The sequence below is a fragment of the Cannabis sativa genome, chromosome 1, assembly GCF_029168945.1.
Source record: "Cannabis sativa cultivar Pink pepper isolate KNU-18-1 chromosome 1, ASM2916894v1, whole genome shotgun sequence".
NCBI classification, from domain to species: domain Eukaryota; kingdom Viridiplantae; phylum Streptophyta; class Magnoliopsida; order Rosales; family Cannabaceae; genus Cannabis; species Cannabis sativa.
Genome location: NC_083601.1, coordinates 38,599,255 through 38,669,784, shown reverse-complemented (window position 1 = coordinate 38,669,784; position 70,530 = coordinate 38,599,255). Strand labels below are relative to the sequence as shown.

The window sequence follows — 70,530 nt, the reverse complement described above, 5'->3', positions numbered from 1 at the left end:
GATAGAGAAAGTTCCCACTGAAGAGAATCCTTCTGATATCGGTACTAAGGTGCTACCCTTAACCAAGTTCAAGCACTGCTTGGACTTGTTAGGGGTTGGTAGTGGTGGATGACCACTACCACTATGAGCTAAGACCCTTGAGGACGAAGAACTATGATAATAAAGATTACAGATGAGATCTAAGGTGGAAATTGTTAAAATTAGACCTCACTGTAACCTTTATTATTACAGTTTTACAGATGAAGTGAAAATTACAAATAAAAGCAAACAGAATACAACAGACCATCAGATCCTAGGTGGCTTCGCCTCTAGTGAATCAAGAACTAGTTGTTAGTTACAACCGAAGTTGTAACTAACTCCTAGTTCTGTGATCAACCCTAGAACTACAACTATAAAAGGAACAGAAGAGAAGAAATGAAAATATACCAGATGCAAAAAGCCCTAGGTTACCAGATCTGAAAAAGTTCTTCAGCTCCAGATGTTTTTCAAGTACATGCACAAGAAACAGAAAAGTGTTAGTGTGAGAAACCAGAAAAACAAGAGAGAAATAAACACAGAAAACACAAGAGAGAAAAACCTAGAAATACCAGTCGATCTGTGACTTGGATTTCTTACCTGTTGTAATATTCATGCTTCATAGTGAAAGATCTGAGGTCGATCTTCAAGGCGAGCTCAAAGAGGATGTACCCCTGATTTAGGGCGAACCTCTATAATCTCTGGTGTTATTTTTCTAACCCTAACCAAATGATCTATGTTTGATATTTGTGTGTGTGTGTGTTGGGTTGTTTCTGGGAAGGTTTCTGGGTAAGATCGATCAATAGATCGAGAAGGATCTCTGGTTCTAGGGTTTGAGAACCAGAGAGAAGGCAGAGAGAAAGAGAGAGAGTTTGAGAAACTCTCGAATGTTCGAAGGTGCAAATGAGCTAGGGTTAGCTCTGATTGAACTTAGTTTTGTTCAATCCAGAACGACAAATCGTTTGGTTTAAACGATTTGTCGTGTGAGTGAAGAACGACAAGTTTCCATTGTCGTGTAGGCTAAACGACCAGGGTTCTTTGGTCGTTGACTGAGGTTTAAATTGATTTTTCTGGGACAGATTTGTCCCTGTCGTTTTGACTCTTTTCTTGAGTGGTGTAGGGTAAATTTGGGATTTCACCAAGCCAAATTCCTACAGCTGGTCCTGAAAATATATGGGCTAAAGGCCCTCAGAAATATATATATAAAAAATTAAATAAAGTATTATGTGATTTGAACCATGACATTGTATAATATGTCATACACCTCAACCAACTAATCTATGACTATTTATTTACAATACACTTAATTTTACTTTAATAAAAGCTTAATAATTTCTTTTTTATTTTTTTATTTTGTGCCCCCAAAATGAGTGAGCCTTAGGCACGGGCTTAGCCCGCCGCCTATACCTAGGGCCAGTCCTGCCTTTAATGGATCATATTTCACATTAACATACTTAAATTGTATTCTCAATCTGACTCTAGATTGAGTTCAGCCTTATTTTTCTCATACTTGTCGTTTTTTTCTTATTTTACCAATTCTTAATCGACTTATATTTTATGGGTCTTCCTTATTTTTTTTCCATGTGAGCTTTTTATTGATCCATTCATTTTTCTCCCACGGGACTCAACATTTTATGAATACATTAAAGTTTACCAATGTTTGATAAAAAAAAAAAAAAAGAAGAAGAAGAAGTTTATACCAATGTTCTCGGTTCTTTTAAATGGTGGCCCCCTTAAGCAATTCTCCCCTGAAAGGGGCCTGAGACAGGGAGACTCCCTCTCCCCCTATCTTTTTATCCTGTGTAGTGAAGTGCTCTCCCGGCTCCTGCTTAATTCGGAACGGCATGGTTTAATTAAGGGGTTCTCACATTCAAGGAATGGTCTGCCTATTTCCCACCTCATGTATGCTGATGACACCTTTATTTTCTGCGAAGCCAATATGGAGAAAGTGTTGGAGGTCAAACGGTGTTTGGAAATGTACTGTAGGAACTCGGGCCAGTGTGTGAACTTAAACAAGTAGGCCATTGTCTTCTCGGATAATGTTGGCATGGAGCTTAGAAGTGAAATCAAGGGTCTAATGGGGTATAGAGATCTTAACCGCAGTGATAAGTTTCCCGGGAACCCGATTCTGTTGTCGGGGAGTAAAGTTAGGGATTTTGGCTTTCTGGTCGACAAGACGGCGCGGCGTATAGAAGGGTGGAAATCTAGACTTCTATCTCTTGCGGGCCGCACTACCTTGATACAATCTGTGGCCCTGATTCCTATCTACACCATGTCAACTTTCTTGATCCCTAAGACCATCTGTCTTGCCTTGGATAAGTTGGTGCGCCGCTTCTGGTGGAAGGGGTCTGATGAATCAAATAGATTCTTAGCTTTGGCAAACTGGGACTCGATTTGTGTCCCTAAGCGGTGGGGTGGTCTTGGTTTCAAGAAGTTCGAGGATCTTAACTTCGCCCTTGTGGCTAAACTTGGTTGGAACCTTGCTGCTGAGAGTAATGCTTTGTGGTGCCAATTTTTCAAGGATAAGTATTTTAGAAGATCTAGTTCCTTTTGGAGCGCTCCCAAGTCTAACTCCTGGTCTTATGGAGCTAGAAGTATCATGGCCACTAGAGAGTTCATCTAGGATGAGTCTTGTTTCGTGATTGGGAATGGTACTTTGGTGGACATTTGGCATTCCCCGTGACTACCCGGCTATGGGTGGGAGAGGTATGTAGCTTCCTTCAATCCAAGAATTTGTGAAGAAGGGGTGCAGATTCGCTCCTTACTCATCCCGGGAAGTGGTGATTGGAACCGGGAGGCTCTTGAGAAATGGTTTTTCCCTGGTGTGATTAGAGATGCCCTTGAGGTTCCTAGGCTTTCAATGGTGGTGATGTTAGAATTTGTGAATAAGGTGAATGAGGTTCCATCCCAAAACCAATTGGCAATGGGAGGAGTAGCCCATTCCTCTTATATATTCTATTATCTTTCCACACATTAGCAATGTGGGACTCTCTAACATCCCCCCTCAAGATGGTAGCTATTTTACTTGCTCACCATCTTGGACAACTCGATCATAAGCGGCTCTTTTTTTAGCTCACTATCCCTGATCACAATTTGCTCTTTTTGCTCTACTTTTCGGATCGGTATTTTTGGATTTTTGGTGGTTCTTTTTTATTTTTGGCTCACTATATCCCCGAATCACAAGTGGCTTTTTTTGACTTTGGCTCTTGAATCAATTTTTTTTTGGATTTTTTGTGGCTCTTTTTTTTTCGGCTCTACTTCGATCGGTTTATTTTTTATTGGGGTTGGATAGTCATTAGAAGATTTTTTGTTTGTTTTTGCTCTGATACCATGTTAGAATTTGTGAATAAGGTGAATGAGGTTTCATCCCAAAACCAATTGGCAATGGGAGGAGTAGCCCATTCCTCTTATATATTCTATTATCTTTCCACACATTAGCAATGTGGGACTCTCTAACAGGCGAAAGATGAGCTTTTTTGGAAATCAGCTCCGGATGGTCTGTTTTTGGTTAAAAGGGCGTTCTTGGCTCGTATTCGGGATCGGGGTCTTCCTGAGACCCTTTGGAGTTCTCTTTGGAAGGTTTCGGGACCTGAGAGGATTAAGATTTTCTTAGGGAGGCTTGCTAGAGACATTCTCCCGTTTGGATGTAGGCTTCAACGCATTTTCGGTAATAGTTCTCAATGTGTGCTTTGTAATTCTGGTGAGGACTCGGCTCTTCATCTTTTCTTTCCCTGTGATGTTGCCGTTCAGGTGTGGAGATCGGGTCCGTGGGGCTTTTGTTCAGACTCCATGGTTTTTTATGACAATTTGGATTTGGTCAAGTGGTTAGTGCATCCTAGTGGTACCCCATTGTGTGAGAGGGACATTGTTCGGTTCTCTACATATGCAATCTCTCTTTGTTTTGTGTTGTGGAGGGCTAGAAACTCTTCTTTCCATGAAGGGCTTAGCCCGGTGGAGCCTAAAATTCAGCACGAGATCTCTTTAATGGTGGCCGATTGTTCCATTGTCGCGTCTCCTTCTTTGGATCAGCAGGGGTCTTTTCCCGTTGAGGAGGAAGACAATTGGGGAGTTCTTTGGACTGATGTTAATGTTTTTGTGGATGCGGCGATTCGTGGGGAGTTTGGCATTGTTGCTGTCTTGGTGCTGGACCGGTCGGGTGCTGTGATTGAGGCTGTTATTGCTAAGAGGAAGGCGTCCTCTCCGTTTGCTGCTGAACTGGAAGCTTTTCACTGGGGCTGCTGCAGAATTCTGCAGTCGGAGTGGGATAATGTTTCTATTTTTTTCGATTGCCAGGCGGTTGTGAAGGGGTTGGCTGCTGGTTTCTCGCCGGAGTGGAGAGCTCGTGCTCTGTTCGATGCCACCCTCAGCCTCCTTAATCAGCTGCCGAGATGTCATTACCATTGGATCCCCCGTCGGTTGAACTCCGGGGCGCATAATCTCGCTGCTTGGGCTGCTTCTAACAGCAGTTACAAGTTCTTTTCTTCAAGGGAAGTGGCACCCTTTGTTGCCACTATGAACCTTGGCTGTTAGGCCTTTTGTTTTTTCAATAAAGCTTTGTTTTTCATCAAAAAAAAAAAATGTTGCTGCCTCTCCATTACATTTCGGCATGGTATTCTGTTCAGGTGGAAAAAGAAGTGAAAGTTAATGGAACTACATTAGAAGATAATACTATTACAATGGCATGCACACAAACTACTTAGAGGAGCTCCAATACCAATGTTTAGGCATTGTTTGACAGAAATAAAGCTATTTCAAATAGTGGCTTCAGCATTGGAGTGAATTTGGAACTATTGCTCCTGCCCAGTATCATGGTCTTGAATATATTTTTTTTTTACTTTTTTTTTAAAAAAATTAAATACTTATCAACATATATATAATATTAAATAATAAAATATGGGACAATAATAGTAATTTTAAAGTTATTTAACATTAGATTTATTTTTAGAATGAAATTTACTAAAATGAGGTAGATGAGGGAATTAAATGATGTGGAATATTTTGGCAACTTCTAGTGTTGCTAGTATTAGTGATGCTCTTAGCGTGTACTATATACTTAGAGCTAGATACATGGATAAACACACCAGCTCCCATATCCAATCCTGAATTGTACAGGCACGTCTTTCTCCTCTTTCCCCCTTATTATGTTTTTTGTTTGAGAAATGGAAACTACACAGTTTGGCCCCATTTTGCTGAGAAAATGTTCACCAATCACAAAGCTCATAATCAAAGCCTTGGAAGGCGCCTATTATTTCATGTCTACATTCAGGTAATTAAATCATTGATTTCTATTATTAAATCATGAATAATATAGAAGCTTTATTTACGTATAACTTGTACAATATTGTACACTGTCAGAACAAAGATTGAATTGGTCTTCCAAATCCAATGATTGATCAATACTAAATTTGAGACCTCTGTGAACATGGCTAGCTAATAGCCTAATAATTTGTTACGAATGGAAGCATGTTACAGGAAAATCTAGTGTTGAATGATTTCTTTCAATATTGGTATAGAATAGATATCATAAAAAGATTTTTACTGCAACTATTTCAAGTAACACCCTTGAAATTCCATTCTATTGGGCTGGCCTAGAATAATAGGGACATTGTTGCTATTTCTTTGGTAGTGAAGCTTATAGTTCGCCAAAACTTAGAAGAAGTTGAGGTGTAATGATTGGATTCATAGCTGATAGTAGAGAGTAGTGTTAGACCATTGATCTCCAATTGAAAAATGTGCTAAATTAATTAGCACATACAAGTAAAAAATAAAAATTGCAAGGACATGTAAGTAAATATTATATCTATAGCACAATTTTTAAATTGTTAATTCGAAAACTTTCTTTAGTAATGTGGACATCAATATTTGACATGTGGCAAGAAAGATAACATCTCAGAGTTGAGTAGTCTCGAATCATAGCGGTCGACCTGGGAGAGGTCCCTAGCCCTGCGCGCAGGTTGACTCTGGGAACTCCGAAATGGATGTTCAAATTCTAATAAGTCGTTTCTAACTCACTATCTTTCAGTATTTTGTACCATGAAGACTTGGAGCAACCAAGACCAGGCCCCGTGAGCTGAAAATACACGAATCAACACCTCGAAAATCAACCTGGACACCTAATATGTTTCACCGAGCACCTAGATTGACAACCCCAACTAGGATTTCAGTTTTGGAACCATCATAGGGCAAATGGGTCAAATTTTTCATTGGGACATGAGCTAAACATACCACAAACATATTTGAGGCAACAAAATCAGATTTAAAGAACTTTTAATTTTGAGCACCTGGAACACCCAATGCCTGACACCTAGCATTCGTCAACCAGCGCCACTTCCAAGTATCAGATAAAAAATTTGACTCGTGCATCTTTTTCGTCTTCATAAAAGCTGAGAAATTAAGTACTTTTGGAGAAAAAACAACCCATCCTGGGTGCTAACTTAAGGGACCAACGCCACTTTGACACCTGACCCTGGCCTAGTGCCCAGGTTGACATTTTGTCAACCTGGGCCAATTTCGAAGAATTTTTCTGAAAAGTCTTTCGGGCATATTCTCCGTTTTCATCAAAAATTTAGATTCAACTATTTATAAGGACCAAACATAATTTCCAGGTAGCTTAAAACTGGGTCCAGCGCCCACGTTGACATATTGTCAACTTGGGCTTTTTCTAATTAGTTTTTTTAGCATTTTTTCGTCATTAGAAAGAACGAAGATACAAGTAAACTCGAGAGGAAAATCACAATCACATGGTCATCAAAACTGAGCCCAGCGCCCACGTTGACAATCAACATGGTATGCTGGTTTCAATCATTCAAATGTTAATTTTGCTTCGAGCATTCTCTCCGAAATGGTCAAAAATATTATAGGAGATCTCGTCCTCAAGTTCTAGAAATTTGGAAGTATCAAAACGACATCTCAAAAGCTCTGAAATAAGCACCCAGCTCCTAGGTAGACAAATGGACTAGTGTGATGGGTTCTGCTTATCCGATTCAGATTTTGTCTCGACCGTTCGTCTAATTTTTCATAATAACTAAGAGCCATGAAGTTAGAATAATTAAATTCACAACTTCATATTTTCACTTTTTTAACAAGGTGAATTACTCAAAAACCGGGTAGTTTTGAGTCTCTCGTTTTCGTAGGACAACAACATCTCTGAGAACTGGTGACCAGTTTCGCCAAAATACAAAAATAGACTAAGTGATGTTAAAATATCACTTAGGCATCAAAAAAATACATTCCCACTGCGTTTTTCCACTCACCAGCGTCTAGCTTGACTTGTCAACCTGGGCGCTGGACCCAGAATATCCTTCAGTAAAATAGTCATAACTCACTCAATACTGATATGATTTTTTCGATTCAACTTGTGTTTCGAAGCTATTTCAATACTCTATCAAGTAATGTCTCATACTTCAATCACAATTTTGAAGTTATTGACTCCCAATTTCACCCCAAGAGACTTACGACTTTAAGCTACAACTTATTCAAAGCGGGTCCCGCAGACGCGACTCAAGCTCTAAAAATTAATGACTGACCTCTGGTGTCAATTTCATCGTTAGATCATCATCTACGGTAAAAAATAACCTAAATATATTTTTCCATATTTTTTGGATTATTTCATTATTGTCATTTAACATTCCCCTATAAAAGGAGAGTACCACAAGTTCATTTTTCAAATTCAAAAAAGCAGTCATAAGATCAGAGCATCTCTCTCTAAAAATTAGGGCATCCATACTTAGCTATTTTTCTGTAATTTATCCTGTGAGAAATAAAACTCGAAGTAGACATAGCTCTAATACTATCTTGATACAGGGAGTGAACTGTTATAAATTCCTTGTGTCTCTCATAAATATACTTAACATATAATTCATTCTTGCCAATCTAGCAAACAGGTGTAGCTCAAAGATCTTTGTCCAGATTTCTACCTCAACATAAATATTACTCCAATACATAATAAAAATTTACAACATAAATTGACATAATAATTAAAGGTTTTGAAAAATATTAATGGCAATATTATAATTAAAAAATGTGCATTTGCAAGACCATACTATAAATAAAAAGGCACATTTTATCGTTGTTGTGTCATATTTAACACATTTTTGTACCACGCTATTGAAGAAAATAATTTTACAATAATACTATAGTATTACATCAATGACTGACTTTAGTAGGGTCAACAAAATGAGTCCAACACGATAACAAGAGTTGAAACCACTCAAAACTTGAGACTTGGACTAGGACTCAAAACCCAAACCCCGATACCATGACCAGGACTCCGACACGGACTTAGACTAGGTCCCGAATACGGACTCGTACCTGGACCCATACCCTAGTCACGAGTCCTAGGTATGGGTTTGAATCCTAGGGTCCGGGCTCCAAGTCTGAGTTCGAGTCCCGGGTTTAGGGTGGGGTTGGATTCATCATGTCATGGTATGGTGTCGAATATTAAAGTTTTTTTTAGTAAAAAAAAATTTAAAAATAATTTTTTTTAGAAAACATTAGCCAAACACTATTAAATTTTTAAAAATGACAAAAAAGTATAATAAATTTGGCAAATTAAGTTGTAAAACTTGGCCTACACAATAAAGATTAACCCCAATTCATATATATATAAATATATATATTTATATATATATCAAGGATATGACAAACTCAATTATAAAGGATTTGGCAAATCAAGTTGCCCATTCCCTTAGATAGTCGCTAGAGATTTTTTTTTTATTTGTTTTTGCCCTGATATCAGGTTAGAATTTAAGAATAAAATGAATGGATTTTCATCTCAAAATTAATTGGAAATGGGAGGAGTAACTCATTCTTTTTATATATTTTATTATTTTTCCACACATTAATAACGTGAGACTCTTAGACAATCTAACAAAATTATCATATAACAACAACCTTCGAATATGCTTTAACATTCCATCAATTTCCGTACACTTTCTTCTTTTTTTGGATTGATTGGACAACTTTTAGACAATCTAATTCAATATTAAAATTATATAGTTAGTTAATTAAGTTAAGGGTGACTATTCAATGGTTATATTTTTATTGTAACCATATGGTTACATTTTTCTTTGACCTGTAATAGCAGGTTACTAATAGGTAAACATTCCTTTTTTAGAATTAATTAATTATAATTTACTATTTTCTCAAAATAATTAATTAAATATTTAACAAGACCTCTTTTAGCAATTAATATTTATAAATAATTTTTTCTATTTATATTTAAATCCTTACTCTAATTATTTTAACAATTAAGCCATTTAATTATAATATTTACAATAAAATTTATTGTTTTTACAAAAATTAAACTTCTTTTTACACAAATTAAAATTCTCTTCTTATAATAAATTTTTAAATAATTAATTATTTTGTTACAATTAGATGAACTAAGTATGAAGCCTCAAGCTAATTAATCAATAACAAGTGTAGCCATTTTTTTTAAAAAAAATTCTTCAACTTATTTCACTTTTTACTTTGTAAATATTTAAATAAAAAAATTAAATAATTAAGTGTAATAATTTAAAATTAAGATTACAAGTATAATAAAATTTAAATTATGAAATTATATGTGTATAATATTAAATTATAAAAAGTTTTGCTATAAAACTTTAAATAATTTAAGTCCAAAAAAAAAAAAATTGCTAAAAGATCCTTATATAGTAATAAATTACAAAAAATTAATTAATAATTATAATTAATTTAATTTTAAAATATAATTAATCTTAATTAAAATTTTATAAGAAAATAAATTATTAGATTACTTTCAGGTTACAAGTTATTTATTATTTATTTTTATTTAATTTTCAAATTAATCACAACCATTTAATAGTAATCCAATGGCTTAAAAAAATGTAACCATAATGGTTACAATAAAAATGTAACTATTGAAACCTCTTCCTTAAGTTAATTCAATACTAAAATTATAAAACGTATATATAGTTAAGTTAATAATGTAAGTTCTAAAATTATAACAAATAATTAAAGAGTTAAATACATATATTATTTGTTATGATTTTTGGATATATACATTGTGTACGATCTATAAATACGGTTAAGTTATGAAATCATAACAAATAATATTGTTGAGTTTGAGAGAACGAAAGAACAAGAAAGACAGATGAGAAAGTGTTTGTATTATTGATTGAATGAACAATTACACTTTACAGATAAATAGAGCAGAGCTTATATACAAGGAAAACAAAGCAGAGTTTGTTACAAGTTAGTTAGGTGACAGCTAAGCAAGACTAACTACCTCTAACAGAAAGCTAACTAACTAACTAATGGACAGTTGTGAATTACTGTCCTTAACAGCCCCCCTCAAACTCAAGGTGGATAAAGAGACCACTTTGAGTTTGTCCCTGAGAAAAGGAAACCTGCTACTCGAGATTGCTTTGGTGAGAGAATCGGCTAGTTGATCTTGAGCTGGTACATGATGAACCTGAAGTTGATTTTGCAGAACCTTGTCCCGTACAAAGTAAAGATCAATTTCGATATGTTTTGTACGAGCATGTAGAACTGGATTTGCAGCCATCATTACTGTACTCAAGTTATCGCACCAGACCGTGGGGGTTGAGGAGGGAACTTGCAGCTCAGTAAGAAGGGATTGCAGCCATGTAACCTCGGTTACAACTGCAGCAAGACTTCGAAATTCGGCTTCTGTGGAGGATCTTGATATTGTTTGTTGTTTCTTGGATTTCCAGGCAACTAGATTCGAGCCCAAGAGAACACAATAACCACTGGTGGACCTCCTATCATCAGGATCAGACGCCCAATCAGCGTCACAAAACGCTGAGATATCAAAATGAGTGTTTTTCTGCAAGTGTAACCCGTAATCAAGAGTTCCTGAAAGATATCTCAAGATCCGTTTGACAGCTATCCAGTGGGACTCCAATGGTGAGTGCATAAATTGGGATACTTTGTTAACCGAATATGCAATTTCAGGTCGTGTTATGGTAGCGTATTGCAAGGCACCAACAACAGATCGATACAAGGTTGGATCGAGAACTGAGTCACTACCATATTGAGAGAGTTTTAGGCCACTGGTCATGGGAGTGCTGCTGGATTTAGCTTGCTGCATTTGTGTTCTGCACAAGAGGTCTTGTAAATACTTTGTTTGTGACAGATGGAGACCTGTGGTAGTGTGAGTGATCTGAATTCCTAAGAAGTAATTCAAGTCACCAAGGTCTTTGAGTGGAAAATGAGAGCTTAGTTGGGATATTAGTTGAGATACTTCATTGTCATTGCTGCCTATGACAATAATATCATCTACATATACCAAGATATATGTAGTATGTTGAGGTAGAATTCTAAGAAACAGAGAAGTATCATTTTTGGCATGACTAAATCCCAACTTGAGAAGAGTGAGAGACAACTTTTCAAACCAAGCCCGAGGGGCTTGTTTAAGTCCATACAAGGCTTTTTGGAGTTTGCATACCATGTCAGGATGTTGAGGATCCACAAAACCCGGAGGTTGACACATGTAGACCTCTTCTTCTAAATCTCCATTGAGAAAAGCATTGTTGAAGTCAAGTTGTCTTAGTTTCCAACCTTTAGACACAGCAATAGTAAGTAAAACTCGAATGGTTTCTGGTTTTACAACAGGGCTGAAGGTTTCATTGAAGTCGAAACCACTTTGTTGATGGAAGCCCTTAGCAACTAATCTTGCTTTATACTGTGTTGTGTTTCCATCTGCACTTTCTTTTATTCGAAAAATCCATTTACAACCTATACACTGTCTGCCAGGGGGTAACCGAACCAAGATCCATGTATTATTTTTCTTCAATGCATAGTACTCAGTTCCCATGGCTTTATTCCACTTGGGATCTTGAAGAGCTGTCTTGACAGTGGCTGGAACATAAGTAGCTGTGAGTACTTTAGGCTTTCGAATTCCAGCTTTGGCACGGGTTTGCATGGGATGTTGATTCATCACAGGTATAGTGTTATCGGGTTGGGTTTGAGCAGGTGGGTTTAGGGAATTTGGTTGAGGGACAAGGGCAGAAGCAATAGGAGTTGAGGAGGTTGCTGGTGTGAGATCAGTAACAGGTGTAGATGACTGGGAAGTAACAGAATTTGGTGTATTATGTACAGGTAAAATTGGAGGATGAGCAGTAGGGAAAGACACAGAAGGAACAGCAGTAGATGTAACAACAGCAGAGATGGATTTAAAAGGAAAAACAAGTTCATTGAACAACACATCCCTAGACATGTAAATGCGACCATCATTAGCAAGGCACTTGTAGCCTTTTTGAGTGAGACTATAACCAAGAAATGTGCAAGGGGTAGATCTATATGCCATTTTATTTCTATTGTATGGTCTCAGGTTTGGAAAACATTGACAGCCGAAAGTCTTAAGAGCTGAGTAATCAGGTTTTGTATGAAACAAGGTTTCATGTGGGGTAAAGTTGTTGAGAACTTTGGTTGGCATTCTGTTTATTAGATAAACAGAGGTTCTATAGGCCTCATCCCAATATTTGAGAGGCATAGATGCATGAGCTAACAAAGTTAAACCCGATTCAACTATATGCCTATGTTTGCGTTCTACCACACCATTTTGTTCATGGGAATGAGGACATGAAACTCTATGGACAATACCACAAGACTCAACAAGTGTAGTGAAGGCTCTAAATTCCCCTCCCCAATCCGATTGTAAGGATTTTATTGGTAAATTGAGTTGCAACTCAATTTGAGTTTTAAACTTGATAAAGGTTGGTAAAGCCTCATCTTTAGTTCTAAGCAAATAGATCCAGGTGTACCTAGAATAAGCATCCACAAAGCTTATGTAATATCTATATCCATTGGAAGAGACCATGGGAGCAGGGCCCCATAGGTCTGTGTGTAGCATTTGTAATGGTGCTGTATAAACAGTTTGGGAGTTGGGATATGGTAATTTGTGATGTTTACCAAGACAGCAGGCAGTGCAAAAATCAAATGCATTTTTATTAATGGAAGAGATGTTACAATTGGTCATAACAGATTGAACAACATTCTTAGAAGGATGCCCTAACCTATTATGCCAAAGATTGAAAAGAGAAAAAGGTACATTGGAATTAGATTGCTGACATTGTAATGCAGCTTTTGAAGATGAGGCACCAGAATAAATGTTGGAGTTGGAATTGGGAGAAGAGGAAGATTGGAGAGGCTGGTCAAACTTGTAAAGTCCTTTGTCAACCTTCCCAACCAATAAAATCTTCATAGTAGCCTGATCTTTCACAACACAAAAGGAAGGGTGAAACTCAAAAAACACAGCATTATCTTTTGCAAATTGAGAAACACTCATCAGATTTTTTGTTATGTCAGGTACATGTAGAAGGTTTTGTAAAACAAGAGGTTGAGAAGTGAAAGGAGAAGTAAAGGTATTATGACCAGTATGATGAATATGCAAACCTGAGCCATTCCCCATGTGGATTTGATCTGTGCCTGGAAACTCGGAGGGAGCCATCAGATTGGTCAGATCAGGTGTTAGGTGGTTCGTGGCACCTGAATCGGGATACCACGACTGATCGTTAACAGTTTCTGGTGTGGCAACAGATACTTGCATCTCAGTTGTTGCAGCAGTGCCATGGAACGATTGAAAAGATTCAGGTCCGGTGAACGATTTATCAAATCGATAGAAACATTGTTTGACAGTGTGGCCGAGTTTGTGGCACAACTGACATTGAATTTTAGGAGTGGACACTCCTCTTCCAGTACCTGTAAATCCACCACGAAAACCACCTCTGGGAGGACGATGAGGATTAGAAAAAGATGGATAGTGTTGTGGATAGAAGTTACCATAGCCTGCTGGAGAAAAGTTGCCATTTCCAGTAGAGGAGGATGGAAAATTAGGACGATAAGAGCCACGACCACCTGTAAATGTACCAAACTGAAGAGGAGAAAATTGTTGATAGCCACCTCGAGAAGCAGGAGGTCGATTTTGAGCAGCAAGATTTGCCTCTGGTTTTGATATATCAAGATCAGCATCAGAAGTGTCATTTCGAATCTCTTGAGCCATAAGAAGAGATTCAACTTCAGCAACCGAATACTCATCTTTTCTTGTTGACAGGGATGTAACAAACACAGAATAATCACGGGTGAGACCATTGAAAATAGCTTCGATATGGTCCTGTGTTGAAAGATTATGACCAATGGAGGCAAGAGAGTCAACAACATGCTTGATCTTGAGAAGGTAATCGTTCAGATTCCCAGTGAGTTTCGTTCGACGAAGTTGAGTTCGAAACTGACTGACTTTAGCTCGATTTTGAGCTGAGAAATACTCCTCGAGAGTGGACCAAATTTGAGCAGCACTGTTGCATCCTACCATTCGAGTGAGGATTTTCTCCGTCATTGATGAGAGTAGCCAGGATACTAACAGACTGTCTTGAACGTCCCATTCCAGAAATTCTTCAGAGATTCGATTCTATGCTTCATCTGCTGCTGTTGCAAATTTCTGAGGTGTTGCTGTTGGATCGAGAAATTTCAGTAGGCGGTGACCTTTGATGGCTGCGTATACTTGATGTCTCCACGGAAGAAAGTTGTTCTCATCAAGTTTAATCGAAAGAGTATGGTTGAACGAAAAGGCAGGAGGTCTTGTGAGATTACTGGATGCATTGGGACGAAGTGTAGAATCGACAGACGACGCCATTAAAACGAATCAAGCTCTGATACCATGTTGAATTTGAGAGAAGGAAAGAACAAGAAAGACAGATGAGAAAGTGTTTGTATTATTGATTGAATGAACAATTACACTTTACAGATAAATAGAGCAGAGCTTATATACAAGGAAAACAAAGCAGAGTTTGTTACAAGTTAGTTAGGTGACAGCTAAGCAAGACTAACTACCTCTAACAGAAAGCTAACTAACTAACTAATGGACAGTTGTGAATTACTGTCCTTAACAAATATCAATCGTATCAACCTAATTTAACCGTATTCATTATCCACTAGTCAAATTTGACAAATTTTTTTGTTAATAACCAAGAAATTGTTAAAATAGTAATCAAGTTAAGTAAATTTTTATATATATTTTTTGATAAGAGGTAAATTCATATTTAGTAAAAGTAAATTAAAGAATGCTCTTATTTATAGGATAACTAAATATTTTGTTATTAATAGGCCAAACCTATAAATTAGTATTCTCTCAAAAATCATCACATTTTTTTAAAATAATTAAATTATATATATTTAAAGTTGTTCTTTTCTTTCCATCCACAAAAGAAAAGAAAAAAAAGTTAGTGAGTGAGTGAGTGAGAGTGAGAGACGACCTCGTATCATAGTCGTAGTTAAAAGCGGGAATTTTAAACACAAAATCATACCCAATAGTTACTTTCCATCTAAATCCCGCGCTTCCTTTCTTTTGCTTTCTATTTTATTTATTTATTTATTTCTAAAAAGGTAGGTAATTTACTTGCAAATCTAAAAGCTGACAACTTGACAGAAAAGGAGAAGTTTTTTGCATTGGACCATTTAATGCGTAATCCCATTTTCACCTCTTCCTCATTAAACCATAGCCAAATGTAATACATAATTGAATGTGCTAGCATACCCAATATAAAAGAAGAAAGAAAGAAAAAAAAAGAAAACTCCCTACTCATACATTGCTCATCTACTCCTTCCTCTCTCTTTAACGCCTATATATATATTGAGAGAGAGAGAGAGTGAGAGAGGTTAGTACTTTCTAGCAGGTCCATTCTTCCATTTAAATTCTTATTCTCTTCACTCGAGTGGGTTTGTAAAGCAAATTCACAAATGGGTTTTGGGATTCAGAGGGATCCCTCTGTTTTCTTCAAGCTCTCTCTTCTTCTACTTTTGTTCGTTCCTTATCATGGCCATGGCCTAACCGAGACCACGAAAAGAAGAGGCAAAAGTGGTCGTAAGAGTAGCAGTAACCAGTGTGATTTTTACAAAGGGAGTTGGGTTTTTGACCAATCTTATCCTCTTTACGACCCATCTGTTTGCCCTTTTATTGAGCACGAGTTCACCTGCCGGAGGAATGGCCGTCCCGATCAGATTTACACAAAGTTCAGATGGCAGCCACAAGGCTGCTCCTTGGTAAGGTATGCATTTTTCTGCTTCTTCTTTTCTTAATTTCTCACCATTCACTCTGCCCCAAAACTCTTAGCTTGTCAGCCATAATTAATTACCATTCTGATTACTATATATTATTATGGTTCCTTCCATTTATGTTTTCTTGATTATATACATATGTCTAAATATAATATTTTGTAATTATAAATGATATGGTATTAGTACTCTGTCACGTAGTAATGAAATACTTAATAAGATACAATACCGTCATTAGGCTCTGGCATAGTATTATTATTTATTTAAGCGTTCATATATTATACTCACCCCTTTATAATCACTTGAGGCCACTTGAGCTAGCCTCAAAGTCGTTGCTCTGGTATAGTTTTCAAATTAAAGAGGCCATAATACTATATGGTTGTTGAGTGTTAATTGTATCATTCCACTGTCTCATATGATTTTGCTAAGTAGTGTTCATCATTAAGTCAATAACCCATTTAACCCCACCACCACCAACCCCCCATGAATTTATATTGTCCTTTTAAAAGTGTTAGTCTTTTTCTTCAGGATTCTACATAAAATTTGTGTTTTTTGTTACTCTTTTAAATTTTTAACTTAACCTCGTTTATAAAGGGATATTCATTTTAGGATTAATTTGAAAAAAAGTAAGTAACCAATTATGGTATTGGTAAAATATTCCGATTTACTGTCCAACTGGTTTTAATTAATTACTTTCTTTAAAGAAGATTTGTGAGTTGTCGGTATTGTTATTAACAGCGTTATTAGTTTACGTGTGATAATGTATTTTATGGTTGGTATTCAATCTGTCTCATACGCAAAGTCTCAGTCCAAAGATGCATGATTTTTACCCCCTCAATTATGGGTATTTATCCATTTGGGTGATTTTATAACTTCGTTTGTTACCTGCTATTGCGCTATATTTAGGTGATTTTATTTTTATGGGTTATTGTTAATGTTATGATTACTAATTATCGGAAAGAGAAAGATTATCCTTAGGCCATTTGATGGGTGGTCTGTAATTAACTTTATTGTATTAAACTAGAGTAAGGTAAAATTACAATGAACGATAGATCTGTCCTATTATGTCACCATGTGGACGTGGTTGTGGCTTGTTGTGACTGGTGGTGAGGCTCAAGGCAAGGCATGTGAAATTTTTGTTTTGGTGGATCCATTCTGTCACAATAAAGCGCGTGGTGTGTACGTGCTTTAACCCATAAGCGCGTGGCATATGAGAGCGAATCGTGTTTGTTGTTCTTGTTAACGAGAATATTTGCCATAAGATAAAATATTATCATCAAATCAGTAACAAAAGGAAAATAATTATCTAAAATTATATATTAATCAGGAAAAAAACACTGCCATTAACGTGCTGTTATTGGTGTGTGATTGCTCACAGTTCCACGCCCATGTTCCGCGCTTGGGACATATACTATTAATTTGTCTTTTTTCTCTTCTTCTAAAATTTTCATGACATGTGGCATAAATTATTAAATATGAATTTATTATTCTTGGCTGTACAATATTTTTATTTTTTCCTTAGAAAATAACGCTTTTTGGTATTTATTGCTTCTTTAATTTGCAGTTTTTTTTTTTTTTTTTTTTTTTTTTTATAACACTTTAATTTTACAGTTGGCTTGTGCTACAATTTCTTTTTTTACAGTTGGCTGAATGCAATAATTCTTTTTGGAATGTGTTTGTGAGAGGGGGTCATTAAATCTCCAAAAGTCAAAAGCTATATATATTTTAATAAAAATGACTAATCAGTACATAGTGATAAACCAATGTTTTAACATAATGTGAAATCTATGCATTAGATAAAAAAAAAGTTATCTATTAAAAACTTTTGATAGTGGCATGGCATGTGTATACAAGTTGAGTTGTATGGCAGTTTGTAAAACATACCACGATGTATTGGCATAATATGTCTGCTTTTAGTTCTAACCATAAACTTTTAATGTTTCTAATTTGAATAAAAGAAGATTGTTGATCGTAAAGTATTATAATGCATATAGATCATGAAATGATTAAAAAATAATATCTTGAAAATAAATAAAATTGTTGTGGAGGTGAGATTATTAATTAAGATTGATTAGGAGTCGGTGCCGATTTAAAGGGCCAACATCAACATACATTCTTGGTTGAAATGCGAATTAAACTAGTTGTTTAGAGCCGTAAAGCTCACGGGCTCTGCGGTGGCTGTGTCTTCTCCATTTCCATGTGACTTGCCTTTTCCATTTATGAGATGAACAAACATCAATAAGTACTATGTACATGCTCTATTTGTGGGATTCGAAGAATTCTTTTTTAAAATGTAAAATCAGAACTAAAGCACCTAATCATAAGATTCCAACGCACACACTTTTCTTGAAAAAACAAAAAGAGTAAACCAATCACATTTTTTTTGTCTTTTTCAAGGAGAGGCTGAAATGAAATTATATACATAATTATTCCATGTGATTTAAGTCGGAAACATTTGTGGGTGTGATGTTTTTCCAATTTTGGAGTAAGTGTCAGTGATGGTAGTTGCATTTCGCTTTGATAATGAACTGTCATGATTCTTTTTTCTTCTCTCAATTATGGCTCAATTGAATTGTGATGAAGAATCTCACATTTTTATGACATTAATGTAGTGCCTGTTCATGTTTTTATTTTTACACTTTTTAATCTTATAGTTGCTGGTAGCTGTGGTTGAATCACTTACCACTAATACAAAAGTTTAAGCTTAGTTAGTGTTAGCTATTTTCTAAATTTTTTGTTAATGTAGATTTGATGGAAAGGATTTCTTGGAAAGGTTAAGAGGAAAGAGCATTATGTTTGTTGGAGATTCTCTAAGCCGAAACCAATGGCAGTCACTCACGTGCTTGCTCCACTCTGCTGTACCAAATGCCAAATACACCATTTCCAGAGTTGATGATGTGTCCACATTTGAGATTACAGTAAGTAATTTTCTTTATTAATATTCTATTCGTGATAAAATAATCATCAAATTCTACAAAATTTATTTAAATTAGGATGTGTCAAAACATAGGTTGCTATTTAAAAACTATATGATGTCGGTTAAAATAACCCTTCTCAATTAATTAACAATATCTAACAGGGATCTCCTGTGGGAATAGGTTTAGCTGGTTATACTTTAAGGCATCACATGAAATATCTGTCCATGACTTTATATGGTAACCTTTCAAATCCCATTTCAAGCATTTTCCAGACCTTAAAAACTTTTGTCATCATTGTACCAACCATGTGGTCCTCTTTATATCTGGCCCATTTTCACATAACTTGTTTGATGTGGAGACTCTAGACTATAGTTCTAATCAAACAAAAATGGCCTCAAACAGTTCTGTGCACTAGTGTGATCTGTTTGGGGCTGCAATCCGAGCAAGCATGTGTGAAATTGTTTTCCTTTCAATGTCAATATAAATTTCTCAATTATTGCCCAATTTTTGGCCTATTTTTATTTTTTCAACGTAGCTAAGCAACTTGCTTGACAAACATCACTTTGTTGCAATTTGCAAAAGATACATTGCCATATATGAGAATGAGTTGTGACCTACAAAGTGAGTAAGAAAGTGAAGACATGATTGATTATATGCCAACCAATCAACTTAAATGACACATGTTTACACAAGTAAAATAATTCAATTTATACATGAGCGTGTCCCATATTTTAATAGATACTATAAAATAATTCAGAATTTCATGGTACGCAGCAAAGCATCCTTCACTCCCTACTCGATGTGTAGGTGTAGAGAAATTATATATCTAGCCAACTTTTCTCTTTTCTTCTTATTAAGAATTCGAGTATAAATTTTCATGCATCTCTTTTATTTGTATCATAATCACTAAGTTTGGTACCTCTCACTCTCATCCCACAACTGATATTGCCTTGTTTTTTTGCAGGATTATGGAGTCAAAGTAATGCTTGACCGAAATGTTTATTTGGTGGATGTTGTGAAAGAGAAAATCGGTAGAGTATTGAAATTGGATTCAATTGAGGGAAGCAAGCTATGGCAGGGAATTGACATGCTTATTTTCAACACATGGCATTGGTGGAACCGTAGGGGTCCCAGTCAGCCGTATGTCTCTCTCTCTCTCTCTTTATGTATATATCAAAAAAAATAGTTGTTATTGTATAAACTATGTCTTATTCACAATGTGATGTCACACTATTTTTTTGTGACTTGGGTGACCAATTGATGTAATGTTGCAGGTGGGACTATATTCAAGTAGGGCAGCAGGTCAGTAAAGACATGGATCGTATGCTCGCTTTCCAGAGAGCACTCAACACATGGGCAGGATGGGTTGATGCAAAAGTTAATTTTACTAAAACTAAGGTTTTCTTTCAAGGGATTTCTCCATCTCATTACAAGTAAGTAGTATCTTATTATCTTATTCACTACTCTTTTTTTAGTAGTTATAGTCATTTGATTTTTTTTCTTTTGTTACATGGTGCACATGACAATCATTAAATTTCATATATTACCTTTATATAAGAAAAAGGATAGACACCAACCTTCAATATATGTCATTACTAAATTCTAGCTAGCTGATAAAGTCATTAGTCTTAGTAATAGCTGCTAGGTGGCATGGTTTCGAGATCAATAAGTGAGAATTCACCTCACTCTTTAACTATATCCACTAATTGTAATGTTACTTAAATTTGGGGCAATAATTATTGGGCATAGGATAACTATTTAATTTAGAATGGTACCTATAGTTTTGGTTGCAAAAGCAACATAGAATTATCAAGCAGTTATACTTTTCCTGTCAATTTCTCTATAATTGCACAGAAGTTGAAATATGAACATTTATGAAGTGGTTGCGTAAAATAATTATGTAATAAAATATCAATTTATCTTCGCTATTGTTAAGATATTGAACTTTCGTTATCACTAGCTAGTTTTCTGTTTCTCTTTCAATTAAGATAAAATTACATAATTTGTTAGCCAGTTTAAGGGTTACATCAAGTTAACTAATTGATAGATTAATTGGGGATCATCATTTATCGCTTTGAGCCTTATAAGTACATTACGCAATCTTCTTGTCCCACATAATGTACATTTATGATTTAAGTGAAGTCTCTATCTACTATTCAATAATCATAAAGGACATGCCACTATCCTTTGTTTTTTCTCTGTGTAACGATCCATATTCCTAGTCATTGTTTATCATGAAATCATCAAATAGTGACCTCACACCAATTACTTCACAATTTAGGTAATAAATGATTGAGAAGAAACCCAGTAGTGTCCGTCTTAATTTATATTATGGTGACATTAATTAATTGAAGAATGACATTAACTAAGACAGCTAACACATAAATTAATAATGAAAAATTAACATGAAAGTTTATTTAATCCCATTGTTCTCACTTCACATGTGCAATTTAATTTATTATTTTGTTTTCTCTTCAATTGACATAAATTACGAATTGAAGCTTTTATTAATTAATTAAAATTAAAATTATTACAGTGGCACACTTTGGAACGAACCAAAGGCAAAGAGCTGTAAAGGAGAGACACTGCCGTTGAGGGGTTCAACGTACCCGGGTGGTCTGCCACCGGCTCTGTTTGTGGTAAAGGACGTGTTGAGCAGAATGAGGAAGCCTGTGACACTGCTCGACATCACCAACCTGTCACTCTTACGTAAAGATGGTCACCCTTCTATCTATGGCTTTGGAGGTCCCACTGCCATGGATTGCAGCCATTGGTGTCTTGCTGGAGTCCCTGATACTTGGAACGAGATTCTTTACAATTTGATTCTTTGAAGAAAAAATAAATGCATACATAAATTTATCATTGATCAATAATAATAAATAATAATGATGATGTCCTTATTGGAATCATATGATACATACAATATATATATAATGAAAAATCTCAACATATTTCTCATTTTTTAAATCATGAAAAATAAGGTTATAGTAATGAATGATGACATATTTTTTCAGCGAAGTAGCAATGTGGAGTTGAGTACTGATCATTACAGTTATATATGTATATATATTTAAAAATCTCTTTTAAGTATCGAAATCATTACGTGTGATTTTCTTAGTCACCTAGATGATTGCCGAAATTGATGGCTAAAATAAATTAGATGGATGATGATGGTCACCTATATATATGCTAAGCAGGTCGCGCCACTATTTTGGACTAAAATTGTTTTTAATACTCAGTGAACTGAATCATCTACACATGTACTTAAAATTGTTTCAAGTTTTGCTTCTCTTTTTTTTTCGTCATATGGAATCTTCTTATTAATTTTATTAACGACAGCTAAAATTATAAATTAGTTGTAGAAAAATGACTTTCACAAGTAGTACTCCAGAAAAATGAACTAGGCCTTAGCAGAGCGTTCATAGTAATCGATACAATTCAATGCAGGCCCAAAATCTATTCGGCCCATTTTGAGGTAGTAATACTAGGGAAATTTACAAAAATATACTGAAATTTGGGTTAAGTTTTACAAAAATATTGTCACACGGAAAAGTTTTGAAAAATACTGTGTTTTTATAATACACTATTAGAACACGAAACGGAACAACTCAAACAACAATAGAACAACTAAAACAATAGTAGAACATCAGTGAAAAACTTAACACATGTATGAAACTTATAAAAAAACACAGTAAAAAAGTAAAAAGACTGTCTGATAGTACTTTTATAAAAAAATGTCCAAAATTAGTATACTATGTAAATTTCCCTAATACTAATTAGTGGAGATTTTTGCTGATGAATCACTGAAAAGTCTTAAATTAATAAGTTTGGGTTAATTAATGTCTTTTTTTTTTTTGCATTTTCAATTCACATGAATACGCAACTACTTATACGACAGATTTCTTTAACTGATACACTTGAAAATCAACATTCCAAATTCATGTTTTTAGTATGGATCGTGAATCAAGATGATGGTCAATCAAATGAGCTAATTCTTATTTAACACCAAAAGTTAAGTTATTTTAGTAAACATTCAAAGAGATGCGCCATGCACATAACTCAAAATACGGCATTATATATTGAAATCCTTCCTTGTATCTCAAACGATCATATATTCATTAAAAATTACTAATTACATATGATCAAAGTTATCTTTTCCCCAATTATATACTTTAATTAGGAATTACATGCAAAATCAATTTGTGAAAATCCATCCAAACTTATTATAGTCACTTAAAAAATTACGTTCGGACAATATATGCAAAGCTTCTGGACTTTGTTTTTTCTTCTTGATCTTTCTCTTGGTGTATCTATAAAGCATGCAAAGGGCATTTAGTATTTACTAGAAAAGAAGGCTTTCCTTAGAAGCATAAGCTAAAAAAATGAACAGAAACAAATTATATATATGTAAAGAATTATTGAGACTTTACGTCACCAAATTAATATATTACGAAAGAAGAGAATATTACAATAACTAAACATATAAAAAGTAAATGGTCTGATGTATAGGAGAACTGTCTCTGTCTTTTTTAGTGAACCTAAACTAACAAACACTCACCTACTCTACCATCAGACTCCAAAACTCTCTTAACATATCTCCATATTTCAGCTTATAAATTACTCTCAATTTTCTTATTACGTTTCTCCACAACACCTCTCTCTCTCTCTCTCCCTCTCAATATGGAACACAATTGGTTTCGTGTGTCTCTTGTTTCCAACACTACAATACCCATTTATTTAATTATTGTCACAATAATAATCTCAGAAAAAAATTGGTATTGCAATGCGAAAGCTGAGTGGAAGCAGCAAGATTATTTGATGAGCTATAACAATAACAGTGATAGAAATAGTAATATAAATTTAGAAAAGGGGAAAAGGTGTGATTTATTTGAAGGGAATTGGGTTTACGACAATTCTTATCCACTTTATGACACATCAGCTTGCCCATTCGTAGAGAAAGAGTTTCACTGCCAGAAGAATGGACGCCCAGATAAAGCTTATCTCAAATATCGATGGAAGCCTACTTCTTGTCAATTGCCAAGGTACGTATACATATATATATACAATCAATGATATATATTGTCATTATTTTTTATATGTAATTCGTTTATGATCAAATTAGTTGTATACTAGAAAAAATTATTAAGTTTTATGTTACTGTAATTAATGAAGATATGATCTTTGAAAACACAGGTCCATTATTAATTAATTAATACAAGTTTATTAATTAGTCGCATTCATTGTATTATTTGAATGTTTATAAATAATTAATGGATCTGTATAGACTATAGACGATAATGAATAATAATAATAATAATATATATTAATAAAAATTGGGGGACAGTTAATTCATTTATATATATTTTTATGCTTTACAGTAATTATATATATTTTTATATATGTACAACTAAATGACATTAGGGAGAATATTACATGATGGATGGATTTGTGGTGAGAATATGTTTGGTGTGAAAGGAATTTATTTGAGGGAAGAAATTATTAGCTGGTTGATACATTTTTTTTTTTTGACAAAACTGGTTGATGCATTTTAATTAATCTTGACTTTTAACAAAAATTTCAATTTCATTCTATTAAAATAATAAAAAAGTTATTCCAATATTTTAAAATACAACAAAATAAATGAATGAAATAAAAATTATTTCTATTCCATTTCATTTCATTATTATCTCTAACCAAAAGTTAATTATTTATCTTAACATCTCCTATTAATATATAAACTCTCTACTTTATTTCTCTATTTTTTTTTGTTCTACCAAACCATGAAAGTAACTAAGTAATTAATGTGTGATTTTTTTTTTGGACGTAAGTAACGTGTGATTTTCTTTCCTTTGCAACAAAAAATTACATAAGCATAAGTTACAACTTTTTTTTTTTTCCTTTTTAGAAATATTGCATAATAAAGGTAATCAAAATATGAATGAATTTAATTTGTCTTTATATTTTGGTTGGGAGACAAACACATGTATATGGACAATGGTATATGTTTATCATTTTCATTTTCTGGTTGCCAACAATCAGTACGGATACTCACCCAATCTTTTTTTTTAATTCTGTCATTTATAACAAATTAATTAAATCCTTGCACCGACACGCTATTCTATATATTTCACATTACTAAACAAAGATGTCCCTTTGAAATGAAATCATTAATATATTTCTATATGTATTATTTATATAAACATGGAGGTATATATATACGTATAATTAATCCAATAATAATGTAGTTATATACATTGTTTAAGCATATATAGTCGACTAATTATATCTAGTAGTGTACCCATGCAGATTCAATGGAATAGAGTTCTTGAAGAAATTAAAGGGAAAGAAGATATTATTCGTTGGGGACTCTCTTAGTCTCAATCAATGGCAATCACTAACATGTATGCTGCATTCTTCAGTGCCACATTCTAATTTTACATTAACAAGAAAAGGTGGATTCTCTAAGTTTTATTTCCCAGTAAGTTTATTATTTAATTACGATCATATTTAAGTTTATTATATATATATGAAGGTTTACGTAATTTTTAGAATATATATGTATTTTGTTAGACATTGAGGGTGTTTTAATTTTCAGGAGTATAGAGTGTCGGTGATGATATATCGTAGTGCTTATCTAGTGGATGTCATTAAAGAAAGGATAGGCAGAGTTTTAAAGCTTGATTCCATCAAAAACGGCATCGTTTGGAGAGGATACGACATGCTTATTTTCAATACCTGGCACTGGTGGCTCCACAAAGGAAGCAAACAACCGTACGTTGACAACACAAACCAAAACTCCAATTAATACAACAATAATATCTTATTATATTTTGTATACCACAAAATTTAGAACGCAATAAAAACTAATACTATGTCTATGTGTACATGTATAAAATATATTGCATGCATGCTTCGTCTGATTAATATTGTTTTAATTAATTAATTAATGTTATTTTGAGATTTATAAACAGATGGGATTATGTTGAGATAGGAGGAACTATAAGGAAAGATATGAATCGGTTGGTAGCTTTCAAAGAGGGTTTGACAACTTGGTCCAAGTGGATAGACTCTAATATTGATCCTAAAAAGACCACAGTTTTCTTTCAAGGCATTTCCCCAACTCATTACAGGTAGATATTTCTGTCTTTTTCTAATAATTAAGGGCCTTATTACTTTATTATCCTGTGTCAAATTTAACTAATTTTATCCTTTGTCAATTTTTTTTTTTTAAAATAATAATTAATTTATCCATCTATATTTTATTGTTGTAAAAAAAAATGAAACATCTATATAATATTTATTCAACAAAGCTGTATCTGCACGTAGTACTATATAAAATATATAACATGATTTATTTAATTTGTTTTAATATAATAATAAATAGTACAAAAAAAAATTACTCATTTTGGTTTATTTTTGGGGAGAGAAGTGGAGAAGAGTGGAATGGTGCAAATTCAACGACATGCAAAGGGGAAACTAGGCCGGTAATAATAGGACGTTCAACATACGGTAGAGGTTGGCGGCCGCCCGCAGCGGCGGCGGTAGTAGAGCAAGTGTTGGCTAAAATGTCAACACCTGTGAAGCTTCTTGACATAACCAGAATGTCACAACTGAGGAAAGATGGGCATCCTTCTGTGTATGGCTTTGACGGAACAAAGGGAAACGATTGTAGTCATTGGTGCCTTCCTGGTGTTCCTGACTCTTGGAACGAACTCTTCTATGCTATTCTTTTTTCCGATTGAATTTTTTACATAATTATACATCGATGATCGATCCAATTTATAGTTATATATTATTAATATACATCACCACACATCTTATTCATATTTATTGTTTTTGCAACACCTTATATTAATAAGAATTAATTGTATTATGACAAGAATTTTGTACTCTTTATTGACTTTTGGAGAAAAAAAGCATATTTAATTTAAATGAAAATTTACAAGAAGCAAATAAAATCGATTTTTTTTAATACTTTTTTACAAGTTTTTCTTTGTAAATAAAGTTCAGTACCAATCATTGAGTGATTTAGCAGTTCATTTCATTCATCTTCACTTTATTCATTTCTCTTTCTCTTTCATTTGTTTCCCTGCTCAAATAACTCTGTTAACTCAGAGTTTTTACATGGTATTAGAGCCATGTCTAATTAAAGACCCATTCCACCTGAACAAAAAAGATCATAACAGCAGCAGAATGATCCAGCTAGAGTGGCTCTTTCAACAACAATCTTCTTCCCCTGAATCTTCAACTTAATTGTATGAACTTTACAATCTAGAGATCTTTAATCCTGGTTATTGTTTGAGCGTATGATTTGACATTTTGAATCAACTATCTGAGTGGAGTTCAAGAGATCTCTTGTGTATTTTTGTTATGTTAGAGACAAAGTGTCGCCTTCTCTAATTACTACAAAACTAAGAAAAGTAGCTGACGGGTCCAAGGACTTTTAGAGCAAAATATGTTTGAAAATCAGAGATAACAGTGTTGATTTGAGTGACATCCTTACCAGTAATTAGGATATTGTCAACATACACCAAAAGTAGCAGTTGTAAAGAATAGACTAGAATCAACCTTGCTATTGTTGAATCCCCACTGTAATAGAGATGCCTTGAGTGTGTCAAACCATGTCCTAGGAGCTTATTTTAAATCATAAATTGCCTTATTCAATTTGCAGACATATATAATTGGGAAATTGAGGATCTACAAATCCTTGTTGTTGATGCATATATACTTCTTCCTGTAACTCACCATTAAGGAAGACAATATTGATATCAATCTGTTGAATGTCCCGCCCATGTGTTACAGTCAAGGTGAAGATGATACGAATTATACACGACTTGACAATAGGGCTATAGGTTTCAAAGAAATCAAATTCTTGGGAATTTGTTGAAACCTTTGGAAGCTAACCAAGCTTTGAACCTTTCCACAGAACAACTTTATTCTATATACACCCACTTGTTGTGTATTATAGTCATTTCTGATAAAGGAGGCACTAATGTTTAGGTTCTGTTTTTCTTGAGAGCAACAAATTCAGTGTTCATGGCTCTATTCCAGCTTGGGTTAGCCAAAGCTTCTTTTATCGACCTAGGTTCAAAGTCAGTAGTCTTGATGGCAAGGTACATTTTGGGTTTAAAAATACAAAGTTTTTATTGAGTGATCATTGTATGGTTGTTATGAGTGAAAGGCAAACTGTGAGTACTTGAATTGGAATTAACAGATTCACTTGATGAAGTTAAGTGTGATTGAAGTTCTGGAATGTGATGTGATTGAGAACTAAACACAGGTGACAACTGAGAATCAGACACTTGAGGTGAGTGTATGGAGCTTAGAGACTCATCAGAGTGATAGGTAGAATTGGTAGCTGAGATAATTGGATGTAGAGGATTAGATGTGGGGATTTGAAAAGCAAGGCTGATTCTAGTCTATTCTTTACAAGAAAAAATGGGAAATTGCTACTACTTTTAGTGTATGTTGATGATATCCTAATTGCTAGTGAGGGTGTCACTCAAATCAACATTATGATCTCTGATCTTCAAACATATTTTGCTCTAAAAGTCTTTGGACTTGTCAGCTATTTTCTTGGATTTTGTTGTAATTAGACAAGGCAATACTTTATCTTTAACACAATGAAAATACACAAGAGATCTCTTGAACTCCACTCAGTTTGTTGATTCAAAATGTCAAACTACTCCAATGTGCTCCACCACAAAGATGTCTCAGCATATTAGCACACCAATGTAGAACTCCACAATGTACTAATACGTACTTGGTGCTCTTTAGTACCTCACCATGACTTGTCCGAACATTGCTTTTGCTGTAACTCGTTTGAGTCAATTTCAACAAGCTCCTACCTCAGAACACTGGAGTGCCTGTAAGAGAATTCTTAGGTATCTTTCTGGCACTCAAGTTACTGGTTTACAGTTTAAAGCTTTCTCGAGACTTGACTTACAAGGGTTCACTAATGTCGATTGGGCAGGTTGTTATGATGATAGAAAATCTACATCTAGTTATTGCATATACTTTGGAGGCAATTTAGTCAGTTGGTGTTCAAGGAAATAAACTGTGGTGGCTAGATCTAGCACTGAGTTTGAATATTGTGCTCTAACTTTAGCCACAATTGAAATTACATGGCTTCAATCTCTGTTAACACAAATAGGAGTTTAACTTCTACAAATTCTAATTTTATGGTGTGACAACTTAGGAGCGGGATCTTTGGCATCTAATCCAGTATTTCACACTCGCAGGAAACACATTGAAGTTGATCTTCATTTTGTAAAGAACAAAGTCCTAGCTCAACAATTAGATGTTACATGTTGATCCCTCACATCAACAATATGTGAGGAATACAAGTTACACATGGTCTAGACATGTATAACTTGATCAGGGGTATATCAGAATACAAGAAGAAGAAAGTTCGTTAGGCAGTTAGGCTTTTAGTTATTAACCTTTAATTATGTTTAATAATTTCATGTTTAAATTAGTTAGTTAGCTACATTTTTTGTTTACAGCTGTATTTTCCTCTTTTCTTGTATTCAGTCATCAATGTCTTCTATAAATAAAGTTCAGTGCCAATTAAAACTGAATATTTTGAGCGGGTTCAACTCGAACTCGAACAACCCACCCGAACCCAAACTAGTGAACCTGCAAATTTTTTTAAAAAAAAATGTTCAGTCGGGTTGGGTTCAACCTGGTATCCTTCGGACGGGTTTGCGGGTTGAGTTTTTAGGAGTACCGGGTTTCGGGTTGAACCCGAACCCGCCCGCCAACCCGCATATTTAATATATTATACATATTTTTTTATTATATTTTATATATATTAATTAAATAATAAAAAAAATTAAAAATAAAAAACCTTAAAATTATTATTTTATATATGTTTAATTTAATAAATAAAAAAAATAAAAGAAATAATTATTTAGATAAAAAATTAATTTTTTTAAAGAGTTGAGCGAATTGACTGGGTTAATCCGCTAATCCGGCCAATCGAATCCTGCCAACCCGTAACCCGCCAATCCGTGCCCCATCCGGGTCCGGGTTCGGTTTTATTTTTTTGAACCCGAAACCTGTAAATGCCCCTGCATATGTGAAACTGCCCAAATTTCTCAACTGTCACTGCAGACTTTCACAGCTCAAAACATGTCCAAGAAAATGATGAACATGAAACTCCTAAAGAAGAGGGACGTGTTTGTCTTTATATATTATACATTTTATTTTACGAGAGTAATAGCAGCTACATATTTTGAATGCATGCTTGATTTAAATACAAATCGTTATCATTTTTTGTTTTTCTTCTGGTGTAAATTGAGTGATGATCTCACACTTTCTCACGATCTCTGTTTTGTTCTTTTTGTCTTACTATATAATTATAAATTAAGAATGGGAGAAGCGCTAAAATGATTAATTTTTGGGAAAGAGATTATGACATGCAGATTCTCCCAATTGTTTGGATTTATTTTTTTACTTTTGAGGCGGGAATGGACTTGTGAAATTAGTCAATGTCAACTACCTGCAAACGAAAAACTTGAATGGAAGACTTGTTTAGCTTGTCTTCATGACTCTTGCAATGAACTCTTGTATTGTATTGAACTCTGTTTTTAATTTAATTGATTGTTGAAAACTCTACATTAATGAATAGCTGAAAAACTATTATAAATTTCTACATCAAAATTTTCAAGTATGTCATAAAAAAGACTAGGTGAAAAAGAATTCAAGAATTTCATGGCATAGAAAACCAAGAGAAATAGAAACTTATTATTAAGCTATCGCTATACTGTTGAGAATAATGCGTTCGTCTCAAAATTAATTGGTAATTCTCTACCATTTATTTTATGTAAGACAATGTCCACAAAGCCGGCCCTGAGGGTAGGCGGGCTAGGCGTGCGCCTCGAGCCCCCGAACGCTCAGGCCCCGAAATCGTTAAAACAAAAAAAAAAATTAATACGTAGATAAAGTGTTAAATAAGAAAAAAAATATAACAAAAATTGTTTGGTGTAGGAGTAAAAGGTCTTAATCATGGGATCAATTCCCAACCTTTACTTTTTAATTTTTTTAAAAAATATTTAATGTGTAGTTATGAGGGATTGAACTTTTGACCTCTTAAGAGTTTTTTAAAATTTTACCATTACACTAAGTACTAGAATTATCATTTTTATAATAGTTAAACTATATATATAGGGGCCCCAAAATTAGGCCCGGCCCTGGGCATAGGCGGGCTAGGCCTGTGCCTAGGGCCCTACCCAGCCTAGGGGCCCAAAATTTTTTTTTTTCTCTTTTAAAATTATACATTTTTTTACCGATTTTGAAAAATACTATATTTTTTCTAATATAAGGGCCCAAAAAAAAAAATTTCTCCCTATGACCCACTTTGTTTCAGGGCCGGCCCTGCTCAAAATATAATTTCGCCTTAGGTCTCATATACCTTAGGATCGGCCCTGAATGTCCTAAATATTCTCCTTCAAGATGATAGCTATTTTTGGATTCTATCTCAAAATGCAATGAGTAGAGTAACTTATATTTTTATATATGGTTCAATTCTCTACCGTTTATTAGAAAAATGTCCACAACACTAGCTAAGGTAACAACATCAATTAGGATTTAGGAGCCGCAACCAATTAAGAAGAGGGTTTTATCTTTTTGACATCAAAAACTGGTCGAGTAAGAATAAAGACCTTTGAAAATTGTTCAACAATATTGAAGATGGTGAGCCACCAAACGAGGAAGTGATCTAAAAAAAAGAAAAAAGAAATAAAGGCCGAAGCAGAACCTTTGTAGTTTGTACATTATTCAATATTCATCGACTTCGAGTGGGGACCACGTGAAAACGACACCGTGTTGAATACATGAGGGAGAGAAGAAGAGAGGATTTGTGACTGAGTTTACAAGTGGGGACCACAAAGCTGTTGTAAAGAAAGTGAGAAAAGAAAAAGATAAAGAAAACAAGCGACTCTGTGTAAGTTTAGCTAGTATAAACTCAGCTCCACGTCATCATTCCCCATCTAGTTTTCTCACTTGACTCGATTATGGAAAACAGTGCATGTTATCTGTCTGCATTTGACATTGCTTCACATGCATTTCGTATTTTTGTCGCTATCTTAATCTCAACCATATCTATCTTAATCATAATTAAACTCAATCCCCCCACTTCTTATATCTCGTTTTATCAATTCAGTTGTCTAAAGTAAGAGAATTAGGGGTGGAGTGGAGACCTCCTAAATCCTAATTATATAATTTATATATTTATGATAAGCGTCATTTATTTATTTGAGGATTTTTTTTTTTATTTTGAAACAAATTTATTTTAGAAATTTAAAAAGATTTAACTAATAAGAAAATGTTAAAATTTGGATGTTATATCGAAAATTTAAATCAATATGGCTTCTGTAGTTCTGTTGTTACTTTCTCTCTTATCCAAGTCTTAACTATTTTATCTTTGATGAAATTTATTAGTACTAATTACTACTTATTAAGTGATGTTTAGCATAAATAAGCATTTGCTTGAGGGTCTTATAAATATAGTAGCTGAATAATATATAGTGTTATGGAAAAAGAACGAGAAAACGAAAAGTAAAAGAAGAGAACATTCTGAAGCCACATGGTGCCACCGCACAATACTCGTATCTGCTCTTTCACCTCAAACCGGCAATATCAAGTAGACACTGCACACACCGCACGCTCTGGACCACAAGACACGCACCGGCCAAACCGGTTGTCAGCCGTTAACCGTACGGCGTGGCTATTGGTGACGTGGAAGGATCATCACCGTGCAATATTGATCCCTGTCACACATTCTATAAGTGACATCACCATCAACGACCCAAGTTCATCTTCTTGTCTTAATCAAAAACCCTGAAACATTAAAGGAAAAAAAAAAGCTCCTTCTAAAATAAGTAATGGCGGACAGAATTAGTTAACCAGTCTATTTTGCCGAGAAAAGGTTGGTGATGGTGAATATGAAATTTTCAGAGTAGCCAAACGGTTTTCAGTGTTGGAAAGTTAATTGATAGCATTCAACTGCTACTTTTTCCTTTTTTTCTTCTTTTTTATAATTATTCCTTTGAATGGAATGGAATAAACAAAAGTAGCTTGAATGTCACGCTTGGAAAGTTGCAGTTTCAGCTCTGTTCTAATTTTTGCTTTTTATTGACATAATTATCTTCTGAATTTTCTTTACTAAAACCAAGACATTTGTCTCTCTCTTAGATAGATATATACATAGCTCTGTAGGTAGCAGTACTATTACCTAATCAATCTCACAGGGTCCATATTCGTTAACTGTATGCTCTTTTCAGTGGGGAACAAACATGGCGGAGATAAGAGGATCTAACACGTGGCGAGACGAATTCGCTAGTTTTATCGAGGACACCGGAGTACGGTACGCCGCTGATCCTATCCTTCTCTCAACACCGTCGTTTGATACAGAAACGATATCGACCGAGTTCGTCTCCTCCTCCTCCGACGAGCCTCGAAACGACAAATCGGAGGAGGCTCCAGACGAGAGCCTGAAGGAACAGGTGAAAGGTTTCGCCATCGCTTGGGGCGAGATTCTCTTGGATTTGGGGAGAGGATGCAAGGACATTGTTCAGCAGAGCTTCCTGACTGAGGATTCGTACATTGTGCGAAAGCTTGAGAAGCCGATCGCAAGAGCTTCGGACAAATTGAGTTACTTCAATGACTTTTTGCCCGAGGATCGCGATCCGGCTCACGCTTGGTCCGTCATCTTCTTTGTCTTTTTCCTCGCACTAGCAGGTAAACTACTCGTGGGTCTTCTGGGGTTTATGAAGATTTTTATTCTCTAGGTGATTGAGTTTCTTTGTATCTGAATTAAGTTATTTGATTCGAAACTTTGATGATCATGAATGATACAGGACAACACTAATGTAGTTTTGTAGAATAAAAGATAATTGTTTTTACTTACTCCCAATGAATAACGTGAAAAATAGAAGGGATGTCATGCATTTCCGCCTTGTGTTTCTTTATCTGGGTTGTTGTTCTTTTTCTTTGTTTCTTATTATTCTTCAATGAAGGCACAGTAATAAAATAAATAAATTATATAAATGTTAAAGAAGTTAGGTATGACCTAAGCTTGCAGGGAACGGTATTAAAATTTTCTAAGAATTAACTGGTATTCATTTCCACACAAGACTAATAAAAGAGAAAAGGGAATATTTGAAGCATTCAGGAGAGTTGAATATAAGCTGAGGATTTGAAAGATTTCTTGATAGAGTATATTGATTGATTAGTCTGTCTGTACGGTCTTTTCCCTTTTTATCTATTTCCCTAAATCCTAACGTTTAGGTAGTCTGTTCTAGAATGTGCAAAGCTTTATCTGGGTACCTTGAAACTTTGCCTGTGGAGAATTCGTACTGACTGAACTTGCTTTTTCTTTTGCTATTTTTGGGTGGTTTGTTTTACCTACAACTTAAATATGTGCAGCTATTAATGTAAATAACCAACACGGAAGCATGGCCCCAATGAAGAAAGTGAGAATACATCCTCCAAATGCTACTCGTATACAACTTCCGGATGGGAGACAAATGGCTTATCAAGAACAAGGTGTCCCAGCTAACATAGCTAGATTTTCTATAATTACCCCACATTCTTTCCTTTCATCACGACTTGCAGGTAAAATTCTTCCCTTAATTCTAAATTTTTATATTGGCACTTATGATACTGCAATTCACTTGAAGAGTTTCTAAATTTTTAAATTTGGGGAAAATTGAGCATTTAATCTTCATTCTCTTTTCAAAAGGTATACCTGGGATTAAGTTGTCTCTACTTGAAGAGTTTGGTATTCGCTTGGTCACGTTTGACCTTCCTGGTTTTGGGGAAAGTGACCCTCATCCCAGCCGAAATCTTAACTCATCAGCATTAGATATGTTGCACCTAGCCAATGCTGTCGGTGTTCGAGATAAGTTTTGGGTGCTAGCCCACTCAAGTGGAGGCATGCATGCTTGGGCTGCGCTTAAATACATTCCTGACAAAGTTGCAGGTATATGATCATCTTTTGCATAGACCATGTATGATAATTAAATTTCTGTTTGTATGTACTTAAGAAAATTTCACCTGCAAAATGATGTCCCTCCTCCCCCCTTTTATTTTTCTTCTAACATCACTTTTGATCATTCTTTTGTTATGAAAACTACATTAAGCATGAAATTGATTTATTGAGAAATCTTGATGGAATTTTCAGGTGCAGCCTTGTTGGCCCCCATTATGAATCCGTATGAGCCTGGCATGACCAGAGAAGAGATGAAAAGAACTTGGGAAAATTGGATGCCAAGAAGAAAATTTATGTATTTCTTAGCTCGCAGATTACCTGGATTTCTCTCCTCTTTCTATCATCGTACCTTTTTATCTGGAAAGCTAGAGCGGATTGATAAGTGGTTATCTGTCTCACTTGGAAAGAAGGTGAGTTGCTTTTCATCTTATATTTTCTTTATAAAACATTAAAAGTTTGCTGTAACTTCTGTTAATTTTTGTAGTGGCTGTTTAATTATTAAGCGAGAGAGAAAAAGAGATGCACTTTCTTCTGTTTCTGCAAAAGTAGTAACTGCTGATTTTACATGGTTCGTAATAAGAAGAAATGTGCACCTTTTGATGCTTTTGTTATAGTATAATTACTTGTTCTTACATGATTTAATTAAATAGTAAGAAGAAGAAAGAAATGTTCGCTTTTTTCTACATTTGCAAGAGTAGCTAGCAACTGCTGGACTTCACATGGTTCTTTGGTAATTTTGTAGAGTATGATAGTTGATGCCCCTTTGGTGAATTCAGTTAATTGCATATTATATTATAAAATTAAGCTGATGTTTAACATATCTTAACCATGACATTTGCAGGACGAAATTCTAATTGAAGAACCAATGTTTGAAGAACTATGGGATAGAAATATGGAGGAATCAATCCGCCAGAGAAACGTAAAACCATTCATAGAAGAAGCAGTTTTGCTTGTATCAGATTGGGGTTTTAAGTTGCAAGAACTTCAGGTGCAGAGAAGGTGTCAAGGCCGAGGAATTCTCCCTTGGCTCAAATCCATGTACAGTCAAGCAGAATGCGGACTGACTGGGTTTCTAGGCCAAATACACATATGGCAGGTTTGTGCAAATCTTAGCTGGTATCTGATTATTTCTTAGATGCAATATAATTTTCACTTTACATCCATTTTTATACTGTTAACCAGCATTGCAATCTCTAAAAAGTTGTCCCGTGTGTTACCTGTTTACGAGTTAATTTTTAGAGATTATCATACTCGACTATAAATTTTTTATCGATCTTTTATGGTTTACCAAGGATTGAATATGTGAAATTTTTCACTTCCAAGGAACAAGCCATGTCTACTAATTGGAATAAGGCATGGTAAAAGTGTTCCACTGTTAATGAATGGATAATTTGTGTTACAATTCGTGTTACAATTATTTTGTAACAGACTATACCACTCGAGACTAGCTCAAGTGGCTATAGGAGGGTACGTGTATGTTGGAAGTCTTGAGTTTGAGAAATTATACATTGTAATATATAAACGCTTAATTAAAGAAAAAAAGGAATATACATCATATTATATTATTCTTATTTTCGTTAATGGTTAGTATATATACTCATAATGCTTATTACTTGAATCCCTGGAATTCTGGAAATATCTATGAAGTATTAATACTTCACCCCTTGGACCCTAGTTATATTATGATTATTTTGAATGGTTTTTGTTTCATTGCTGGACAGGGCATGGTTGACCACGTGGCTCCATCGTCAATGGCCGACTATATAGCCCGAGTATTACCAGAAGCCATTGTGCACAAGCTCCCTAATGAAGGCCACTTCTCCTACTATTTTTTCTGTGATGAATGCCATCGGAAGATACTTTCCACGCTCTTTGGACCTCCACAAGGCCCAATCTTCAATAATGAGGAAATGGAGCAAACACCATTAGAAGAAACCGAACAAGAGAAGTCGTGAACTGCCTTCTCAAGTCTCACACTCTGCAACAGGAATAACTATAACACGAGAAATGGACGTCATAGGTTCACTTGTAAATACGACACAGGAAGCTCCGAGCCCTTAGTGGAGCCTGAAAGAATAAAGATAGAGTTTATGCTCAATATTTATGTTTCAAAAGTTTTGAATGATAAGCTCCCAACTAGAAAAGAGACCTTAAATTTTGCTGTACGAGAATAATTGAGCTCTAGTGCTGACACTGATATTTTATGCTATTATTATTATTATTATTATTATTGCTTACTAATAGCATTAAATGATACAAGTATATCAACCAAAAAGAGGTGGTAGAAATTTTGTGTTTTCTTTTGTAAGGATATCTTTTAGCTGTAAATGTAAATTGGCAATTTTCTTGCCAGGTTTACTATAAAGAAAAGAAAGTAAACAGAATACATTATAAATATATATATATTTTTGATGAATCGTTATAAAAATAATTCGAATGACAAAAAATTGTTCTCTAATAGTTCAGAGGACTCATGGTATACAATTACCCACAAATAATGATATGAAGTGAATCACAACCTCCCTCAAATTCGTATATTTCCAAACTATCGAAGAATCAGTATTAGTAAGACTATGAAAAACGCATCAAAAAGCAGAACCACCGCCCTTGGTTTTTCCAAGTAAGATATCTTTGGCTTCATTGATTTTCGATGCAAGGTAATGGCTACCACCTGCATCTGGATGGTTTGCAACCATCACCCTTCTATGTGCTGTCCTAACCTTCTCAGTTGGAGTTCTTTCCCTGTCATAAAAACAAGTTTTATTGTTATTAACTAATAGCCTAACCTACAATAAGAGAGAAAATACACCAAACTAAAAAATATCATATAAAAAATGTAACAATGTGCAGACTGGAAGGAACAGCGGCATCAGTAGGAAAAACATGGTTCTAATGCTCTCTAAGATTTTTTTCTTTTTCATTTTGTGAAACTGGCCCCCTCTCCTTTTCCTATTATATTTGAAAAACAGAAGACTATAACAAATAATACGTAGATACCTAAATGGACTACCCTCAATCTGGTGAGAGCAATCCACTTAGCTACCCACCATTCTTGGCTATAAAACTGCTCAAGAGGTAAACTTGAGACAGTATGAACTAATGCCCTTTTTTTCTTTTGAAACTAGGCTCTTTCTCTAACCTTACAATATTTGGAGACTAAAACAGTAATAGTAAATGCTATGTAGGTAGAGTTTGAGCTAACCCAATACTTATTGAACTCATCTCTTTGAGCCACAGCCACAAAATAAAGTAAATTAATGAGCTCAAGCTCAAATTTATCACTGAAATAACCAATTCGAAGGATCATTTCACTAAATGAACTTCTAAACTTCCCCAATCCAGCGCCCACCGTCCACAACAGATCCTGACTTAATAATTAACCAAATCAAAATACCCTTTCGAATTGCTCCAATCGAATATTGTAATGTTAACAAGGACACCACCTTAGCTATTCTTAATATTCTTTGATTCCTAATGGCTGGTGTATTACTACACAACGAAAAAATCATGCAAAAATATGTTGTTCTCAAATTAGAAATCAAAATAACACACTAGTAATTTTCAAGAACAAGGAGAAAATGCAAATGCTTCCCTACTCCAAGTACTAGAGAAAATAAAAGTAGCAATTTTCCTAAGACAGAATTCTTTACACCATTTTAAAGAAGTTAAAGCACAGCTACATCAGACTTGGACACTAAACTCCTATCTCGCTATTTACTCTATGGCAAACCCATTCATCAGTTCACCATGGACATCACATATATAACGAAAAGTCATAAAGAAAGGCATCGTGCAGATGAAAATTGTACCTGACTCCAAGTATTAAAGCCGCCTCTCTTCGGTTCATAGCGGGTTGAAAACCACCTTCGTAAAATCTGCGTAGTTTTGCTGAGGGTGGTCTTGCTTTGAAGGCATTCCAAGCCAGAATGCTGTATCTACCAGCATATGCTGCAGCAGCAACTGCAAATCCCGCCATCATTGCTGAAGTCTGAAACCAAAATTTACATATTAGCCACCTATTTCGGGGCGAAAAAGTGTAAACTTTACACACAAGAAAACGATGATGATTTCGTCAAGGAGAAAAACATCGAGAAGCTCAGTTAAACAACGAAATCCCTAGAATTTTCAAGCCTAAAAAGAAACAAAATTCTTCATAAAAGCAAAACTCAGAAACCAAATAACACAAAATAGAAAACCCAAATAGCTAAAACAACATTTCAAGACGCAAATTAGAATCAACAAAAACCCAAAGCAATCATATTAATTTTTCCTCACCATTTTGTGATGATTTGAAATTTGAAACTGGTGAATCCGATAAGTAAATTTGGGGGTTTTTGGGTCTGGTAATTTAAATTGCGTCGTCAATTATTTGTAAAGGGTTTTGTGAACTTTCTGGAAGCACATTTCTTCCTGCCGAAGGCGGCAACTAAATTATAATAATTATATTATTATTAATATTAATAAAACAAAGAAAGTATTTTTACAAATTTGGGTAATATTCTATGGCCTATGCTTTTTATTAAAAGTTTGACTAACATGTATATTGTCAATTTTATTATTTAAACAGACGAAATTACATGAAAAAAAAAATCAAGTTTGATAAATATAAATTTTTCTACTTTTTATGACTTTTTTATTTGATTTTTACATGTTTTCCCAATTTTTTAAAATTAATAAGGGTAACTAATTTATTATTACATTCATTTTTAAAATAATCTATCATGAGTTATATTTCTCATGCTATATAATTTATTTTTTAACCGTGCTTTACATAAATTTATATATTTTCCTGTCTAATGAAATTAAAATACCAAGACACCACTTTTCTTCATGTGTTTTAAATGCTAGAGCACTAGAACGGCATCTATTTATTAAGTAAGCAACCGTCAACACTGCTATTTCCCCATAACATAGTACTTAGTCCACATTAAAACAATAAACACATAGCTTCGTTAAGTAATAAGTATAGTTTTATTTATCCTTTCTGCCATGTTATTAACCTAACGGTTCTATGTCTTTGTAATACACTTTTCCTACAATAGGTGTTAAATAGGTCATTGCAAAATTATAGTCCATTGTCATTTCTTAGGGTTTTAACTTTTCTATCTGATAAATTTTCCAATAATGTTTTCCATTCTTGAAACTTGTTAAATGCATTATTCTTATTTTTAAAAGATAAACACAAATCTTCTTAAAAAAAAAATCATCAACAATAGATAGAAAGTAAACAAACTCTGAGTAAGAATTTATACTGGCCCCCACAATCAGAATGTGCATAATCAAAAATATGTTTAGATTTATGAGTGCTTATGTTAAACTTCAGTGATGCTTGCCCAATATGCAATGCTCACAGAAGTTAATCTTGCTAACTTTCTCCTTCTCTAATAGTTTCTAATCATTCATTAGTTGCAGTCTTTACTCACTTATATAACTCATTCTTCTATGTCATATCATTGCTTTAACATCCTCAGGTGTCTTCATCATAGTATTATAACAGCTAGTGACAGGTTCTCCTTATAAATAGCATAATCCTTCATCTTTGTACCTATTCATTGTATTCATAGATCCCTTACTGATCTTCATTGTTCCTACCTCAATTTTACTTATAATACCCAAGTCATCTAGAACAATAATAGAAATCAAATTTCTAGATAGTTTGGGAACAAATCTTACCCTTGTTAAGGATCTAATGACTCCATCAACATCTTGAAGCTAATTGTTCCCTATCCTTCTATCTTCCATGTTTGATATTATTTCCTAAGATAACATGTCCCTCATTTGTTTTCCTGTAATCAGTAAGCAAACTTTTGTTATTAGTCATATGAAATGTAGAACCTCAGTCTAGTATCCAATCATCTTTAAATTTTAAAGCAACAACATAAACTTCTTCATTGTCATAGCCATCACTTAGATTGGTTGAAGCCTGATTGTTCTTGGTCTTTGAGAAGGGACTTTCTCCCTGTTGTGAGTCTTGATCTGATCCTTCTAATTATTCTTTAACCTATTCCAGAATTAGCAATCCTTCTTGAAATGCATTGGTTTCCCACAATAATAACAACCATTGTTGTCACTTGGCCGTTTAGAGTTTGGTCTTCCTCTGTGCCCATTTCTATGATTCTTGCAATGCCTTGGCTTTGACTCATGCCTCTGTTTTGTCAAGGCTTCTTATGATTGTTTTTGCCTTTACCTAGGTGAGCCTCTCCACTAGTACTCCTTAGTTTATCATTCTTCATCTCTATGTCTATAGACTTAAGTGCAGAAATCACATCTTCTAAAGTAATGTACGTTCTTCCATGCTTTATAGCAGCCTTAACTTCCTTATAGGAGTCTGGTAATGAATTTAAAATGATAATTGCTTGATTTTCATCACTTAAATATTCATTCTCTCCTGAGTTAGCCAACTCTATGCATCTTCAAGAATTTCATCAAGATTTTGATCCAAGATCTTAGAATATCCCATCTTGAAACAAAAGATACTCTCCTTTAAGAATATCTTATTTGTAAGAGATTTCTGTTGGAATAATTTTTCTAATTTCCTCCAAATTATTGTTAGTGTTTTCTTTTTATCAACTTATCTAATGACAACATCAAATAAAAAAAATTATACTTATAGCAGTCTCCAAGTACTCTTCATGTTGAGTTATGGAAGTGCGTTAGGCTATTTTTAGTCTATATTTTGGATCTATTTTATGTGCGTTTTTCACTGTGTTGGGACGGAATTACACTTGTTTTCTATGTTTTCAGGTTCTTTGGAATAATAGAGGTCTCGGGATGCAAAAGTACAGTAAAAGACGAGCGGAGCCAAGAAAAACTGGATTTTTCCTGCTTGTGCATATCTGGCCGCGGCGAGATACACTCTAGCCGCGGCCAAAGTGAAATTACAAAAGCAGGATTTTTGAGGTCTATCTTGCCGCGGCGAGGTATACACTTGGCCGCGGCGAGATCCCGTATGACCAGGGGTATTTTTGTCCAACGAACCCTAAAAATTAGTTGTATATAAAAAACTGCAATTGGAAGTCAGGGGAAGCGATTTGGAACCCTAAAACACAGCAGAAAGCGGCAGAAAGAACAAAGTGATTCAAAGTGAAGATCCAGAATTCATCCACAAACATTTTCTTTCTTTATTCCTCTTTAATTTCTTTATGTTGAATATTGTTATAGGAATGGTTATGGATTTATTTCTGAACTAAATTTCCCATTTAGGGAGGATGATGATTGTTGTTTAATGTTTTGCCTAGTTAATGTTTAATTGCCATTTCTCCATTCTTGTTTGTGAAATTATCTTAATTTGTGTTTATTTTCATGTTTAAGATTGATCACCTTGTGCATGCTTTATGATCTCAATTCGAAATCTGAAAAGTGAGAATTGAGAATGCTAAAATTTGGATAATCGATGTTCTATGTGAAACGAGAGTATTCACGTGACTTATGTGACAAGTAGATTATTACCTAATGCTGATTTCATGTTAGTTTAATTAAGGAATTAATTAGATAATATGTGATTTAGAGCCTAGAAGATCTGAAAAGAGCTAGGTTACTTTATAATCTGTCATTCACTAGAAGAATAGGATAGCAATTAGGCATTAACGATTTGGGTAAACAGCAACAGGATTCACCTCCCTATCATCTCATCTTGCTTAACTTTAATTGTGTTATTAAGTTTTCAGAATTACTTTAATTCTTTTTGTTGACCGAGGTTTTCGGCAACTAGTAAAATAGGATTATAATAATGAGCTGTAAGAAAGCGAGATGAAGACTTTTTACGTGGTTGGGGCGTTAACGAGCCTTAGTCCACGAGCCACTGTTATTTATGGATCTCTTTAATACAGATTCTACACTTGGGAGAATGTTTCTCTCTTTAATACAAAGAATGTTCTTGGTGAGTTTTTCTCTTCTTGCTCTTAAGCAGCCAAGATTCTCCGACCCCATTAAATGAGCTTTGAGGGGGTATTTATAGTGTTTTGGTGGGGCAATCCCTAGAATTGTTCTTACACATGTGTCTGTAAGTATCCATAAAGTTGGGCATTTCCGATGGATATACCATGGGTGATGCATGGTCAAATCCACAGGTGTCAGTAGAGGTTTTTATGGAGAATGTCCTTTTTGTCTTATGATTGACGTGACTCTTCGCAGTAGCCGTCGCTAGACTTAAATGATCATTACCGTAGCTGCTTCTTTGAGGGTTGTCTTTGTCAGACTTTATTGCGTGTTACAGTCCCAACACGCTTCCTCCCATGCAGCATTAAATGCGACTTGATCTCTCGGGAGAGACCTGACACGTCCCGGAGTGCCTTCAAGCTATGCTCACTTCCGGGAGTACCTTGTACTCCGGGTACATCTTCCGGGACCCATGCGAATAATGCTTCCTGGTGTCATACAAAGACTTAGCAGTTCTTCCCAAATAATTTGATCCACGTGTCCCCTCTTGACTGGTCCACGTATATTGGGCGAATTTAGGAGTAACATTTACCCCCCAAGCCTTGTTTATTTAGTAAAAATAAACCAAGGCTTGTTCAAGTGTCTCCAGTTGGCCCCTCGTTTCCCTAGCTCGAGCCTCGAGCGCGTGGGGGCACATTAAATGATGTTATTTAATGCGACAATACGTTTGTTCGCAGGAATGTTTCCAGCCGCCTCCTCGGTCTTATGATACGACTTGGGGGCGCGTGAAGGTGTGTCTAATAATGGCATTAAATGCAGTGATTCACTTTTGCAGAGGTCGATTCGTTTCACGCCCCATGATTGATGCGGCGCATTGATGGTGTCAGGCGGATACTCAAACGTTTGCACCGCCTTAATGGTAGATTGATCTAGCCCGTTGATCTGTTGGGAATTCGAATCGTGCGTTTCCCCTGCCGTACGATTGGTAGGTGAAGACGCCTGTTCCTCATGCACTTTTGCCTATAAAAGCCACCACCTTTCCTTCATTTCGGTTACTTTCCATTCCTTACCATTTTTGCTTGAATTTCTCAGAGAGAAAATTCCTCGAAGTAGCACAAACTGCCCTAACACTTAAACACTTCCTGTAAGCTTCCAGTGTTTGGTTTTGCCAGTGCTTCTCAACTCCCACTCAATCATACCCAGTACCCCCAGTTCAACAATCAACTGTAAGTTTTTTGCATCTTTAGATAATAACATGCTTACATTTATTTTGTTTGTTTTTTGGGTTCGCACTTAGAGATTTCTGGAGTGTGAGTGTTTGAGTTCTTCGAGTTCTGCTTTACGTTTTACTGTATTAGTTGTAGGCGTACAGTTTCGTTTGAAGAAGACCGTGTATTCTTCGTTTAGCAATTGCTTAGGGCATAGGAAGACTTTTCTTTTCCTTTTTGCAAAACCACTTTTACTGCGATTTTACTGCACCCGACACTTGTTCAGGGATTCTCTTCTGAGTTTCCCAGGCGACACGTGTCCGGAGGGGGCCTCTTTCCAGCGGTTAGGGGACCCCCACTCCCTTTTTTCTGATTTAGGGTTTGGTATGGAGCCTAACTGCTGGGTTTTTTCTTTTATTTCTTTCAGAGCATAGCATGTCTGCTTCTGGCTCGAAGTCTTCGAAGAAGAAGGGGAAGAATATTGCCACCCTGGAGGAGGTTTCTCTGGGACCTGTTGCCCAGGAAGGGTATAAGTCCCGCGCTACTGGTTGGGAAGCGGCCGAGCTTCGGTCGACCCTAACCTGCCCTCACCAGCTGGAGAACATCATTAATGTAGCTGGAATCAAACCCTCTACCTCAGGGACCTTCCACCGGCCTCCTCGTGACTCGGAGACGCCCAACCTCAACTATGATGGTTTTGGGGCTTGGAGTCGGACCCATCCGATGGCCGGTGCAATGCTCCGTGATTATTTTGTTAATTTTCTTGTATTTGTCGGCCTTGCGCCATACCAACTCATTCCTCAAGCCTACCGCCCGCTTCGGGCTTATTTATTTTTACTCGCGCGCGTGGGGGTCTCCCGGCCGGCGGAGATTTTATATTTTTATGAACTTGTATCCGAGTCCCCCAAGAAAGGGACAAACTTAAGGGACGGTTTTTATGGGTTCGGATCCACCCGCTAACGAAGGGGTGGTTCCGTATAATACTGAGACTCATGTTAAGGAGTACGCCACCGATTTTTATTCTCCTCCGGTTTTAGGGCCGTGGACCATCCGGAGCTTCTCACGGAGTGGGTGCGGATCCCACCTTACCAGCGGACGCTCACCACTCAGGCCTTCCTTCGAAGGGCCCAAGCCTTCGCCTCCTACGACAATGCCGATCTTGACGTCGGGGGCCTGGTCACCACGGAGAATTGCAGAAAGGCTAAACTTATCCTTTCTCACCAATCCGTGGATGACTCCAATCTCTCCAAGGTCATCTGCCCTAATGTGAGGGCGCCGGCTGCGGAGAAGGCCTTCCGGGATGAGCTCATTGCCACGGCAGAGAAGAAGTACCAAGATTATCTCTACCGGAAGGCCCAGGAGAAGGCGTATTCTAAGGCCAGTGCCTGCGGGAGAGGCTTCGCGTGGGGAGCCCTTGGTGCGAAGGAGCCAAGCCATTGGCGGGAAGTCGAGGCAAAATTTTTTGACAAGATTCTTTAAGAAGAGATTGGAGGTCCTTCCGCCGGGGACCGCTTCGTCTTGAAGGTTCTTCGAGAACCGACTTCCGGCCTCGGCCTTCGGTCCACCGAACCAAACTCGGGTGCTCCGTGCTAGCACTTCCGAATGCTTCGGTGGTAAGTCTCCTTTGATAATTCAATATGTCCCTTAGTTGATGAATATACCGCCGTCGAGGCCCGTAGGGTTCGACGAGCGTCTCCGTAGGTTTAAGATGTCATTCGACCGGTGGGGGGATCATTTAAAGGAATTTTATTTTACAAACTTAGGAGATTACCTAGGTTCGGTCCGGATGGGCTCCGCTCCGGAACCTATTCCTTTAAGTCCGTCTGCTACATAGCCAGTCCGGTTGGTTTCGCCCTCGGACAGCTTATCTTGGAGATGATGCCGCATTAAAGTTCGTGACTTTGCTGTAGGCCGAATTGAGTCCGGTAGGAGTAGTTTTATTGTCGCAACTTTTGTAAGTAGTTTCTCACGGACTTAACACTTGCTTATTTTATTGGAACGGTGCCTCCATGGACGCCATCTTGGAACAGCTTGCGGGGTCCATACTCCCATGGCTCCTCCGGCTCACCCACTTCTTCCCCGGCCCCTTCCTTGAAGGTTTCTTCGTGCCCCTCCCGAAACCATTGACTTAGTGGATGACGGGAGGTGCTTCGGAGAAGGCCGAGGGAAAGGGTGGGACTTCTCGGAGGAGCCGCCGAGGGTGCTTCGGAGAGCCTCGAAGCCCTTCCAGGTGGTAGCGAGAGGAGGACGAGGAGGAGCCCGAAGTGGCTCGATTCGCAAGCGTAAGGGCAAGCATGATTGCCCGGGATGACGAGCCGAAGAGGCCTCGGAGGGCCGACACTCCCGCTCATGGCCTAGACGGCGGGGTTTCTCCGATGGAGGAAAATCCTGCTCCTCCTCACATTGAGCTTACCCCGATTCCGGGGGATGAGGCAAGGCAGGAGCTTCGCATAGCCAAACACAACTACGCTATGGACGAGTACTCCCGGGGATATGCCGATGTGGAGGCCCTTAGGAGGATTCTGCGAGCGGAGGTTGAGGCGAGCATTAACCATCCGGACTATCATGATCAGGTGGAACCTCGAGCACGGATCCTTTAGCGGATCGGGTTAGTCCCTCCTAGGGCCCACTTTGGCTCCCTTTGCGTGGAAATGCCTAAGTGAGTTCGCTTCTCGCACACGCGTGCGCCCAAGCGGTTTGCCACTTGCGCTTCCCTGAACTCCATCTTCCAGGTCCAGGACCTCAGCCATTCCCTCACAGTGGTAAGTACTTTGCAGTTTCTTGCGTTTCCTTTTTGGTGTTTGTATTTTGTTTTCTTCCTTTGAGAAATTTTTCCTTATACCCCGTTATGGTTCAGCTTGCAGCTGAGGCTGTGTTAGGCTATTTTTAGCCTAAGTTTCGGGTCACATTTTATAGTTGTTTTTCTTCTTTATTATTATTTTTGGAATAGAATTACGCTTGTTTTCTTTGATTTCAGGTTTCAACACTTGGAATGTATAAATTGGACAAATTTCGGAAAACAGTGATCTATAAAATAGAGAAAATTTTAAAAGAGAATAAAGCTGAAAGTTTAAGCCTAAATTTGACTATGTTCTGGTCATATTTTGGAAGAAGTCAAAACATAAAAGTTTTAGATCTCTTTCTTATCTTTCCAACGCATCTTGAATCAGCCCATTTGGAGTTTGTATGAGAAAGTTATGCCCATTTTACTAAAAGATGTCGAAGCTGAAAATTCCATCTCATAGCCGGCTGAGATTTCCATGGCCGCGCTAGAAATGCAGGCAGAAACGTAGTTTTTTGATGCACTTTTGGCCGCGGCGAGACCACTTTTGGCCGCGGCGAGCGTCCGTACGGTCAGGGGTATTTTTGTCCGACGAACCCTAAAAATTAGTTATAAATAGAAAACTGCGATTGGAAGTCACGAGAGAGCGATTTGGAACCCTAAAACACAGCTGAGAGCGGCAGGAAGAGCATAGAGATTCAAGTGAAGATCCAGAATTCATCCTCAAACAGTTCTTTTCTTTATTCCTCTTTAATTTATTTATGTTGAATATTGCTATAGGAATGGTTATGGATTCGTTTCTGAACTAAATTCCCCATTTAGGGAGGATGATGATTGTTGTTTAATGTTTTCCTAGTTAATGTTTAATTACCATTCCTCAATTCTTGTGTGTGAAATTATCTTAATTTGTTCTTAATTTCATGTTTAAGATTGATCACCTTGTGCATGCTCTATGATCTCAATTCGAAATCTGAAAAGTGAGAATTGAGAATGCTAAAATTAAGATAATCAATGTTCTATGTGAAACGAAAGTATTTACATGACTTATGTGACGAGTAGATTATTACTTAATGCTGATTTCATGTTAGTTTAATTAAGGAATTAATTAGATAACATGTGATTTAGAATCTAGAAGATCTGAAAGGAGCTAGGTTATTTCATAATCTGTCATTCACTCTAAGAATAGGATAGTAATTAATCATTAACAATTTGGGTAAACAACAACAGGATTCTCCTCCCTATTGTCTCATCTTGCTTAACTCTAAACTGTGTTATTAAGTTTTCTGAATTTCTTTCATATTCTACTGTTTTTAATTCATAATTGCTTTTGATTTACCGAATAGAATCATAAGTATAATTTAGTGGTACTTAATCCAATTCCCTGTGGGATCGACCTCACCTGTGTGAGATTTACTACTTGATTGCGTATACTTGCGTAGCGTTTAAAAATATAGCAACAAGTTTTTGGCGCCGTTGCTTAGAGTGAATTGTATAAAGATTGATATTACATAAAATTATACTAACTTCTACTTTGGTTTTTTTTTTTTTTTTTTTTTTTTTTTTGTGCTTATTTCTAATCTGTTTCTTTTAGATTAATTTTTGTAATATTATTAAAAATTAAATTTTGTTCTAATTTGGTTTTACTTTTTAGTTTTAGTATTAATTTTATTGTTTCAAATTTTTATCTTTTTAGTATTAATTTAGTTTTATTTTTCTTTTAATTTTACTAATGTGTTACTTATGAGTTTGACCTGCAAGATAAATCCAGATGTTATATCTTGAGGATTTTGCCCAACAACACAATGAACCATTCTATTCTGCTTGGAGGAGATTTAAAGAGCTTGGAGAGAGATGTTATCCCACTTTCTCAAGTGGATGTTTTACGTGGCTCTTTTATAACGGACTTAATGATGAAACAAGAAACTGGGTTGATTATGGAGCAGAGGTCACTGGAGCGCCTCTATTAATGAGAGGTTATGACGTAATAATCTGTTGAATGATATGGCGTATTTTGATTACGACCGGCATTTGGATCCATCACTTCGGGTTGGAGTCACCAATACCCACCTTATTGCCCAAATTCATCCCAACAACCGAAAAAGATGAAGAACTACTATCACTTCTACAATCACTTCCAGAGAGATTAACCGCTTAATCGACATGGTGAGATCCTTATGTGATAATTCAATGACTCATGATTCGAATGTAATAACTCCAATGATGAAAGTTATGAGAGTTGTTGGTACAATGAAGAAGGGTCATTATTTGAATACAAGGAAGATAATGAGCCTACAATTGAAGATCAAGATCCTTGTGAAGAGGAACTCATTGAATATGAAATCACAAGCAAGGCTATGGATAGCCAAGTGGAGAGTGAGCAACAAGAAGAAGTGTTGTTAGATGAAAGTGTAGAAACTGTGACATTGGAGGATGAAGAAGAACATGGCATCATTGATTCGACTTCATCAATGATATTGACTAATAAACCACCAATGAATTCATATATTTCATCAATACCATATTATATCCTCTACAAGCTACAAAAGGCATCTCCCCAAGCTCATCATCCAAAGTCTTATGTTGTTGGTGCTGATTTTGGTTCAAACTCATCACTTGCCAAGCTTGAAGGCAAGTACAACAACAATTTTCAAGTTGTCTTGCATGACGCTTATTACGGGCGTCAACCGCTTATTGATGTGGCACTCAGGTAAGTTTCCTTTCCTTTTTCTTTAATGTCACATTGGGGACAATGTGCATCTTTAGTTTGGGGGGAGAGATTTAATTTTTTTTTTCAGTTTTTTTTTATGTTTTCGTTTTTTTAGTTTAGTTTTTGTTTTTGTTAGTGTCATGTGTTGATAACTGAGCTGGAATATTGATTGACTTACTGTTATTCACTTGAGCAATGGATTGAAATCTTAACTGTGTGCTTGAGTCATAACTTTTTGAATTGAATTAGATGTGTATTAGAAGGTTGTTCATGTAGATGTAAAACATTTGTTTTTGACGCATATCACTTTTTTTTTTCTATTTGGATTGTGGAATGATTTGGCTTGACATGAAATAGAATTTGTTTGACATACTCTCTTGAAGCGAAATTCTTGTTGATTTTTGTTTGGAAAGTGATTTGGGCAAGTTTTCTTTGGATCGATTGAGCCTTTCAAGCCTACCTAAAAAAGTTTTATCCTTAGTATACCCAAAGTTGAGCCTTAACCTATTCTAAAAAAAAATTTCACCACTTAACTAAGCTGAATTCGTTATCTTTAACTACTTTCACCCTCAACATACCTTATTATTCCATAAGCTTTTAAGCAAGTTTGGGGGGGATAAATTGTTGTAAGTGGGGGAATAATTTTTGCAGTAAGAGATTAAAAAAATTAAATAGTTGTTATGTGTTGTGCCTCTATTGAAAAAAAGAGAAAGAAGAAAAAAAAAAGAGAAAAATGACATGTGATAATTTCTTCTTGAGAATCAATTGTGAACAATGGGGTAGGCGCATAGGAAAAAATATGCAATCTCTTACTATCTTCTTTGGAATGAAAGAATGGATAAGTGTGGGTGCTTGTTTGGTATAATTGTGCTTATGGTATAATGTAACCTAAATGACTTCTCATCTACCCGTTTTGCCTAAGCCATGCTATTATAACCGAAAAAGACCTTTTGATTCCGAGCAAAAATTGTCAACATTAGTGGAGAGAGGTATGTCATCCAAACTTATTGAACATGGGTTAGCGGAATGTCGGAAAGTGTTGAATGGTTGTGATATGAATGTCAAATGCGATGTTTTGTGTCTGTATGAATTGCTTACTTCTGAATTGTGCATCCAAGTTAGTTCGTAGAGTTATTGAGTTGAAATTCTGGTTATTGATTTGCTTGAAGTTGTGCAGGTGGTAGTGGGAGTTCAATCAATTGAAGGTTTAGTTATCGATTGCATTGTTTAATTTCAGTTTGAGTTTTAGATTTACTCGAGGGCGAGTAAAGATTCAGTTTGGGGGAATTTGTTAGGCTATTTTTAGCCTAAGTTTCGGGTCACATTTTATAGTTGTTTTTCTTCTTTATTATTATTTTTGGAATAGAATTACGCTTGTTTTCTTTGATTTCAGGTTTCAACACTTGGAATGTATAAATTGGACAAATTTCGGAAAACAGTGATCTATAAAATAGAGAAAATTTTAAAAGAGAATAAAGCTGAAAGTTTAAGCCTAAATTTGACTATGTTCTGGTCATATTTTGGAAGAAGTCAAAACATAAAAGTTTTAGATCTCTTTCTTATCTTTCCAACGCATCTTGAATCAGCCCATTTGGAGTTTGTATGAGAAAGTTATGCCCATTTTACTAAAAGATGTCGAAGCTGAAAATTCCATCTCCTTAGCGAGAGATTTCCATGGCGCGGCTAGAAAGTCCTGAGCGTAAACGTAGTTTTTTGATGCACTTTTGGCCGCGGCGAGACCACTTTTGGCCGCGGCGAGCGTCCGTACGGTCAGGGGTATTTTTGTCCGACGAACCCTAAAAATTAGTTATAAATAGAAAACTGCGATTGGAAGTCACGAGAGAGCGATTTGGAACCCTAAAACACAGTAGAGCCTACAGGAAGAGCATAGAGATTCAAGTGAAGATCCAGAATTCATCCTCAAACAGTTCTTTTCTTTATTCCTCTTTAATTTATTTATGTTGAATATTGCTATAGGAATGGTTATGGATTCGTTTCTGAACTAAATTCCCCATTTAGGGAGGATGATGATTGTTGTTTAATGTTTTCCTAGTTAATGTTTAATTACCATTCCTCAATTCTTGTGTGTGAAATTATCTTAATTTGTTCTTAATTTCATGTTTAAGATTGATCACCTTGTGCATGCTCTATGATCTCAATTCGAAATCTGAAAAGTGAGAATTGAGAATGCTAAAATTAAGATAATCAATGTTCTATGTGAAACGAAAGTATTTACATGACTTATGTGACGAGTAGATTATTACTTAATGCTGATTTCATGTTAGTTTAATTAAGGAATTAATTAGATAACATGTGATTTAGAATCTAGAAGATCTGAAAGGAGCTAGGTTATTTCATAATCTGTCATTCACTCTAAGAATAGGATAGTAATTAATCATTAACAATTTGGGTAAACAACAACAGGATTCTCCTCCCTATTGTCTCATCTTGCTTAACTCTAAACTGTGTTATTAAGTTTTCTGAATTTCTTTCATATTCTACTGTTTTTAATTCATAATTGCTTTTGATTTACCGAATAGAATCATAAGTATAATTTAGTGGTACTTAATCCAATTCCCTGTGGGATCGACCTCACCTGTGTGAGATTTACTACTTGATTGCGTATACTTGCGTAGCGTTTAAAAATATAGCAACAGGCTGGTCGCCTCTCCAAGAACATTATAAGCCATGGCTTCGCTCTGTCCGATTTTGGGGACATGAACGACGTCAAGAAGGTCCTCCAAGACCTTACAGCGGAGAGGCAGATCTACCAGGAGGCTGCCGAGCGCCAGGAAGCGGCGGCCAAGGCCAAGGAAGAGAAAGCCAAGGCCAGGGAGGAGGAGGCCATCCGAGGAGGCTCGGCGGAGGACATGATCCAGGCCGAGGCCCAGCGGAGAGGCAGGATGGAGGCCCATCATCAGGAGGAGCTAAGGGCTCAAACCGAGGCTGCCGAGAAGGCTAGGCGGGATCTTCGGGAGGCCAGGGAGGCTTTGGACGAAATGGCCGCCAAGGTGAGGTCTCTAGAGGAGACTCATCAGTCGGATATCGAATCCAAGGCCGCTCTGGCTGCGGAGTTGAAGGAGCTTCGGGACTACAAAGATCGGTCCCATCGAGCGCCAAGAGGGCCGAGCTCCTTTCTCCCGTCTGTCTCCGGTGCCGAAGCGCCTTTGATGATGGTGTCTACATGGCTTGGGCCACCAATGATCAGAGTATCAAGCTTTCTTTTTATCCCAAACCCGAGGACATGATTGCCACCCTCGGAGAAGAAGAAGAGACTCGATGCCGAGCGACAGACGGATCGACCTCGTCTTCGCCACGGGCTGACCGAGCGCCATATTATTGACCCGCATTGTACCCGTTCTCTTTATAACTCTTTTTTTTTTCTTTGTCTATACTTGCTGCTGCCTTAGAACAATTTACATACAGGCGGCAGCTTTTATTTGAAGGGGAGACAATTTAAGGCCTGTCCCCGGGCCATTTATATGTGTATGACCTAACCTTCGGGCTAGGATATTTTATTTATATATATGTGCGATCTTTTTTCACACTTTATATGTTTCAACCTGTCCTTCGGCTCAGGGTTTCATACTTACGCTCTTTATTTTTGCGCATGTTTTTTGACCTGCCCTTTGGGTCAGGATATTTTACTTAGCTTGACCGCCCTTTGGGTCAGATATTTACTTAGCTTGACTCGCCTTTGGGTCAGGATATTTTACTTAGCTTGTTTTTGTTTGTCCGTGCGGTATACCCTAGTACCCCCCTGAGTGGCATAGAAACTTTGTTTTTAAAGCACTCAGTTTTATTTAATATAGAGGAGGCATACATTTGGACGGTACAAACTCTTTGAACAAAAGCTAAGTCTAATTCGCTACTGGTAGTATTTTCTGAGGTGATCGGCATTCCAGGCTCTTGGGACAGTAGTTCCGTCCATTCTTTTCAGTTTGTAAGTGCCAGAACCGATTTCGTCCTCGATTTCATATGGTCCTTCCCAATTTGGTCCAAGTACCCCCACTCCGGGTTCTTGGGTGGCTGGGAAGACCCTTCTTAGGACCATGTCACCAATAGCGAATTTTCTGTTTTTAACCTTGGAGTTAAAATACTTGGTCACCTTCTTTTGATAAGCGGCCATCCGTATTTGGGACTCATCCCGGAGTTCTTCGACTCGATCCGAGCTTCTTGGAGCGGGCCCTGTTAGTGTGGCCGATCGTAGGTCGTTCTCCCTATGGGATGGGAATAATGTTTCCACCGGACCTTCACAACCGTATGCTATCGAGAACGGCGAGTGACCGTAATGTGGTTCCTGGGGTCGTCCGGTAGGCCCACAATACCCTTGGCAATTCTTCGTGCCGATTATTTTTACAAGCCGGCGCCTTCTTTTTCAAGGTGACCTTTAGGATTTTATTGACTGCCTCCGCCTGGCCGTTTGTTTGAGGCCGGGCTACCGCGGAGAAGCTTTTCACTACTCCGTGTTGGTTGCAGAAGTCAGTAAATTCCTCGCAATCAAATTGCTTTCCATTGTCCGAGACTATTTTGTGAGGTAAGCCGTATCGACACACTATGTTTTTGATAACAAAGTCCAACGCGAAGGGCCAGGGGCTTGTCATCAGCGTGATCTCATTTGGAGGGGCTCTCGGTATGTTCGCGTACCTTTGGCACGAGTCACACTTTTGGACATAGTCTATACAATCTTTTTTCATTGTTGGCCAGAAGTATCCACGCCTCAATATTTTCTTTGAGGAGGTCCTCCCATATGATCTCCACGGAGACCCTTCATGGACCTCCGGATGATTTGTCTAGCTTCGAGGTCCGATACACACCTTAAATAAGGCATGCTTCGAGTCCTCTTCGGTAGAGAATTTGATCCATCATTACATAACGATGAGCTGATCGAATCTTCGAGACAAGGCTGCCCTCTCTTCGGGGCAACTCACCCGTGGTTATGTATTTTATGATGGGGACCATCCAACCGGGTTCTTGCCCAACCGTTTTGTGTGGTCTCTTTTATTTTGATGCTCGTTCGCCAAGCGTTCTAGTACTACCCCCGGCTCTTCGATCTCACCGTCCGAGGCTAGCTTAGCCGGACGGTCCGCGTGAGCGTTCTTTTCTCGGGGGATTCTTTCTATTTTATAGTCCGTGAACTCGTGGAGCAGTTCTCGAACTATTGTTACGTACGCGGCCATCCTTTCGCCGCGGTTTATTCTCCGGATACTTGGTTTACAACCACAGTGGGAATCGTTGTAGACTTCCACTCTCTTAGCTCACTTTAGCCAATTTTAGCAGCCTGCTATTAGGGCCTCATATTCGGCTTCATTGTTCGAAGTCGTGAAGTTGAATCGGAGTCTTTGCCTGGAGCCGCAACCCGGTGGCGATATCATAGCCACTCCGGCTCGAACCGTTTTCGTTTGAAGCTCCATCCACAAATACTCTCCAAGTGGGGATAGGTGGCTCCGAGTATTGGCTTGCCTCGGCTTCATTACATTCGGTGATGAAGTCGCCAAGGCTTGGCCTTTTATGGAAATCCGGGGCACGTAATGCAAGTCAACCGACTCAGTTCCATTGCCCATTTGAGGAGTCTTCCGGAGGCTTCAGGCTTCAGGAGAACTTGCCGGGAGTGGGTGATTGGTCAAAATCTGATCGGATGGGCTTGGAAGTATGGTCTCAACTTCCGTGATGCCATCGGGAGTGCGTAATACTAGCTTTTCAATGACCGGCACCTATGTCTCGCCCCTATCATGCGTTTACTAACATAGTACACGGGGTGCTGAATCTTTTCTTCCTCCGACCAATGCGACCGACCGCATGTTCGGAGACGGCTAAGTAAAGGAACAAGTCTTCTCCAAGGTCGGGCTTTGATAGAATAGGAGGTTTGGCCATATGGTCTTTTAACCTTTTGAATGCCTCCTCGCATTCCTCCGTCCATTCGAACTTTTGGCATTTCTTCAGTATGTTGAAGAAGGGTATGCACTTGTCCGTGGATCGTGAGACAAAACGCTCGCCGCGGCTACCTTTCCGGTCAAACTTTGCACGTCCTTATGTTTTTGGGGGATGGCATGTCCGGAGAGCTTGGATTTTTCCGGGTTCGCCTCAATCCCCCTCCGTCGACTATGAAGCCCGGGAATTTTCCCGATTTGACCCCCGAAGGTACACTTTTTCGGGTTGGCTTCATGCCGTATCTCCGACGACTTCGAAACATTCTTCTAAGTCGTTTGCATGGCTATTGCATGCTTTGGATTTGACGAGCATGTCGTCCACATATACTTCCATGTTTCGTCCCGGTGAGGCTTTTAAACATCCGGTTAACCATTCTTCGATAGGTTGCTCCGGCGTTTTCGGTCCGAAGGCATGACTAGGTAACTTGAGATACCCACTTATCGGTCTGAAGCTAGTGCACTCACGGTCTGCCGTATGCATCTTTATTTGATTGTACCCGCATAGGCATCCATGAAAGATGGCAGGTTTAAATCCGAGGTGGCGTCCACCATATCCGGTCAATCCGGCGGAAGCGTTCCTTTGGTGCGGTGCTTTGTTTAGATCCGTGAAATCTATGCAAACCCGCCAAGTCCGTTTGGCTTGGCACGGGACCGGATTGGCTAGCCATTCGGATAGTATACGTCGCGGATCATGCTATTGGACAAAAGTTTATCCACCTCTTCTCTAAGGCCTCGGCTTTCGCCGAGTCGAGCGGCGTCTCTTTTCGAGGCATGTCCGGGTTGACGTTGAGGACATGGGTGATGACATGAGGGCCGATGCCGGCCATGTCCTCTGGCGCCATGCAAAAATGTCAATGGCGCCCTTCGTTGTTATTATTTTATCCTTTTCCTCCGATCTAGGCCTCTCCCTATCCGGAGTACTTTAATTGGAGTCGTCGTCGCACACCTTTGGTATCTCTTCGACGTCCTCCATTGGTTCTACGACCCTTTCGGATCCTATACGAGGATCCAACTCGTCTTCTTCGGCCTTCTCTACTGAGGGGCCCCCGTACCATGAGCATCGGCAAGTGGGTGGCAACGTTGTAACATTGCTTCCCTTCGATTTCCCCTCACCGTTCCGACTCCGCTTCACAGGTAGGAAATTTTAGGCATAGGTGTCGGATGTAAGTTATTGCACCAAAGTCGACGAGGGCGGTCTGGCTAAGATTGCGTTGCGTTGTAGGCGTTGGACGTCTCTGCTACCACGAAGGTGCAATACTTGAACGTGCTCGAGAGTATCCGGCACAGGTAACCGGGAGCCCGACTTTTCCCATCGGGATTAGAGTTGTCCCGTTAAACCCCGTGAGCGCGCATCCGCTAGAGAGGTCCCGGTCGGTCAACCCTATCGCCGTGAAGCCTCTTTGAAGAGCAAGTTCACGGAACTTCCATTATCAATCGGGACCACGGCCACTACTTTGTTTGCAATGGGGGGTCTCTATGACCGGCGGGTCGTGATGAGGAAAACGCACTGTCTTGGCGTCCTCTTCCGTGAACGTTATGGGCTGGTCCATTAGCCGAGGCCTTTGAGCTGGGAGTTGAGTGACCTCCCACACCTCATTGTGCCTTGCGGCCTCGGCGTATCTTTTTCGCTCCTTTCGAGTGTTACCTCCGATATGGGGACCTTCGGAGATCATAGCTACCCGTCCATTAGGCCGGGGCGGTAGTCCGGCATATCTTTGGGTGTCACACTGCGGGGAGCACGTGGAGGCAATGCTCCCGCCGTACCCCCCGGTGTTCCCGAGAGGCATGCCCCCGCCACCTGCCCGGGTTAAGGTGGGGGTAACCTATTCTTGATCCACTCATGAGGTGGCCCAACCGGATCGGATTCTCAATCTCATCTTTGAGATTTTTACACTCGTTGGTGCCGTGGCCAATGTCGTTGTGATATTCGCACCTTTTACTCGGATCTCTCCAGGAGCCGTCCGTACAAAATGGGGTCTCCGTGTGCGTGTTACGCCTTGTGGCAAAATAGACGCGTTCACGAGAGTCCGTGAGCTGTGTCTTTCGGGTGTATTGGGGTGTGTACCCCTTCTTTTGGCGCTTCTCTCCGTTCGGGTCTTTGCCCTTGAAGACCTCTTTCTAGACCCACAGGTAGGGCCTATTAAGCTGGCGGTTGGGGCAACTGTGAAGGAGCCCGTCCATTCACCGGACGGATTGCCGTAATGGGAAGATGCCGGGCGAGCTTGGTTGTATCCGGAGTAGCAAAAGCGTATGCCACTAACCGGAGGGTCGCGGTCGGGACGATGCAGGGCGATACTCCCGGCATGTATCCCGCCATCCCGGTGGGATAATAGCCTCCGTAAGCCATGATCCGGGCTTCTTCGAGGTTAATATATTTTTGGACTCGCTTCTCGAAGTCACGAAGGCTAGCGCGCCTTCGTCGTAATTCGTTCCGAAGGGAGTCCCGACGGATTCCTCGTCGGGAAGCGCAAGCCGTTGTCCGTCGTCGACCTTGGTCTTCGAGGCTTCCTCGGAACCTCTTGATGTAATTCTTCAAGGTCTCGGTGGGTAGTTGATTGATGTTGGTCAAGGCACTAACCTCCAAATTGACCTTCCTACGCGGCGACAAATTGTCTCCGGAAGTTGGTTTTGGAGTTTGTTCCAACATCCCACCGATCCCCGGTTCTAGTTTCTTGAACCATTCCTCTGCCGAACCGCTCAGAGTGAGGGGGAAGCATAGGCATTTGGCGTCATTGCTGACCCGCATGACTGTCATGACTCGGTTGAATCGTGACAAATGATCACTGGGGTCGGAGTTCCCAGTATATGCCGCCATTTCGGGCATCTTGAAGTTTTTAGGGAGTTCCGCCTCCAGGATATGCTTGGCACAAGGCTCCCGGTCCTCACTGTCCGAGTCGGGGTCATCTCCCTTCGCCTCCGGAGACTCGGGCAATATCTTTTCGAAGGATGGCAAGCTCTGCCATAATCCCTTCGTTTACAGTACCCGAGGAGACTTCGGGTCTGTATCTTTTTTGATCAAGGTGATCCCGGAGGTCACCTTGATTCCCATTGATTTGATTTCTCAGATCAATGGGTGGACATCTTTGTCCTCCTCTTCCTCTACCCCCTGGTTCCTGGTGCACGGAAATGCTTTTCCGGTCCCCTCGATCCCGAGGCCAAGACTCCCTCTTTGGGGCTTGCCCCTCTGCGACCTTTCCCTTTAGGGAAATCGAGCGGACCTTACGCGGATCCCGCGCCTTTTTCTTTCGACCGTGCGTGGGCGAAGTAGGGTTTTTTGTTTGGTTTTCCTCGGCGGGGTGCCTTATAGGGCTAGGTTCCACTGAGGCCTTTCTTGGGAATTAGGCGAAGACGTAGGCCGGGTCCCCTGTCGAGTCCACGGCCATTGCCTTGGGATGCACGTGAATGCCGAGTTTGCGCTCCATGGCTTTCTGCATGGCTAGCATCACCTCATGCATCTTTTGATTTTGCACTTTCTGAGCTTCGATCTCAGCTTCGTGATCGATAGCTTTTTGTCTGAGGAGCACCAGCTCTTGGTAGCTTCCATCATCGTAAGCGTACTCGTCGAGGTGTTCCTCGTGGTTTTCATCTGGAACTCCTTCCTCGGACTCCTCTGCTGCCCTTGAGGCTACATCCTCTTCATTGGGATCTTGAGCGTCTTCTAGAGGGCGAGGGTGAGGTGTAGCTCTTGTCTCCACCATTGTTGTGAAGTTAAATGCTTGTTGTGAAGCAGCTTTCCTCAGCTCTCAATGAAAGCACCAAAATGTTGACCGAGGTTTTCGGCAACTAGTAAAATAGGATTATAATAATGAGCTGTAAGAAAGCGAGATGAAGACTTTTTACGTGGTTGGGGCGTTAACGAGCCTTAGTCCACGAGCCACTGTTATTTATGGATCTCTTTAATACAGATTCTACACTTGGGAGAATGTTTCTCTCTTTAATACAAAGAATGTTCTTGGTGAGTTTTTCTCTTCTTGCTCTTAAGCAGCCAAGATTCTCCGACCCCATTAAATCAGCTTTGAGGGGGTATTTATAGTGTTTTGGTGGGGCAATCCCTAGAATTGTTCTTACACATGTGTCTGTAAGTATCCATAAAGTTGGGCATTTCCGATGGATATACCATGGGTGATGCATGGTCAAATCCCTAGGTGCTGTAGGGTTTTTATGGAGAATGTCCTTTTTGTCTTATGATTGACGTGACTCTTCGCAGAGTAGCCGTCGCTAGACTTAAATGATCATTAGTCAGCCGTTTGGGGGTTGTGCTGTCAGACTTTATTGCGTGTTACAGTCCCAACACGCTTCCTCCCATGCAGCATTAAATGCGACTTGATCTCTCGGGAGAGACCTGACACGTCCCGGAGTGCCTTCAAGCTATGCTCACTTCCGGGAGTACCTTGTACTCCGGGTACATCTTCCGGGACCCATGCGAATAATGCTTCCTGGTGTCATACAAAGACTTAGCAGTTCTTCCCAAATAATTTGATCCACGTGTCCCCTCTTGACTGGTCCACGTATATTGGGCGAATTTAGGAGTAACACTTTTAAATCAAAAATACTTTTGATTTGCCAAATAGAATTATAGGTATAATTAAGTAGTAATTAATCCAATTCCCTGTGGTTCGACCTCACTTGCGTGAGCTACTACTTGACTGCGTATACTTGCGTAGTATTTTATAATTTTCGTAACAAAGTGTTCTTAGGCCATTCAATTAGCTCTTCTAACACTCTTAATTAGGAGTTTCTGTTGTGCCAACAAGGATCCTTCTCCAAATTCGATGGCCAGTTGTACCATCAAATTTTCAATGTCAATTTTAAGACATCCCATATTACAATAATCAATATGTAAATGAGATTGTGTGTCTTGAATTTTGGGTAGATTGTTTAATGGAACATCCACTAAACTCTCAAGATCAAATCCAACTTTATGTGGATTATGATCTCTTTGTTCTTGCAAATTATCTTCTTCCAGCCTTGCTAATCTTAAAGATCCTTGTGAATTATTTTCTTGTAACCAAACCCGGTGCTTTGATTCTATTGTAGGATTTATTTGGCCCTTACCTACTCATTCACATTAAAGATTAAGCAAGAAAATTTAGGCACAAAACTTTAAAATAATATTATTGCAATTACTATGCATCCACAGTAAAAACTAATAGCACGTACAACTCAAAAATAATAGTCTCGACCAACCCAAAATCGAAACCTAAAACCTAGGTATCGTCTTTGTCTTCCTCAGAAGCTTGAATGTTCAAGAAACACACAAACACTCAAGCTCTGCTAGGGTTTTGCACACACACATTAAAACACAACAAAACCATAAAGAAAATCAAAAGAAAATGCGAAGAAAAGGAAAGACACAACTAGATTACAAGGTTTACCCAAAATCTGGGTAACATCCTTGGTGAGCTCGCCTCAAAGATGCTCTGAGTTTGCACTATCAACAATGGTGGAGTTACAAGTGATCTGATCTTCCAAATCACAAGTCGAATGGTAAGATCTACAACTCTCTCATTTCTTTTCTTTTTTCTTCTCTATTTCCCTTGTGTTCCTCTTTTTAATCTTTCTCTTTTATCTTCTTTGTATGTATTTCTCTCTCTATCACTCTCCTGAAGTCTATCTCTTACAAAGAAGGTTCAACTCAAAATAGAGCTAAGTACAGGTATATATAGTTTTGCATTTCAGTTCTTAGAAATTTAGAGCCTATTTGGCTATGTTTTTCAGTTTCCAGTTTTTAGAATTGTGTTTTTAAAAGTGAGAATAGAAAATATTTTTTTGTCATTTTAAAAATTTAATGGTGTTTGGCACAAATTTTTTAAAACTATTTTTAGATTTTTTTTCTTACTAACATATTATATTTTACATTTTGGTTCACATACTCGGACCTTGGATCCGAACCACAGAACCCGGAGCCCAGAGCCCGGACCCCAGAGTCCGGACCCAAAAACCCTAGAACCCTAACCCCGAACTCGAACCCCAGACCCAGAACTGGACTTGGACGCCGACGTCAGACCCAGACCATGACCCTGGACCCCGAATCCCGAACTCGAACCCCAAACCCTGAACCCGGACTTGGACCCGGACCGACCTCGACCTGGACCCGACTTAAACCCGGGGCCCCGAACCCCGAAACCAGGTTCGGGTTCAGGTCCGAGTCCAGGTCTAGGCTTAGGCGGGGTTTGATTCGGAGTTGGATGGGTTCATGTCATGGTATGGTGTAAAATATTAATTTGTTTTTAGAAAAAAAAAATAATCTAAAAATAGTTTTAAAAAACTTGAGTCAAGCACCATTAAATTTTTAAAATGATAAAAAACTATTTTTTGTTCTCACTTTTAAAAACATAATTCTAAAAACTAAAAACACAGTCAAACAACTTCTTAACTTCACATTTTCTTTAAAATTTAAAAACAACAACGTTCTTCCAACATGATAATGCTTCGTTCTTATTCTAATAAAACTAAGATTTATTTATTTATTTATTGAAAATAATATAAAAAAAAATCATAAACAAATTACGGAAGAAGTAATATTAAAAGTTTACGGATTGTAACAAGGAAAAAAACAAGCAAATTATGTAATTAAAAAAACCAAAAAGTGAGAAGCAACGGCAAAACAAAATACGTTATAATTATATTAAGCGTTATTTTTTATTGGTTATAACATAAATAGACAGAAAAAAAAATACAGAATTTGAGTCCATCCACATATGTATCATTAATGCCGGCTGTGAATGTATTTTCTATTTTTAAAATTTTGTTGTATATATCCTATATTAATAATCTGACTTAATGTATATATTTTTATAATTAAGGAAAAAGAGAAAAAATAATCCATCATTAATTACATCTCCATATATACTAACAACACAGAGATACTATACCTTACTAATAGAAATCCAAAGTAGAATTAATATAATGTAAATCTCTTTCCAAAATAGTGTATAGAAATTAAACAAAAGAAATCCTTGGTAATAGCTCCCAGATAACTCTCTATTTCTGTCTTAAAGATTCATTAATTTATAATTAATGTGTGTGTATATATATGTAAGTATATGTATACAAACTGAATTATCCCTTTTTAAAATATTAGACATTCCAATAAGCTACAGCAGGTGTTGGTTTTGCTAGGAAATTAATAATCTCATCATCAATGGAGTATTGGTGGTTTGGTTCTATGAAGAATGGTTTATTATCTATAATGGTATTGGTAATCTTATCAGCCATGCAACTAGTTTCTTCGAGAGATCAAAGGTTTCATGATGACATCAATCATAGTAATATTGGCCAGAACAACTGTGACTTTTTTGATGGGAGTTGGGTAATGGATAACTCATCATATTCTCCTCTTTACAATGAAAATAGCTGCCCCTTCATTGGTTTCAATTGCCTGAAAAATGGTAGACCAGATAAAGACTACCTCAAATATATATGGAAACCCAACGCTTGTTATCTTCCAAGGTATATAATATAACATAAACATATATACTCTCTTGTCTTAAGTTTTTATATGAGTTATTTAATGCATGCATGGTAATGGTAAAAAATCTCTTGTTCAAACCCATTTTCTAAAAGGGTGCGACATGGATTTTATTTTAGCTCATTTATTTCAGTGTATATGTGGTACTGTAATTTCTGAGTATCTTTCTTTCTTTCTTTTTTCGGAAAATCAGAAAAGTTTATTGATCACCAATAACACTTCTACAAGATAAGGTTACAAAGTTTTAGAAAAAACTTCCACCACTCATTATCTTTTCTACTCAAATTCTATTAGTATTCAACGAGTTCAATTTAGTAGGGAACAAACACTATTAACAATCTGAGTATTTGTGTATCATTTCTTTTAGGAATTATTTTTTTTTTAATATTTATTGGAATTGAAATTAATGTTTTCATGAGTGAAATTTCATTATAATTTATTTTAATTTTTGGTAATTTAATATTCGTAATGATTAATTACTTCAGGTTTAACGGTGGAGATATGTTGAAGAGATACAGAGGAAAAAAGATAATGTTTGTTGGGGACTCACTTAGTAACAATATGTGGCAATCACTCACATGCATGCTATACACTTCAGTCCCAAAAACTATATACAACTTAACTCAGTCTGGCTGGCTTCACACATTTTCATTTCCGGTACACTATTTTTTATTTATTTCATCTTTTATATTTCCTAGTGTAATATATTTTACATGATTTAACATTGTCACAGAATCGAAAATGACTCGAATATTAATGTACAAAAATTATCAAACAAAACTATTAGGCAAAAGAAAGTCATTTAATCAAACACCCCTAATTTTAGTTATAGTTATAGTTAGTTATACTCAAAGGAACACTATACATAAAATTATTCCTTCATAACCCTGATTTGTTTTGTTTTGTTTTTTGTAATGTAGGAATATGATGTGACAATTATGTTTCAGCAAAATGGGTTTTTGGTAGATATGGTTGAAGAAAAAATAGGAAGAGTGCTAAAGCTGGATTCCATCAGTGATGGCAATGGATGGGAGAAAGTAGACATGTTGATCTTCAACACTTATCATTGGTGGACTCATACTGGTAGCTTTAAAACGTACGTTTTATACTCAAAAACTTAAGGCTTAAATTAATAAACTCTTTTAATTAAGTAATCCAACTAAATCGAATTGATACTATTCAATCTAATTTATAATTAGATTGGATGCGATATTAAAATCTAATTAAAAACCACCGAATCCACTAACATTTATATATATCAAAAAAAATATATTTATATTTATTTATATATAATAAAAATATTAAAATATATATTTTTAGTGATTGATAGTTTTTTCTGGTGAAATTGTAACACTTATTGTTTTATGTAATATTTGTTTTCAATAATATTTTGTTCTATTTTATTATTTTGGTTTAATTGATTGTTTTGTAAGATTACATTTTTATGGAGTATTAAAATGGTGATATTTAGTTTTTAGATTTTTTTTTCATATTTTAAAGTTAATATTAAAAATTAGTTGTATAATTAGATATTCAATTAAATAACCGATCCAATCGTAATTGAATTGGATTGGATTGAATTTTGGAGTCTAATTAAATTTGATCGGATAATAATTTTCTAAATTTAATTACTAATTAGATCAAATCAAATTATGAAAAAAAAAATAGATTGGATGGGATACCCAACCTTATTTCTAATACATTGTAGCGGCTAGTTATATTACCTGAATGCCCCCATAATATTTATATATAATATACATTCATACATATATACACATACCACCATTCACTCATTCATGTGGATCATGTCAATATGAAACAAAACAAAGTGATGCATTCACACACATTGAAAAGTACTATATCTATCTCATGTGAGTTCATCAAATCATCCGTATTGATGATAATTTACTCTTAGCTACCCTTCAGGAAAAAGCAGTTCTTAGTGTTAGACATTGTAAATTTTTTGTTAGTTTGGAATTAATAATTAAAGAGTCTAATTTATTTAGTTATCGTGGTTTTGCAGATGGGATTATTTTCAAGTGGGAGATAAGATAGTGAAAGAAATGGATCGTTTAGTGGCTTTCAAAATAGCATTAACAACATGGGCTAAATGGATAGATTCTAATATTGATACTTCAAGGACTAGGGTGTTTTATCAAGGAGTTTCAGCTGTTCACCTCAAGTAAACCCTTCATTTAATTTCCTTTATTCAATCAATACTAGTTTGCTAATCTCTGTTTGATGAAATCTTTGATTTCAGTGGCAATGAATGGGGTGATCCAAAGGCAAAGAATTGCAAAGGACAAACTGAACCAATTGAGGGGTCCAAGTACCCAGGCCCTACCCATCCAGGTGAAGTCATTGTAAAGAGTGTAACAAGCTCCCTTGGAAAGAAGGTCTATTTGCTGGACATTACATTGCTTACACAGCTGAGAAAAGATGGTCATCCTTCAATCTATGCTACCACAAACAAGACATTTGTGGACTGTAGTCACTGGTGCCTACCTGGTGTTCCTGATGCTTGGAATGAAATTTTGTGTGCAGTTTTGCTCAGTAGTTAGAATTTTCTTTAGGAATACTGAGCAGACTGGACTATAAATCAATTGTGGCACTTCACAATTCAGCTCATAATTAATTATGCAGTGAATTAGTTTGTCGTTTGTTCAAATGCCAATAATTAAAAACTTAAAATTGGTCTCGGTCTTGGTTGGATTGAGAATTAGAGAACATAACACCTGCAAGGCAAGAACCGAAGAACAATTCTTCACTTGTTTTCTTCTAGATCAAGAAAAGTCAATGATAAAAAAGTAGGAGCAAGATAAAAATTTAAAACTCTAAGTAGCTTCTAGACGATGACATGAAAGGATTAACAATATCCAAAACCACCCCAGATTATTTCTACTTTTGGTTCTTTATTGGTCTAAACTTGAAAAAGTGTAGCATCTAAAGCATCGACTTTTCATACCCCAGTAGTAATTTCACAAACATAAATCTTTGTTCCTGAGTAAATAAACTCAATGCTGCTGTAATATTAACTGCATATCAAAATACAAATACAGGTAAGTAGCTGACACCTATAAAATAAGCATCTTCTCGAATAGGCTGAACAACGGAAGAAAAGAAAATAGAATGATAAGATAAACATCTACAAACAGGACATTTATAAGCAAAAGGCCTCCGCATGGTAAGCTGAAGCATGAAACTCACGATTACAGTAACCAAAAACACGAAGGTGTTGCGACTCAAGACTACAGTATTGCTCATTGGATCTTGTTCTAGACTTGTTGCTTCAAATCTATCTTTGCTTCTGTATTCTTTTGTCCTTTATGGGCAACTCAACAGGCTGCTGGGCCTCGTGTGGATGATCTGGGCCCTTGTAAACCTTCAGGTGGTTGAAGAGTGCTCTGCCAAGCTGCACAAACCATTATCCAGTTATAAATTAAATAGGAGCAACTATTAGACAATTCCTTTTGTTATGATTAATACATGCACTATATTTCCTAGCATAATGGGAGAAAGGCAAGACTATGCGTTCACAAAATTAATTATCTTTATGCTTAACTCGTATTTTCAACGAGAAGAACATATAATGAAGCAAAGCAAGAATATCTCATTTCATGCGGCAGGAAGGTATTTAAAATTGCAGAAGGTTAATAGCCTGTCACTAAAAAGTAACTGCTTTAAGGCACATGAAGCATCCCGCTAAACACAAGACACCAAATACCAAATTGTAGTACTTCTGCGTATATTAGGACCGTATTTCCCCATCTCAAATTCAATAATCTAAAGTAAAAGAAACAAAATAACATTACATATCAGTTAGTGTGTGTGTGTGTGTTTCCCATTATTTTTGTCCATATCATATCAGTTAAAGCAAAAAATATAGATAGATTTAGATTAGGAACTCACCCTCCCTTTGGGAAGCATTCCACGAACAGCATGCTCAATAATTCTTTCTGGGATTCTCTGCTGTAACTGGTCAAAAGTCTCCACTGTCATACCACCAGGTCTTCCTGAATGCCTTCTGTAGAGCTTTTGGGTTCTTTTCTTTCCAGATACAGCTACTTTTTCCGCATTCACCTGTAGTTCAAACTCGGAATGATCACTTCATCCTCTTTGACAGTACACTATCTATTGATAAATGTGAATCCATATGTATAAATAACCCACTTATTATAGGAGATGAGAAGGAAAAAATAAATGTTTCACACTTTATACTTTTGTTCAAGAGAAATCAGTAGCTCATTCTAGTTGCAAAAAAAATGGTATGAAGTATAAGCAAACGCTAATGACCATGATTACACCCACAGCTATTTAATGGAAAAGATAGAGAAATGTCTATTGTAAACATAATAATTCATCTAAAAAGTATTCTAAAATTCATTAGACGTAATCCTAAGCATTATGCAAGCACCACAAGTATGTGTTCTTTATTTCATATACACCAAAGAGATAATTGTGACACAGCTTACACTCATTCCCTGTAATTTTGATGAAAATTCTAGTGCATACATAACTAAGTAAATTACATACCACAATAACAAATGCCCCCATGTCCACACTAGGAGTATACGTAGCCAAGGTTTTCCCACGGATGTGATTCGCAATTGTAGATGCTAGTCTTCCAAGAATTTTGTCTGTTGCATCAACAATGTACCATGGTTTTTCAGTGTTGATGTGATCAACTGCTTTCGGATACCAAGTCTTGTTCCAAATGTCCTACAGTGTCAAACATATCTAAGTGAAGCATGTTAACAGGAAAGATATGCAAAATCTTATCTGTAGGTGAATTATCATTACAACAGCACTATATCTTCTTAACAGTGCATTTCAACCGCTACTTTTCCACTTATGAAGAACTGAAACATTTTTAAGCAAGTCTAAAAGCATCACATAAGGTCAAATCCTTCCTACAGACTACAGACTGGTAATGAATTTTACTAAAAGAAGTTACTTTCAGAAAAAAGTAGAACATTAAAGCAACATGTGCAAGTTACTTTCAAATAAATGGCAATAGACGATGATGATTTAATAGGCAACCAGTAATTATGACTTTGACTCCCCTAAAAATTAAACCCATTATCTCTTTAATGCTTCAGGATTCCAGAAAATTCAAATACATTTTTCTTAGTGAAGGCCATATTCACTTTCTGGGTCCAGAATGTGACATAAAAATCCCATATCTTCATTTTCTCAGTAAAAAAAAGAAGCTAATTCATGAAAGAAAGCATCACAAAGATGGAATAGTAGTTTTAAAAAGAAACACATACAGGGCCACCAGCTTCAGCCTCGTCGAACATCCAGCGCTGCTCAAGGGGAACACGAGAAATTTCCTGGCAACGGACCTGTAAACTCCTTCCCCCATTTTCACCACTTAGAGGAAGTTTGGCTGTGGCGGAGGGGGTAGGAAGCCAAGGCCCTCTAGAAAGGCTGACCGAGAAGCCAAGGAAAGGGGTTTGTGAGGTATTGAAAGAAGGTGATAATGAGGACCTTGCGGACGAAGGTAGAGGTGATGAAGAGGAAGAGGAGGATGGTAATATGTACGAACACGATGAAGCTGAGACTGAGAGTATCGCCATTTTCTCTCGTCTCAGGTTTTTCTGAGTTTGGGTTACAGCTTACAGTGTTTGAAGGATGATAAAGCGGATAAGATTGCCCAGCCCAAAAACACTACCCCTCCCTCCCCTTCTCCCTCTTCCTATTTTATATTTTATAATTATAGACTGTAAATTTTTTTTTTTGAAAGGATTATAGACTGTAAATTAGATCAAAAAAAATTCTATCAAAAAAAGAGGGTTAAAAAATAGGGGAAAAAAATATTCGCAAACCACCACATTATTCGTGAAAAACGACAGCTTTATCAGAAAACGACATTACTGGGAGAAAACGACACGATGTTAAAAAGAAAAGAAATCGTCAAAACTAGGGGTGTACATCAAACCGCTCAAACCGCTAAAACTGCCCGCACCGCAAAAAAAATGTGGTTTGAAATTCTTTGCGGTACGGTTGCGGTTTAAATTTTTCCCAAACCGCGCGGTGCGGTGCGGTTTACGGTTTTGAATTATTAAACCGCGATTCAAACCGCACCGCACCGCATCTTTTAAAATTTAATTTTTTATATTTATTTAATTAAGCCCGCACATATGAGCCCAACCCAAGCCCATAAATCTTAGGGTAAAATCCATAACTCTTCACAAACCCTCTCTTCTTAGCAACAAACCTAAGCCCATATATTGAAATTTGGAGTTGGAAGTTTGTGTTTGTTTTATTTTTAATCTATTGCTCAAGTATGTTAGTTGTACGTTTATATTGTTGTTAGAATTTAATTAGTTTCAAGTTTGTTATTTTGATTTAGGTGTGTTGTTAAAACTTTAAAAAGATTCTTGACTTATTATTGTTGTTATAACTTTTATTAGTCTCAAATTTGTTGTATTTTCTTAAGTGTTTTAGAATAATTATATTAATGATAGTTTAATTATTTTATGATGATTTTAAAAAAAAAAAAAAATTGTAATAGTTCAAACCGCATAAACCGTAGAAACCGCACCGCACCGCATCATTTTTTGCGGTGCGATTTTTGTGGTTTTTTAGTATCGCGGTGCGGGTGCGGTTTGAAAAATTGGAAAAACCGCATGTGCGGATTAATTTGAAAAAATGGTTAAAAACTGTACCACCCGTACCGCGAACACCCGTAGTCAAAACTACAAAATTTTAATAAAATAAAATGACAATTAATGGAGAAAACGGTGACATTATAATGTTATGTTTTTTTTGTAAGGATTATAATGATATGTTAGTAATACTAAAATTCGAATCAAAATAATAAAAAACAAAACAAATGATTCTAGTTCCCTTTGTGGTTAGCTATCACTTTAGGCTTTCGCTAATCAATATCAATTAATCATCTAATTTACACCGGCACAACCTCACATGTTATCAATTTATAACTTCAATTAGGATCTTCACATTCTTTGCTAGTTTGCTTATTAGTTTGGGGAAAAAAAAGATTTTTTTTACAAAAAAAGAAATTAAATGTTGAGTTTGAACTTTGGTGCAATGATTATCAAAGAAGTAACTTAAAAGGAAAATTGAAAATTGCATGTATATTTTTCATTAGAATTAGAAATTATATTTTAAAAAATAAAAATATTTTTAAGAAGAGAGAGAGAAAAAAGAAAAAAAAAATGTTATTATTTTGTGTGTCTGACTAGGCCTCTCTTCCCTTTTTCCATAGCCTAAGTAAGTCTAAGAACACAGCATTAAAAATGGCTTTGTCAAGTCTTCTGCTGATGCCCATCAAACCCTCTCCAATTCCTTCCTTCAAATTCCAACATTCCTCTCTCTTCTCCTTCAAAAAGACCCTAACCCTAACCCCAAATCCAAATCCCAATCTCAGGCCAACCACTGCCACCCCACTCAAGATGTCGACCACGGTACAGGCGCTCAACCTTCACACCCTCCTATCCGATGCAGTCAACCTTATTCAATCCTCCCCTCCCACGTGGCACTCCGCCATTCTCAGCAACTTCGTCATCTTCGTTTTGGGTTCCCCGATTTTGGTCACTGGCCTCTCACTTTCCGGCATTGCTGCT

At 37.0% G+C, this 70,530-nt stretch overlaps 7 protein-coding genes across 10 annotated transcripts in view; 5 read left to right on the top strand and 2 right to left on the bottom strand.

Moving 5' to 3' along the window:
* The first annotated feature begins 15,388 nt into the window (after nt 1-15,388).
* LOC115706824 (protein trichome birefringence-like 41) lies at nt 15,389-21,983 on the top strand. Its single transcript, XM_061114780.1, has 5 exons — nt 15,389-16,043; nt 18,797-18,968; nt 19,933-20,108; nt 20,243-20,401; nt 21,505-21,983. The coding sequence occupies exons 1-5, from the start codon at nt 15,736-15,738 to the stop codon at nt 21,797-21,799; spliced, it is 1,110 nt and encodes a 369-aa protein (XP_060970763.1). The 5' UTR covers nt 15,389-15,735; the 3' UTR covers nt 21,800-21,983.
* A 1,425-nt stretch (nt 21,984-23,408) lies between these two features.
* Nucleotides 23,409-26,936, top strand: LOC115706822 (protein trichome birefringence-like 41). 2 transcript variants are annotated; one of them, XM_030634570.2, is made up of 5 exons: nt 23,409-24,010; nt 25,275-25,446; nt 25,564-25,739; nt 25,940-26,098; nt 26,398-26,936. In XM_030634570.2, exons 1-5 carry the CDS (start codon nt 23,649-23,651, stop codon nt 26,708-26,710), a joined length of 1,182 nt encoding a protein of 393 aa, XP_030490430.2. In that variant the 5' UTR covers nt 23,409-23,648; the 3' UTR covers nt 26,711-26,936. The 2 variants fall into 2 exon arrangements, with proteins under 2 accessions (XP_030490430.2, XP_030490431.2); XM_030634571.2 differs by having other exon boundaries at nt 23,468-24,010; nt 25,262-25,446.
* A 5,571-nt stretch (nt 26,937-32,507) lies between these two features.
* LOC115706821 (uncharacterized) lies at nt 32,508-37,237 on the top strand. Its single transcript, XM_030634568.2, has 7 exons — nt 32,508-32,898; nt 33,254-33,710; nt 34,398-34,586; nt 34,714-34,953; nt 35,155-35,372; nt 35,804-36,058; nt 36,684-37,237. The coding sequence occupies exons 2-7, from the start codon at nt 33,266-33,268 to the stop codon at nt 36,915-36,917; spliced, it is 1,581 nt and encodes a 526-aa protein (XP_030490428.2). The 5' UTR covers nt 32,508-32,898; nt 33,254-33,265; the 3' UTR covers nt 36,918-37,237.
* Nucleotides 37,238-37,337: 100 nt separating this feature from the next.
* Nucleotides 37,338-39,398, bottom strand: LOC115706827 (mitochondrial import inner membrane translocase subunit TIM14-2). The gene is made up of 3 exons (XM_030634576.2): nt 39,238-39,398; nt 38,772-38,950; nt 37,338-37,704 (listed from the first exon to the last, which is right to left on the bottom strand). The coding sequence occupies exons 1-3, from the start codon at nt 39,238-39,240 to the stop codon at nt 37,548-37,550; spliced, it is 339 nt and encodes a 112-aa protein (XP_030490436.1). The 5' UTR covers nt 39,241-39,398; the 3' UTR covers nt 37,338-37,547.
* A 23,051-nt stretch (nt 39,399-62,449) lies between these two features.
* Nucleotides 62,450-66,270, top strand: LOC115706823 (protein trichome birefringence-like 42). The gene is made up of 5 exons (XM_030634572.2): nt 62,450-62,919; nt 63,424-63,595; nt 63,859-64,034; nt 64,962-65,120; nt 65,199-66,270. Exons 1-5 carry the CDS (start codon nt 62,612-62,614, stop codon nt 65,497-65,499), a joined length of 1,116 nt encoding a protein of 371 aa, XP_030490432.2. The 5' UTR covers nt 62,450-62,611; the 3' UTR covers nt 65,500-66,270.
* Nucleotides 65,932-68,707, bottom strand: LOC115706826 (large ribosomal subunit protein uL13c). The gene is made up of 4 exons (XM_030634575.2): nt 68,209-68,707; nt 67,472-67,657; nt 66,848-67,018; nt 65,932-66,350 (listed from the first exon to the last, which is right to left on the bottom strand). Exons 1-4 carry the CDS (start codon nt 68,515-68,517, stop codon nt 66,234-66,236), a joined length of 783 nt encoding a protein of 260 aa, XP_030490435.2. The 5' UTR covers nt 68,518-68,707; the 3' UTR covers nt 65,932-66,233.
* Nucleotides 68,708-69,960: 1,253 nt separating this feature from the next.
* The window catches only part of LOC115706818 (protein VTE6, chloroplastic), a 3,143-nt gene continuing 2,573 nt past the window's right edge, over nt 69,961-70,530 (top strand). The window contains exon 1 of one of the 3 annotated variants that reach the window (XM_030634563.2): nt 69,961-70,530. This exon is cut by the window's right edge and continues 78 nt beyond it. In XM_030634563.2, the coding sequence (XP_030490423.1) occupies nt 70,204-70,530 (327 nt within the window). In that variant the 5' untranslated portion in view covers nt 69,961-70,203. The other 2 variants (XM_061114751.1, XR_004009656.2) reach the window with 2 other exon arrangements.

What these genes read in the sequence shown, in the direction of transcription:
- LOC115706823 (XM_030634572.2), top strand. Translation starts at nt 62,612, where the DNA reads ATGGAGTATTGGTGGTTTGGTTCTATGAAGAATGGTTTATTATCTATA. An exon ending in AACGCTTGTTATCTTCCAAG is followed by an intron (nt 62,920 to 63,423) that starts GTATATAATATA and finishes TAATTACTTCAG; the next exon opens with GTTTAACGGTGGAGATATGT. An exon ending in CATACTGGTAGCTTTAAAAC is followed by an intron (nt 64,035 to 64,961) that starts GTACGTTTTATA and finishes GTGGTTTTGCAG; the next exon opens with ATGGGATTATTTTCAAGTGG.
- LOC115706827 (XM_030634576.2), bottom strand. An exon ending in GCTTTAATACTTGGAGTCAG is followed by an intron (nt 37,705 to 38,771) that starts GTACAATTTTCA and finishes TTTTTATGACAG; the next exon opens with GGAAAGAACTCCAACTGAGA.
- LOC115706822 (XM_030634570.2), top strand. Translation starts at nt 23,649, where the DNA reads ATGGAACACAATTGGTTTCGTGTGTCTCTTGTTTCCAACACTACAATA. An exon ending in ACTTCTTGTCAATTGCCAAG is followed by an intron (nt 24,011 to 25,274) that starts GTACGTATACAT and finishes GTACCCATGCAG; the next exon opens with ATTCAATGGAATAGAGTTCT. An exon ending in CACAAAGGAAGCAAACAACC is followed by an intron (nt 25,740 to 25,939) that starts GTACGTTGACAA and finishes ATTTATAAACAG; the next exon opens with ATGGGATTATGTTGAGATAG.
- LOC115706826 (XM_030634575.2), bottom strand. Translation starts at nt 68,517, where the DNA reads ATGGCGATACTCTCAGTCTCAGCTTCATCGTGTTCGTACATATTACCA. An exon ending in AGGCTGAAGCTGGTGGCCCT is followed by an intron (nt 67,658 to 68,208) that starts GTATGTGTTTCT and finishes TTGACACTGTAG; the next exon opens with GACATTTGGAACAAGACTTG. An exon ending in GAATGCTTCCCAAAGGGAGG is followed by an intron (nt 66,351 to 66,847) that starts GTGAGTTCCTAA and finishes TGGTTTGTGCAG; the next exon opens with CTTGGCAGAGCACTCTTCAA.
- LOC115706824 (XM_061114780.1), top strand. Translation starts at nt 15,736, where the DNA reads ATGGGTTTTGGGATTCAGAGGGATCCCTCTGTTTTCTTCAAGCTCTCT. An exon ending in CAAGGCTGCTCCTTGGTAAG is followed by an intron (nt 16,044 to 18,796) that starts GTATGCATTTTT and finishes TTGTTAATGTAG; the next exon opens with ATTTGATGGAAAGGATTTCT. An exon ending in TGTCCACATTTGAGATTACA is followed by an intron (nt 18,969 to 19,932) that starts GTAAGTAATTTT and finishes GTTTTTTTGCAG; the next exon opens with GATTATGGAGTCAAAGTAAT.
- LOC115706821 (XM_030634568.2), top strand. Translation starts at nt 33,266, where the DNA reads ATGGCGGAGATAAGAGGATCTAACACGTGGCGAGACGAATTCGCTAGT. An exon ending in CTTTTTCCTCGCACTAGCAG is followed by an intron (nt 33,711 to 34,397) that starts GTAAACTACTCG and finishes AAATATGTGCAG; the next exon opens with CTATTAATGTAAATAACCAA. An exon ending in GCCAAATACACATATGGCAG is followed by an intron (nt 36,059 to 36,683) that starts GTTTGTGCAAAT and finishes ATTGCTGGACAG; the next exon opens with GGCATGGTTGACCACGTGGC.